At 40.6% G+C, this 72,089-nt stretch overlaps 1 protein-coding gene and 1 long non-coding RNA gene across 40 annotated transcripts in view; one reads left to right on the top strand and one right to left on the bottom strand.

The window, feature by feature from the left end:
- Positions 1-13,773: 13,773 nt before the first annotated feature.
- LOC117531576 lies at positions 13,774-32,151 on the top strand. The gene is made up of 3 exons (XR_004566649.1): positions 13,774-13,802; positions 20,661-20,667; positions 32,088-32,151. It is a non-coding gene; the product is annotated as an uncharacterized LOC117531576 (long non-coding RNA).
- A 29,324-nt stretch (positions 32,152-61,475) lies between these two features.
- The window catches only part of tcf7l2 (transcription factor 7 like 2), a 162,186-nt gene continuing 151,572 nt past the window's right edge, over positions 61,476-72,089 (bottom strand). For 13 of the 39 annotated variants that reach the window (XM_034194343.1, XM_034194357.1, XM_034194347.1 and 10 more), the window contains 2 exons: positions 70,268-70,340; positions 61,476-63,786 (listed from right to left, as the gene is read on the bottom strand). In XM_034194343.1, coding sequence (XP_034050234.1) covers positions 63,330-63,786; positions 70,268-70,340 — 530 coding nt within the window. In that variant the 3' untranslated portion in view covers positions 61,476-63,329. Of the gene's footprint in view, positions 63,787-69,153; positions 69,216-69,717; positions 69,792-70,267; positions 70,341-72,089 lie in introns of those variants that run through there. The other 26 variants (XM_034194340.1, XM_034194346.1, XM_034194342.1 and 23 more) reach the window with 11 other exon arrangements.

Raw genomic sequence — 72,089 nt, 5'->3', positions numbered from 1 at the left:
TGGCCTTATGTCTGTGAAAGGCACTATATAAATAAATTTACTTACTTACTTACTAATATTGAGTGCACGTTTTACAACATCATAAAAGTTAAACAAGAGCTTCCAGCAGGAGCAGAATGTTGAAAGAAAAATGATTATGATTAGTAAAGAGCTGATTTTGTGGGTACTCTCAGGATTTGTCTGTGCTGCTTCCTGCAGGGGACAGCATGGTCAAACATTCTTGCTTATTCTTTAGGTATTTTACTCCTTTTGATGTTTTCAAAAGCAGTCGTGTTAAAAATCAATTTCAGCTCTTTAGTAACTGCAGATGTCCCATAGACAACACCGGAATTTATCGGTTATCGATTATCTGTAACTTCCGATACATTTTTGGGTGGTTTATCGGTTTATCTTTATCAAAGATAACTTTTCAGTTATCTTATTATCTGTTATTGAAGTAAATTTTTTGGTTATCTGTGCCCACCACTGTATATATATATATATATATATATATATATATATATATATATATATATATATATATATATATATATATATATATATGTGTGTGTGTGTGTGTGTGTTAAATTAACATTTTGCCTTTAAGTAACCCAATACAATTTAGTGGAACCTGTTGACAAAAGAAGTTAATGTGACTGTTGTGTGTTGGGGGGTGTGGCTGGATGTTTTGGTGTTCTTTTCTTTTCTTTGCTCTTCAGGTGGCATGGAAACTGATTTGTCTGTGGAGAAGGTGCTGGCTGAAGAGTCCTCACCCTCATCAACATCATGTGTAGCACCTGTGACTGGTGCTCACATGCAACCTTAAAGACTTTCAGCTGAAGCAGATAATTGGATGGCGTTCTGCATTTAAGTCATGTGTGATTCAAGCGGAACTGCCGGGAACCTGACCTTGTGATGTCCGTTTGTGAGACGCTGAGGACTGCGCCTGGGTTTGACACATCGAGCCCGTGAAGCAAGGAAGGGTGAGGACACTTGCTGTCAGCACACATTAAAGGTGATTGTTTGACTAATTGTTGATAGTAACTTGGTGTTTTGTTATGCAGTATACTGGAATTGTGATGAGAATTGTGCAGCTTGCTTCTCACTGCTGTGGCGTGCAGGATAAGTGATCCTCCACTTGTTGTGAGAAGCTGCTCATTTGCATAAAGTTAAAAAATATAGACCTGAATGTGTTGCTGATAGCGTGTGTCTTTTGAAAGATATTGTTGTAACTGCTGACTTACCTCACCTCTTCTTTGCTTCACAGAGAGTCAGTTTGTCGTGTCCACTTGGGGGGTGTTTGTCTGGTGGTAGTGGGTCCAGGAACGCCGGGCTTCTATCCTTTTGGGCGTTTAAGAGCGTGCCAACAGTCACTCCACCAGAAGGACGTTGTTTCAGTTTTGTACACATTATTATGCACAGGTGAAAAATAAATTGTTTCTGTTGTTGGAACCGCTTTCTGGTTATTTTAGCGCTGGGTTCTGTCTGACGCAGGTCCGCTCCTCAACCCGCGTCGACACATAACAGTGACTGTTTCAAATTTTTGATTGTAGGGGTTATTTTTCTTTTTTAAATCATACAAGAAAAAAAATGTAATTTCACTGGCATATAAGTATTGGGACATTTCCAAGTCATTTTTGTCTGTTGACTCTCTGAAGGGGAAACAAATCAAACATTTGTAGCAAACTTGTGGAGTGCTAATAATCTTTCATGGTGCTGTATACTGTATAATCCGATAAAGAAAGCAGCAATCAATTCCACAACCTTGCTCACATCACTCAGACAGTTTTGTGCTGATGTTCTGACAGTCAGCGTACCTTTTTATCAGACTCATGTGGACACGTCTCTGGGAGTTTGTAGTAGTAGCGAAGTAGTGAAACTGATGCAAGTGAAGATGTTGCGTAATACCAGACACCATTTGGAGAACATTAAGACAATGTGTTCTTTTGTCTGCAAATCGCTTTAAGATAAACATTCATTTTTCTACACCTGATTACTCCAATTAAAGGCCACCAGGGGGCAGTGAGCCGATCCCAGCAATCACAGGGTGTGAGGCGGGGTACACCCTGGGCAGGACGCTAGTCTGTCACAGGGCAACATATAGAAAAAGAAACACATTCACACACACACACATCTATAGTCAATTTAAAATCTCAATTACGATCTTGTATATTTTTGCTCGCTTCATGTTGCTTGTATCTGCTCCTGCTAAGTAAGCAATCAATAGGTGGAAACCCTGTTTATCGAAGTAAGAACATTATTTCCACTTGATAATTCGACTAGGCAGTAGTACTGCATAAGTAGTACTGCAGAATTGCTGTCAAAACCAAAGTTCTCTTCATTGTTTCAAAAAAATCTTGCACTTGCTTCAAATTGTCTCATTTGTATTTTTCAAGTCCGAAGTGAGCGGGACGACTCGATACCAACCGGAGTCCTATTTACACCGTTTGCTTTGAGGCGATCTGTCTCGAGAAAAGACTGCGGCTACTTTATTTATTAACTATGCATGTGGTTGACAAAAGGATTGTGGATAAAACTGCACCCAGAAAGATGGCCTAGACTAGTACTGTGGACCATAGCGCTAGACCGCATCCAGACAGCAACACCAGAAACCTGCACTAGCCAAAAGCTCTATCTTTCCCGCCCATCTCTTGTCCATTTTGTGGACAGACGTTCTACTTTGGAAATATAACACAATGTCTGCACCCGAATTTAAATCCTGCTTCTCGCCACATAACAAAACAAAAGTGCATTAGGATGACATCTTCTGAATCGCAACACTCCCCCTTCCCCATCCCACCTATTCCCATAAAACGGGGGGAAAAAAACAGTCCTCTGGGGAACAAATATTAAGTGAAAGCATGTAGCTGTACGAGACAAACTGTGAGCGAGCGATGTGGCCGCGGCGAGTGTTTATTGGACGCCATCTTCTTGTGATGTGACAGGGGGTCTGAGCCTCATCTCTACACCGTGCATCACGGCGTTCTCAGCGGGAGGCTCGCGCTCCCCTTCTCCCCGGCGACACTGCCAGCCGTCTCAGCTGAGGTGGTTTGCTAATCATTTAAACAGCCCAATCAAAGGCAATGTGATGTTTCACACAAGGGAGAAAAAAGGAAGGGAGGAAAGTGATTATTAGTGTTTGGGAGAGGCAGCCAGAGTGAGCTGAAGCGGGACTTTGATTTTGTGAACTGTTGTTTTTCACAATGACATCGGGGTTTAGTCGCCAAGCTTCAGGAAGCTGGTGAGCTGTCAGTATTTATTTATTAATTTTTTTGTAACACAAAAGGCCACACACAGTGAATGTAGTGTTCTTCCTCAGCAGAAAAAAAAATAGGTTTTCCGTTTCATGATTTTGTGTTCAAAAATGCCATTTTAATACATTTTGTTGTTGTGCTACAAAACATCCACACACGTGGGTGTGGCACAGTCGAGATGAATCACCTTGGCTTGTCAAGAGGTTGGTTAATAGACGCATTTGATGTCACGCAAAGCCCAACTGTGCTAAAAGGCTTTTCTTGGTGTGCAGATATCACCTCCTGTGCAAAAAGCTCCACTTAAAACAATAAACAGCAATGAGCATTCAGACTCCCGGCAGTTTAAAGTGTCCCCCTTTGATATGGGATACCTATTACTGCTGGATTTATCTCATGGACCGGATTCTCACACCTCATCCCGCTGCCGTTTCAGAGTGCACAGAGCCTCAAATGCAAAGTTTTACCACAAGTCAGCTGCTCCAGAACCACTCTCAATGGCTAATGTTTGTGTATCACTGGGGCATGACCTTTGATCTCATTCATATATGTCTATGTAGTATTTTTAGGTTTAAGTTTTCAAATTGATTTTTGACTCACAGTACTCTATATTAGCTTGATGACCAGGTGTTTAATACATCAAGAAAAATATTTATGCTCACATACTGAATTATTGCAAATTTTACAATACTAGTAAATGCCAAGAACTTGGCCACCTACAATTATAGATAATTAATTATTATTAAGAGTTATTTAAAATTTTAAGAAGTCGTTTTTCTTTTCTTGTCCTTGTAATGCTCAAACAAAACATTTCACACATTAAGTGTGATGTCCTCACTCTGAAGTATCTAGTTTTCACCAGCTGAACTTATAAAGGGCAGAATAATAAGGTTCTGTTAAGTCACCTAAAAAACAAACAGGTAAAAACAGATAAAAAACAGATAAAAACAGGATATAAAGACAATTTGTGTTTGTAAATTTTCTGTCAAATACCAAATTTGTAGCAGTGTAATATGTACAACTAAAGCCATCTGACTCTTGCACAAATTTGATCCCCTCAGTGTTGCACAATTAATCAAGTCAGTGAGATCGGCTTTGTCCTGCTGGACACTGCGCTTTGTCCCGTTTGACACAACATTACATAAAATAAGAATTTTGTAGCCGATGATGCATTTGCTCTCAGAACTTGGCTTATGAAAACATCTTTTCTTGCTGCCAGAATCAGCCGGCGCGGTGCGCCTGCCACAGGAAAAACACCTCTGTTGGAAGCCTTAAGGACAAGTTGGAACATGCCCTGCTGTTAAACAATTTCTCAGATACCGAGCTGCGACCCGACGTGCCAATCCGTCCGCACGTCTTTCATTAAACAAATCTCCTTTAACAGTGGAATGTCCGGATAAACTGCTGAGTCCGACCTCTTCTGAAAGTTCTCTGTTCTCTCACGACGTCCTGGGTCAACCGAGGCTTAAATTTGGAGGTTTTCAGCTTGAAACAGGATGACGACGTCGCCTCGGAGCGCTGCGCGACGTCCCGCTCCGTGGGAAGTCCTTACAGCGATAGAAACAATCCAAAATCTCTCATCAGCCATTAAAATTTTCACAGAAAACCAGCTGAATTTCTCAAATGGTGTCCACTCGGATGTGCCTCACAGTTATTGAAAAAATTTTGATCAAGCACAGCACCAGTCTCTCAGCAACTTCTCAGACAATGAAAATCTGACAAGGGGGCTGGACCACTCCTTCCACAAGGCGTGCTCACAGGTGAATGATGTCACCGACAGGCGTGAAAAAACTCACGCATGCCCACGAGGGTTCAAGCTTGGCTGATGTAATCACACGTGATTCAAATCCATATAGTTTTTAAAAAAAATAAAACTGTCGGTTTCTTTTCTAATAGACCTCGTATAAATGCAGTCCATTTACCATTTACTAACATACAAAGTTTATTCGTATTCAGCATAAGTCAGTATTTTTGGTTAGCATTAGCATAGACGGCACATACTATATAAGTATTTTTTAAATTGTAATAATATTGTAACAATATTACAAATATAAACCCACTGTTAACATGTTAAGCATAACTTTGTGCCTTTTGTGTCAAAGCAGTCGGAGACGCTACGTCATGACCTTATGGATGTTATTATGCTAATCAACAGATTACCTTAACTTCTAAATGTTTTAATGTTAAGCAGTTAAAGTAGTGTCATGAACTGGCCACTCAGGCACTGAAGTACACAAATGAAATTGTCCACCATCTGTGTTTCCTTTGAGGGGAGTAGATGTATCCTATAATATTTTGTTTCATGATTGTATTTTTATAAAAACTGAGGTGCCAAATGAGTGCTTTTGTTAGATTTTCTGTGCCAATATCAGGAATATCAGTCCATTTACCAGCTCTTTTAACATGTATATTTACGGTTTGACACTCATTTCCAATATAGGAAGCTCATATGCCCTCCATGTTTAGCATGAGTCAGTATTTTTGGTTAGCGTAGATGCTGCATCCAATGGATGTCTTTTTTTGTTTAATTCTCCAACAAATACCAAATTTGTAGCAGTCTTGGAAACATAAAGCCATTGTTTATATGATGTTAAAAATAACTTTTGTGCCACAATACGTGGAGATGTGACAGGATGGATTATCATAAATTAGAATGCTAATTAGCTTATTAGCCCAGCTTCAAAATGTTTCAATGTTTAACAATTAAAACAGTGTTAGCTCTTAATGACTTTCATGCCATGAACTGGCCACTTAGGCAGTTTATGAATTACATAAATTAAACTGTCCACCATTTTCCCTGTTTGCTATATCTTGTTTTGTAACTGCGCACTTTGAAAACAGGTAGTAAATGAGTGCTTTGTTGGATTTCTGTCACAGTATCATGAACACCATTCTCAACTCTTACAACTTGTATATTTATGATTCGCCCCTCTTTTCACACATGAAGCCCCTACAGCCACCATGTTTAGCATCAATCGCTACTTTTGCTTAGTATAAGTGAAGCACTCTATTTAAAATAAAAGCTAATTGTTAGTTTACTAAACAGTTTCAATTTATCCAAGCTATTTTTCCCCCTACAAATGCATCTGAGAGACATTTCTAGATCTATAAGCTGTCACAGCTCAAATTATATGTGCTAAGTTTGAGTGCGTGTGTTTCATACTGTGTGTTTATCCTCTCACTCGAGCTGTTATTAGTCAGTATGCAGTGGATGCAATGCCTCGCATGATAACAGGGTTAGTTCGTGCTGCTGCTGTGTGCGGTGTACTCTATATAGAACATGCCTGAGTGCACTTCTGTGATTGTGCTCTAGCGCTGCAGCAAAGCGAGCAGACGTCCTCCAGCAGCAGCTCCCGAAGAGGCCGTCAGGCAGCAGCTGTTTGTTTTTTCACGTCTAACTTGTAATTACATCTACGACAGACTGCACCATGTCGAAAAAGGCTGCATTTGGCCGCGCTTGCCAGCCAGTCATCGCAGTGCGCTCGCTGTCCCTCTTGATTATAGCCACACGGCACACCCGTGCCATCCCACCAGCTCTGGGAGAAGTGAGGATGTCGTTAAAAAGGCAGCTGTAAGTGACTCCACTGTTGCTAAATGTGCCGATAGGAGTACTTAGAGAGGTTCTGCTGTAGCTGTGCGCTTCGGAGTGTGGAGGAGTCGGGCGAAACACGCAGCACAAGCAAACAGGAGCGATTGTAGGCTGCGTCAGGGCCTTGTGTTGCTGTGTTTGTGCCTGGAATTGTTCTTGAAATGGCAGAACAGTCCGGTACTGTGACAATACTTTGTCCAAAGTGAGGAGGATGATTTTTGCTTATGGTACAAACTGTATGTAAATGTCCTTCTTCCAGCTCAGGCGCTTGCCGCGTTCCTTCATTTGGCATTCATAAGCAGTTGCGACGACCTCATCAGTTAGACGGCGCTGACTCCAAGACGGAGATGACAAAACCGCAGACCTCAAAATGAGAGGAGCAGGAAGACTCGACTTCACAGAAGGCGTGCAAACTCAACCGCCTTCTCTCTCCCTCTCTCGCTCTCTCTCTTTCCACCCGTCTCTTCTTTCTCCCCTTTCTAGTTTAAAGTTGTCCTGGCTTTTATTTTGAGAAATATTAATTTGGCAGAAGAATTGGCGTCGCATGTGAAACACAACACAAAGAAAGAAAAAAGGGACAGTGGGGGGAAAAGGGGGGAGAGTGAGAAAGAAGAGGGGGAGAAAAAGAGGCGCAGTGCGTGCACATTTCTCTCGCTTGACGTTTTGCTGAAGTTTGTACGCCACTTGAGCCCGCCGTTTCCCTCGCTAATGATACCAGTGGAGCCTCTCTGGGGAACGGCGTCCGTCGTGCGCCTGGCTTTCACATTTCCAGCACCAGGTATTTTGGGATACGCAAGCGGGGACTATGAGGCACATCATTCCAAGAGCTCATCTGCCTCTTTCTCTCTCTCTCTCCTCTCCAATCGGCTTCACTCCTCTCCTCTTTCTTGTTGTTGTTGTACTTCTTGCAGACGCAGACATTCTCTGTCTCACTCCAGTTCTCCCTTTCTTCCTCCCTCCCTTCCTCATCTTTTCTCGATAAGTGTGGAAAAAATGTGCGCACAGGAGAGAGGGGGGAAAAATATTTTTTTATTAACTTATTCATTGTATGTGAAATCAAGAGCCCCCATCCCGCCATCGGTCCGTCGTCCCCCCCCCCCCCCCCCCCCGTCCTCTTGGTTAAGGCAAATGAATGTTTAAAGAGGTAATTTACTGGGGGCCCTAGCAGGATCCACATTGTGTATTGCACAAACAGGCGGCAACAAAAGGAAATTCTAATCTAGACGGTAACACGACTGCACAGAGGATCCTCGGCGGGGGGTCCAGATGAATTATACAACAATCTGTGTTCTCCCTCATTTAATTTAAAGGTCTGTTTTCAAGGCTATCTCCGGCTCCCACTTCAGAGAAGAGACTTGGCCCGCTGAGGTCAAGCCCATATTGACAAATATCAAGAGGCAAGAAAGGAGTGCCCAAAACGCAGATATGAATAAGTAAAACCAAACAGATAAGCAAAGATAAAGCAACACAGGAGAGAGAAGGCAGGCAGACGTACAAGGAACATCTTGTTGGCCATGAAACACAAGGCCCAGACAAGGTTTTACAAGGAAAGAGGGGAAAAAAAGAGAACACAAACGTGAAGGCGCTTCTTTTTCAAATGGGATCTAATGATGTGTTTGATGGCACTGTGTAGGTCACTGAAAAAAATGCTACTTTGGATCAACTTTAAAAAACTGATGTAATTTGTTACAGCTAATTTTTTTAGTTTCTCACAATGTATATTTATAATTTTGTAAAGTGATTCCAGCAGATTTAAACTGGAAACCACAATTTTCCATGAGACCAATGTAAATAAGTACTTTGAATGAAGTGCACTGTGTTTCACTTTTTCAGTGTTGGAATCTTGTAGTTTTTACACATCACTCATAGTTTGTGGCCTGTTGGACCAGCCAGGGGCGGAGCCAGGAATTTGAGCAGTGACTTGTGGTGGGGATGCCCACCACTGCCCAGCGCACACCACCATCTTAGTGTGTTTGTGCATTTCGAATACATTTGCTAAATCAACTCTTTCATTTAATCATTCAGTTATCTGACACATTTGTTTCATTCCAGTACAAAGCAGTGTACAACATAACACGAGTGTCACTGTGATTGCACAACTGTCACAGTTGTAATTTTCATGCCCAGCACCTCCTTGGTGTAACTAATGAGTGGAATTGTGCTCATTTGTTCTTGCTGTCAACATAAAAATGAGGCATGGTTGGGCACAGTGCTATTGTGTTGCTATCATGTGGAAACAGAAAGCGATTACGCCCAAAGACCGCCAAAAAACTTCATCCTCCAACCCTGTTCCTTGCCTGTTTTCTCCAATGCCACCTACAACTAATTAAATAAGTCAGGTGTGCTCAGTCAAAGAATAGCTGGAAAACACAAGCGTTAATTGATCAGGTGTGACTACAACAGGTAGGAAACATGCAGGACAAGTATTCACAACGCTTCAGTTTTTCCACATTTTGTTATGTCATAGCCTTATTCCAAAATGAATTAAATTAATTTTCCCCCTCAAAATTCTACACACAATACCCCATAATAACAATGTGAAAAAAGTTTTTTTTTTTTTTTTTTGCAAATTTATTTAAAAAAAACCAAAAAACTAAGAAATCACATTTACATAACTATTCACAGCCTTTGCCATGAAGCTCAGAATTGAGCTCAGGCGTATCCTGTTTCCACTGATCATCCTTGAGATGTTTCTGCATCTTAAATGGAGTCCACCTGGGGTAAATTCAGTTGATTGGACATAATTTGGAAAGGCACACACCTGTCTACATATAAGGTCCCACAGTTGACAGTGTATGTCAGAGCACAAACCAAGCATGAAGTCAAAGGAACTGCCTGTAGACCTCTGAGACAGAATTGTCTCAAGGTACAAATCTGGGGGAGGGTACAGAAACATTTTGGCTGCTTTGAAAGTCCCAATGAGCACAGTGGCCTCCATCATCTGTAAATGGAAGAAGTTCAGATCCACCAGGACTCTTCCTAGAGCTGGCTGCCCGTCTAAACTGAGCAATCTGGGGAGAATGGCCTTAGTCAGGGAGGTGACCAAGAACCTGATGGTCACTCTGTTAGAGCTTCAGCATTCCTCTATGGAGAGAGGAGAACCTTCCAGAAGGACAGCCATCTCTGCAGCAATCCACCAATCAGGCCTGTATGGAAGAGTGGCCAGATGGAAGCCACTCCTTAGTAAAAGGCACATGGCAGGCCACATGGAGTTTGCCAAAAGGCACATGAGGGACTCTCAAACCATGAGAAACAAAATTCTCTGGTCTGATGAGACAAAGATTGAACTCTTTGTCATGAATGCCAGGCATCATGTTTGGAAGAAACCAGGCACCATCCCTACAGTGAAGCATGGTGGTGGCAGCATCATGCTGTGGGGATGTTTTTCAGTGACAGGAACTGGGAGACTAGTCAGGATTGAGGGAACGATGAATGCAGCAATGTACAGAGACATCCTGGATGAAAACCTGTTCCAGAGCACTCTTGACCTCAGACTGGGCTGACTGTTGAGCAGGACAGTGACCCTAAGTACACAGCAAGACATCAAAGGACTGGCTTCAGGATAACTCTGTGAATGTCCTTGATTGGCTCAGCCAGAGCCCAGACCTGAATCCAATTGAGCATCTCTGGAGAGATCTGAAAATGGCTGTACACCGACGCTCCCCATCCAGTCTGATGGAGCCTGAGAGGTGCTGCAAAGAGGAATGGGAAAAACTGCCCAAAGATTGGTGCGCCGAGCTTGTAGCGTCATATTCAAGAAGACTTGAGGCTGTAATTTCTGCTAAAGGTGCATCAACAAAGTATTGAGCAATGGCTGTGAATACCTGTGTACATGTGATTAGTTTTTATTATTCAAAAATTTGAAAAAAAAAAAATTCATGTTGTCATTATGGGGTGTTGTGAGTAGAATTTTGAGGGGAAAAAAATGTACTCCATTTTGGAATAAGGCTGTAACATAACAAAATGTGGAAAAAGTGAAGTGCTGTGAATACTTTCCAGATGCACTGTACAATCTAGGAGCAGAAATGGAGACCACTGGACTAAAGTTACTACGTAGAGCTATTCTGGAATTCAGACACACCTTACAAGAAAGCATGTACACTCTGCTAGTATACACAAAAAAACTGAATTGAAAACAGCCATTAAACAAAATACATATAAATGCCAGTAGAGAAATACTTCATTGCTTCACCTCAGGGAACTTTGGTGGCTGATTTCCACTGGTGTGATGTGTTGATGCAGATACATTAACACACAAAGTTCTAAAAAAAAGGAAGACAGATTACACTTTGCTTTGTTTATATGCCCATGTCTAATTAAAAGAATGAACGTAACCTTTGTGCAATATGTGTCCTATTTTGTGCTCAAGATTATTTTCATAATTTTTTCTTACAAAATACGTGCACCACAACTGTGAAATATCATTTATGTGCTTTCACAGTGTCTTTATTTTGATGTATTTTATGCAGCCTTCCCCTGTCTTACACCTTCTCTGCTTTATGAAAGTATGTCAGGTGAAGACAGAAATGTCCAGCGACCCCGGTCCACCTCTTGTCACTGCAGATTTTCATCACAGCTGATGGCAGATGCACATCGGACCCTGTCCCTAGTCCATCATAGCTCAGAAAATCAACAGGTCATAGCCCAGTAACCTCCTCTGCTCAACAACATCCCGCTTCTGACATGATGAGTTTGACCCTTGAACTCTCAAGAGGACAGCTCAATCAACTATGTGCCGCCAGTTATAGCGGAGAAGGGGGCATTTTCCCCCTCACTCCTTTTGCCCACCTTCATTTGTGGTAATTAACACGTTCTTTCACTTTGCACGGCTTTTACGTGGCTTGCTTACAAAACGTCAGAAGCTGATGTTGAAGATTTTTGATCGTGGTGATATTTCAAAGGTAAAATTCTGATGCAAATGTGGGCCCTCGGTCACAGCAGGGCTGCTAGTGATGTTTGCTCCCTGACGTCCTCGGAGTTCCGCCAGTGATTTAACCGCCAGAGAAGGGGAGCCGCTGATCACAACACTCAGAGGAAGTTAGCGGCCTCCAGACAGCGGAGGCCGTTAACTTCCTCTTGATTTTGCCTGTTTCTGTTGAAAAAGAAAATCAAGGTAAAGATAAAAAAAAGACACCCCTGCTACGTCTTTGTGTGTGTGTGTGTGTGCGCGCGTGTTGCTTCACACAAAACAGTAAAACTGCGTCATCAGCACAAAGATGAAACTCGTGTGTGTGTGTGTGTGTGTGTGTGTGTGTGTGTGTTTTAGGCAAGGTGCCTGCCCTGGAGCTAGATAATGTGAACAGAAGCAGATGGGGAAACTTAAACGCATACCCATGAGGGTATAGCAGAGCTGGCACAAAGTAAGAAGAGGCCTTAGAACATCTCCCAGCCTGAGTCGATGCCAGCACTCACACCGGCTCCAAGGCTGGATGACAAAGGGAGTGAAAAAAATTGCGAGAGTGTCTCTGTGTATGTTTTGTACCCTATACCTCTACTTTTGGTCTTTTTTGTGTATATTTTCTTTTATGAATCTGCCAGTTCTTTGTCCTTCTGTTTCACATGTGCGTCATCACAAAGATTGTTGAAGCTTAAACAGATGCCACGTAGTCCATGCAACAGCTGCTTATATTTGTGTTTAAAAATTGTAAAATCAATGATAAAAGTTTTCTGGTAATTATCTGATTTCTAGCTTTAGGGTAAATTGCTATTTACACTAATAGTGTTACATCAACATGACACATTTGGCTAATGATAGCCATCTTAAAGTAATGATAATTAGCATTAGCATATGTGGACACAGTAACTGTCAGTGTTGGCCACGTATGCTACCGTGTACCGTGGCGATATATGCTAACTGTGGTTCGTGTTTTCTTTAATACAGCCCATTAGTAGTCAAATTCATTATTTTCATCTCTTGACAAAATGAACAAAATAAAGCATAGCTAGGAGAGCCACCCTTTCTGTCAATACTGTGCAAGATTAATGTAGAATATAATGTAATGCAAATTGTGCACCAGAAAATCCAAGCATGTAGCCAAACTAGTGCAAGCTAACCTCTAACAAAAATGCTAAGCACTCCTAAGATTCACACAGGAGTAAAATAATGAGCTAAAATTCGCAGTGATTGCACTAACACAAGTGTTAGGTAACAGAAAAAAAAGAAACAATTGCAACCTTGTGTTAATTAGGAAAGCGCCGTTCAAACCCCACAAGAAGGAGGTAGTCCGTCCGGGAAAATGTTGCCAGTGTAGTAGGGCCATAACTAAAATATGAAATGGACAAAATGGAGCGAAATGGGGACTGATAATCACGAAATGGGGTCTGATAATCACGAAATGGGGACTGATAATCACGAAATGGGGGACAAATGTAATGAAATGGAGCAGACTAACACAGAATGACTCAAAATAAGTACATTTATTTATTTAACTGCCATTTGTTTTTTGTGAGATGCACTCAGTACATGTATTGGGGGCAGGTGCGCCATCTGGTGTTCAAGAGATGAAACTTCAGCCACTGGGTCAGTCTGCTCCATTTCATTACGTTTTGCACTCATTTCATTATTATCAGTCCCCATGTCACCCAATTTCACTACGAAATTAAATAAAAATACTTAACTGAATCACAATTGGAGTCAGTCTGCTCCATTTCATTAAGTTTTACCCCAATTTTGTGATTATCAGTCCCCAATTTTCGTCCATTTTTCGTCCAATTTTCGCTCATTTCATTTCGTATTTTAGTATATAGCCGAGTGTAGTATAGTCTGCACACATTGAAGGCAGTAGATCAGTTTACTGTTCGGCATGAGTATTTGGACATAGTGCAGATTGTGGCATACTGCTCTCTGCCAGCTGTATAGTACACTAGTATGGGTACTCCGATGTGGGGTGTGACTCCTCTGGATATGATGCCAGTCCCAAGCAGGTTACTTACACAGTCAAGGCCAGTGCCTATTTTATAGCTTGGTGGACTGAGGCAATGCAGTTGAAGTGTCTTGACCAATGATACAGACAGGTAGCATGAATCTTCATGAGGATTTGGTGAAAACATCAGTTATGGCAGACAATGGAAGTCAAGTACTAGGAAAAATCTTACACACCTTCATAACTGTTGAAATGCAAAACGGTGCCAGCTGAGGGTGGAATGCTGTTTGCAATCGGCAAAATGATGAAGGCGTTTCCCTTCCAGTGGCTCACGCATCCAAGGAAGATGTGTCCAATGGTATCTGTTTGTGTAATAGAGGTATGAACTTCACAGTTTAGTGGCACACATAAAAAAAAAAAACTAGCTCAGGAACACAGACCTTTCCACATTTTGTAAACTCATCACACCCCCTTTCAGACTGACAACAGAAGACTTTAAATCACTCAGACTCTGCTGTGCGGAGCTCTTGCAACGTGTACTTCTGCCAATCGTTAGTCATGTGTCACATTTTGCAAAGCATCCAAATCAGCTGGGAGCAATCAGTTGGGCCCATAAATCAGCTCCGGATCTTCCACATGAGTCAACCCAAGCAGGTCGGGGGTAAAGCGGGGCCAGCGAGTTGTCCCGCAATGATATGCACATGTTGCTGCCTGGTGGGTGGGGTGGGTGCTGGAGAGGCCTTGAGAGGGCGTGGTGGTTAATAAAAAGGTGAATGTGATCATCTTTAAGATTGGTCATTACTAATGAGCAGTGACTGCAGATAAACGTATCAATAAGTTCTCCCACTTAGAAATCATGGAGGGGTCTGAAATTTTCATCTTAGGTGCATGTCCACTCTGAGAGACATAATCTAAAAAAAAAAAAAAAAATCCAGAACTCACAATATATGATTTTTTTTTAATAATTTATTTGTATGTTACTGCTGCAAATAAGTATTTGAACACCTACCAACCAGAAAGAATTCTGGCTCTCACAGACCTGTTAATTTTTCTTTAAGAAGTCCTCTTATTCTGCACTCTTTACCTCTATTAATTGCACCTGTTTGAACTTGTTACCTGTATAAAAGACACCTGTTCACACACTCAATCAATCACACTCCAACCTGTCCACCATAGCCAAGACCAAAGAGCTGTCTAAGGACACCAGGGACAAAACTGTAGACCTGCACAAGGCTGGGATGGACTACAGGACAACAGGCAAGCAGCTTGGTAGAAGACAACAACTGTTATGATTATTTATTAGAAAATGGAAGAAACACAAGATGACTGTCAATCTCCCTCGGTCTAGGATTCCATGCAAGATCTCACTTTGTGGGGTAAGGATGATTCTGAGAAAGCTCAGAACTACACAGGAGGACCTGGTCAATGACCTGAAGAGAGCTGGGACCACAGTCACAAAGATTACATTAGTAACACATGATGCTGTCATGGTTTAAAATGCTGCAGGGCAGCAAGGTCCCCCTGCTTAAGCCAGCACTTGTCCAGGCCTGTTTGAAGTTCACCAGTGACCATCTGGGTGATCCAGAGGAGGCATGGGAGAAGGTCATGTGGTCAGATGAGACAGAATAGAGCTTTTTGGAATCAGCTCCACTTACCATGTTTAGAGGATGAGAACATCCCCAAGAAAACCATCCCAACCTGAAGCATGGGGGTGGAAACATCATACTCTGGGAGTGCTCTTCTGCAAAGGGGACAGGACGACTGCACCGTATTGAAGGGAGGATGGATAGGGTCATGTATTGCGAGATTTTGGCAAAGAACCTCCTTCCCTCAGTAAGAGCATTGAAGATGGGTCATGGCTGGGTCTTCCAGAATGTCAATGACCCCAAACACACAGCCAGGGCAACTAATGAGGGGCTCCGTAAGAAGCATTTCAAGGTCCTGGAGTGGCCTGGCCAGTCTCCAGACCTGAACTCAATAGAAAATCTTTGGAGGGAGCTGAAACTCCAAACCTGAAAGATTTGGAGAAGATCTGTATGGAGGAGTGGACCAAAGTCCCTGTTGCAGTGTGTGCAAACCTAGTGAAAAACTACAGGAAACATTTGACCTCTGTAATTGCAAACAAAGGCTACTGTACCAAATATTAACATTGATTTTCACAGGTGTTGAAATACTTATTTGCAGCAGTAACGTACAAATAAATTATTTAAAAAAATCAGACATTGTGATTTCTGGATTTTTTTTTTCAATAGTGTCTCTCACAGTGGACATGCACCTAAGATGAAAATTTCAGACCCCTCCATGATTTCTAAGTGGGAGAACTTGCAAAATCGCAGGGTATATATATATATATATATATATATATATATATATATTCTGAATCCTCATGATATGGGGAACAAACGTACCATTTTTTTAAAAGTTGAACTGAAAATTACCCCAAAAATAGCCAGCTGTGGGTATGACCAGGCACATTCAAATTTCCAGCCCTGTATATGTGTTGGCCATCTCTGTTTATTTAATCCCTTTCTACAGCACACTCAGCACAGCCACAGCACACTCAGCAAAACAACATCATGCTTAGGCTGAGGCTGTGGGTATGACCAGGCAGTTTCAAAATTCCAGCCCTGTATATGTATTGGTCATCTCTGTTTACTTAATCCCTTCCTTCAGCTACTTTATGTTCTCAACTGTTAAGCACCTGACTGTCCTGTACAACCCAGTTTGCCTTCCTGTCTGAATACATTCATTTTATGTTTGTAAAATTGCAACGTAAAAACAGTGAAATACACCACTACCTCAATTTTGATTCATTGATATTTACATTTACTGTTACCTACATTTTGTGTGTAATTTTGTTATAAATTTGATTGCAAAACAAAGTCTGTATGAAGGATTTCAAATGTGTTTGTCTTTTAACCAAGTATTTCCCCTTAGTTTGGGGAGTATTTCCCCTTAGTTTGGGGAGTCCACCTCTTACAGTTCTGCAGGACAAACTTTAACCCATTAAGTATTATATTTATAAGACATCAGCATTACAAAAACAAATGTTGTCAATTGTTTTGATTAAAATGATTGGCATTTGGCTTTTGTCTAAAACAGGTTAACCCGGGCAGCGCCAGGTACCCCAGCTAATGTACACACACACACAAACATATATATATATATATATATATATATATATATATATATATATATATATATATATATATATATATATATACACACACACACACAAAAATGAAGCGAAATGACTGGAGTTGGTGGTGGAGGTGTTAATAAATACAGTTATCATGGTAGTAGTATTGTAATATCTCACTTACCCAGATCAATCCGCTCAACTTGGCAAATCAAATAATTCAACATTAAAAAGTATTTGGTAGAGAAGAGTCCTTGGAAAGTGTTTTTATTCATGCTAACCGCTGATCTTTGTGTTGTCTGCACACTCTCCCAGAAGCGACTTTCCGCTGTGATCAGCCCGGTTCAATTAGAAGCCAATGGGCAAAGGTGATTCCAGCGCCGGGTTGCTTTTGGGAAAGCAGGCCCTGATCTCCTCAGGCACGCTGTTCCAAAGCATAATGTTTTTCTCAGAAAAGACTTTTAACACTCATAACCTGCAGTCTAGACTTCAGAATGACCAAAAGAACCGCAATGAATTCTCCTCCATGCAGAGGAAGCCACCCGGCTCATCTCAGGTCAAACATTTGTGTATTAAAACATGTATAGCTCTAAACTTCATGTGTAACGCAAAAATAATGGTTTAATTTGCATGTAGTTTTACAATTTTGTTCAGCCAGATATATTTGGCAAGCACTTCTTAACTACTGTGTCCTCAAGCCACTATTTTAGATTGGCCTAGCTGGAAGAAACAAGAACCGAGCTCTTCAAAATCCGAAATGCTTACATTCAAGTATCTTGAGCATCAGTTGAATAATCAACCAAGGACCAAGATATGCAACTGAACCTACTTTTTATTTATTTTTTTCCTGCACACATAACTTAAACCCTGTTCATCCGGTTAACATGAAAATCTGTCAATTTTTATTGTCTTAACAAAAACTGATTAGAAATTTTGGCTGGTCAGATGTTCAAAATAAGAAGAATTAAGCTGTTATTGTGTTGTTTTGTTTTTTTTTGCATGGAATGATTGTAATAAAATATTCATTGTTTTTTATTACTATTCTGATTTTAATCTTCATTCCATTAGATATCTCGGTATAAAAATATGGAGATACAACTGAAAACAAGGTTATACAGTGTTACCGGCTCTGATGTCCAATGCGTACCCTTTTTTTTCACTTTATCTCAGTTACCATCAGAATTACCAAATTCCAGCTTCACCATGATTAGTATAAAACAGAACCGTGTCCAAAATTGACTTAAAAGAGCTAAAATAATGACTATTTCTGAAATATTTTGTTTCAAAAGTGGCATTCCAAATAGTGTTGTACTGTACAAACAAGACCTTTCAAAAATGAACATAACAGCATCTATCTATAAAGCAAGAAACGTCTGTATGTGGGTATGTGGTTCGCATATCTCTCTCACTGTTTATCAGATCGATCTCATCTTTCAGATATGGCTTGCACATGGCACAATGATGTGCATACTTTATTATGAAAATTTTGGGGATTAATTTTCAAAACCTTTATTTGAAACCTTTATTTTGATTAACATTGTAACATTCGTCCTTCCAAGATGGCATAGCTCACCAATGTAGACATCAGACAGACATCAGACAGATAACACTGATGACATCGTCACAGGTAAGACTCCTGAAACAAGAAAACGTGAAAACTCATTATTTTTTGCTTATTATGATATGTTGGCATCACAAATTAATTTATTTTAGGGTGGGCATTTAATAAAGTTTAATTAAAAATATATATAATTAAATTTTGGGTGCGTGTTTAACCAAGTTTCTTCAAAAAGGGGGTCGGCTGATACACTGAAATATATTACACTGATACACTAATATAGTGAAACGACTAACTACTTTTGGAAAAGGTTGACATGGAACGTCTTATTTCTCAGTGAACAATATGTTGAACAAGCAGTGCTGAATTATTTTATTTTATTTTATTTTTATAAAAGCAGATATCTATATTTGTAGCATACTGTTATTTATACTGGACATTGCTATGTTGACATACTGCCTTCTTAAAAATGCTAACGTTTAGCATTAACATACTGCAACAACAATTGACCGAATGTTGGTGCTAACTGTGGCTGAAGTTAGCTCCAGTTGTATAAGTTTTTGTGTTAACCACTGTTAGCGTGACAGCCTATGCTAACTGTATTAGCATTCTCTTTAAGATGCCATGTTGGTAATTCTGGTAGCTCTTTCAAGGTGGAAACGTTATGGTGTCGCCGTAGCTGTCATTTTCCAAAGTCAACCAGTTCTGTCTTCCAAAATTTACTCTTTATCTTTCTTTATTGTTGAAAGATAGCGTGATTTTGAAAAGTTGTATACAGTAGCTATTATATCCTGAGAATTTCTGCTCCAGTGCAGTCCAGTTGAGTAGATTAATTTGGGAGGGCAAAGAACTCATTGTAAAAGCTTTTTTGTTGTTGTTGTTGAATATGATAGTTACGTCTGCCAAGGACGTAATAAAATCATTGGTGTTTATTTATTTATTTATCTGTATGTCTGTCTGTCTTTTAGTAAGATTAGTGAAAACTACTGCACAGATTTTGACGAACTTTTCACCACAGATGCATATTAGGCCATGGAAGAACCCATTAAATTTTCGAGGTGATCTGGACTCTTTCACTTTATATAGCCTTTGAAGGATTACAGTTAGCAGGATTTCATCAAAACTACTACACAGATTTTGACAACATTTTCAACACAGATACATATTAGGCCATGGAAGACACCATTAAATTTGGGAGGTGATCTGGATCCTGATCCGGATTCTGGATCAAGATTCCCTTTATATATGCTTTGAAGTAGAGGTGGGCGGATCGATCCTAATATCGATACCAACGCTGGTATTAATATTGAACAATCCTCATGTAAAAAGATCGATACTCAAGCTTTTTTCTCTCCCGCACGCACTGAGTGCTGTGCGTTCTCTGTCTGTAAGGGCAGCGCTGCGTTCTGTCACACAACACGGAGCAGCGCATCCTTGTATTGTGGTTTTTCAGCCCTCTACCTCAAGAGATTTTAAGTTGTGTTGAGTGATATTTTTTGATTGTGATAATAAAGTATTTTGTTGTCACGTACAATGTCTGGCAAAATTCTATCCTAGGTCTTTTGGATCCTTTGGATCTATGAAGCTTAAATATAAAAAAGTATCGTTATCGATATCGGCGATACTGGGCCTGTATTTACTTGGTATTGGATCAATACCAAAATTCCCGGTATTACCCACCTCTACTTTGAAGGATTACGTCAAAACTACTTCAAGGATTCTCACCAAATTTGCACCACAGATAGATATTAGGGCATGGAAGACTCCCCTGGATGTTGGAGGTCATCCAGACTCGGCTTGATGTCAGAAATCTCTTATTGCTCTTGTTAGTTATGTAGAGTTGTAGGGTTAGCGTTAGGGATGAGATTCAGTTATACAGGTGGAGGAAAAAAAAATCAGATTGTCACAGCAGTGAAATCATAACAAAATTCAAATGCTGTTATATAGAGAGAAAGCCTGATGTGTAAACACACAGTATAGAAGTAAAATGTGCAGTATAAATGTCGAAACAGAAAAGCTGCGTAATATCGACTGTCTTCTTTTGATACTGCACCTTTTTTCTTTCAAACTTTCAAACATGCTGGGGCTTTGTGTGGCCATCTGCCACGATTTTCTGATAACCAATATAAAACTTGCACGAGGACCTTGTAGCAGTGAGCGGGCTGTCACTGATTCATCAACAGGATCAATACCAGGAGACCGATACCCGCTGGGCAGAGGTCTGACTTCTGAACAAACAAATAAATAATAGAAATCAATTGGTGCCCACACCTAGGGACAGGCTTAAGGTTACTTGCACAGCAGCCAGTTTATGTTTAAGGAGATACTGTAGGGTTTGTGTAGCTGCACCTACACAGTGTTGTAACAAGCTCTACAAAAGGATTAAATTCAATCTAATTCCAGTGTTACTGTTTTAAAAGAGGCTCAAGAAAATGCAATGGCAATTTCTTTGACTTCAAATTTTGCCTTATGATTGTAATACAGATAACAATTAGACAATGACTAATTCTTCTATAATGTTTTAGAACTTCCTATGCTTGCTCTGAATGAAGAAATTACTGAATAAGCATCTAGAGGTGTAGTGAAACTATAAGTTAGGTAAGGGAGCACAGAATCAGGTCCATAAAAATTTGGACGGCGCTGCTAGTTTTGTATTTTTGCCTCTGTAAACCACTAGAATGGAGTTTAAAAGAAACAATCAAGATATTCTTGTAGTGTTGGTTTTTGGCTATATATATATATATATATATATATATATATATAAATATATATAGACACACACACATAAAATCACATTAAGTGTTTAGGAATTGAAGCCATTTTTTTTATACACAGTCCGGCCATTTCAAGTATGTAATTTAACAAGCTATGCAAATACAAGGATTAGTTATAAAAATCATAATATTTACAGCCAGTTTTTATTTTTATTTATTTGGACAACTCAGAGAATGGATGCACGAACATTTCCGAATATGTCTCATTCTTTTATATGCAATATTAAGAAAGACAAATTGTATGATAATCTGTGGTAAATCTGTCTAGAGTAGGTAGTTCTGAAATGCTGGGTGACCATGCAAAGATGAGACTGGTGAGGGAAGCCATCAAGACACTTAGACAATTCTGAAGATGTTATAGTTTTCTGGAGCTGTGATTGAAGAAACTGCATAGAATTTGTCCACCGCACCACCAGTTATAGAGTTTCATGTTGGAGTGGATTTACAAACAAGAAAACAGATCAAATCTAGGCTTGAGTCTCCCTTGTTTTTTTAGGCAATCTAGATTGGTACAGCAAATCTGCTACTCAACACCCCCTGGACTGTCCACCAAACCCCTCAGGAGGAATAAAAGACATCTGGCTTCTTTTCACTGAGGAATGTGTTGCTTGCTGTATCCGTCACATGGGCCGCTCACCCAATGTCGTTTATCAGGCACTGTACATCTCTAATCCACCATAATGCAAATACAGACTTACTCTCTTCACCAGTTCAACACAACAAATCTCTCACAAGCTGAACTTACCTGAGAAGAGGTAATATTTTGTTTTTTAATTGAAAACTACCACGTTCCCCATGGGAATTCACAGGCTCTAGATTGGGTAGTGTTTATAAAATAGGTAGCTGACATTTTTCAAGTGTGGTAATCAATTATGCAAAGCTTCTATAATGATTTGGAATGGCGAGTGAGTCCAGAATGTAATTATCAATGTCCACTGTTCACCGTTGTTACGTAATATCTGTAATTTCTCCAAAAATATTAGTCCTATCAACATTCCATTTTGGCGGGTTCATCCTTGACCCAACATACATAACCATAACAAATGCCAAATGTCAGCTCCACCCAATTTCTTCGTGAGTGAAGGTACACACACGCATCGGCACCCATTGTTCACTGTTGTTACCGAATATCCGTAGTTTCTCCAAAAATATTAGACCTATCAATGTTCCATTTTGACGGGGTTCATCCTTGACCCAAAATATATAAACATACCAAATGCCAAATGTCTGCTCTCCCCAGTTTGTCCATGATTGAAGTTATACGCACGCATGCATACACATACACAAAGGCCACTTGGCTTTTGATATATAGATGATTTAGCGCCACCTTCTGGAATGGCATGTAAGTCCAGAATTTATTAACATCCATTGTTCACTGTTGTTAGCTAATATCCCTACTTTCTACAAAAAATATTAGTCCTATCAACTTTCCGCCTTCACAGTGTTCATCCTTGACCCAAAATACAAAAGCATACCAATCAGGAAATGTCAGCTCTCCCCAGTTTGTCTGTGATTGAAGCCGTACACATGCACGCATTCACATACACAGAGGTCACTTGGTTTTTAATGTATAAATTTTCCCCAGGTATTTATGACTTCACCCCTTTTGTAATTTTTCCACCATTCAAAAACATCTCCTACCTGCCATAGTGTACAGCTCTCCCAAAACATATTGCTCTTATTGCATTGAAGGTTTCCCATGCATTGCACCAGTTACCGTGCATCATATGATTGAGATCATTTGCATGCAGCAGTCTTCTTCTGCAAAGTTCGAATAATTCGTATTACTTCAGTAGCAATTAAAGTGTTTTAAGAAAAAAAATCATTTCGACATGGGTTTGTTGCAGGAATGTGTATCCACAGTGTTATATCTAAATGAAACATGTCGGTGCACTTTCATAAGCAAGCAGTGGTGCAGAGAGCTGCACCTTTACACCCTTTAGGTAAAGTCTGCAGATTGTCAAACACACACGCACACACATACACACCCTCTGGAAAGAATGCTCAAGTTTGATTGATGAGGAAATAGATGGCAAATTGCAGTGTCCATCCTGATGGATGACATCATTTGGCTGAATGTGCTGATCACGTATGCCAAACCGGAGGCATGCTCGTCGCTCCTTTTTCGCTCTCCTCTGCCTTTCTGTCTACAATTGATCAGTGGAAGTTTTGTGTCCCCTTTGAATTTAATGCATGAGGAGGGACGAGAGTTGACGTGGCTCTTTGCTGCCCAACCTCCTCCTCCTTTGCACGACACATCCATCTTTATCCCGAGGAGTCTGAGCCGTGACAGATTTGGGGGCGCTGTATTTGTTTACTCTCATACACTGACAATCAGTCTGTGTTAAACAGCGTAGGATGGATTATTGTTTACACAAGTTCAATTATAGTGGGCGTCTTAAACAGAAGTTTATTGAATGGCAGGTAAAGAACAATGGGCAGTGATGGTCAGTTCTTGATATTTGTTGTGATTGTTTGTTCCCTTGATTAAACTAAAGCCATTTATTTAGTGTTTGTCATTGAAATTTTTAAAGAGCAAGTTTGCTTTTTTGCAACCTTAATTACAGGAATAAGGCTTTCTGACCGATCAACTCACCCTTGATTATTGCTTTGTGATAAATCATGTTTTTTAATGGTTTAATGGTTACTTACAAAGTCTATTGAAGATTTCAGTTTAATTTCAATTTATTTTCATTTATATAGCGTGAAATAATATGTAAAATGAGCTAAATTTCTTCATATTTTTGTGTCATAAATGTACCCATGATTACAAAGTTGGCTGCTATCTTATTTAGAGCATATAAAGTAAAATTCACAGTGTTAAATTAACACTGCAAGGAGTCCATACAATCCCTTTTAAAAATTGCATCAAATCTACACTGAAAAAAGAGAATAGTTGAACCAACTTGAAAAAGCACTACAATTGGTAAAACCTGAATGAATCAAGTTGTTTGAACTTACATTTGTAAGTTAGAGTTGATCAAACTTGCTAACTTAAGTTCAAACAACTTAATTCATTCAAGTTTTACCAATTGTGATGCTTTTTTTTTAACTTGGTTCTTTTTTCAGTGTATCATGGTCAATCAAATCTGTTAGAGTGTTAAAGCCAAGATGATAAACACTAATAGAGTAGATTTAAACTATGATAGAGTTTAGCACTATGTTAGAGTTGATTTAACACTATTTTGAACCTGACCATATACACTTCCTGCAGTGTTAATTTAACACTGAAATATTTGAAGTGAATACTCCAAATTGTGGCCTCCAAACGTCTAATAGAGTTCATTTTTTACTCATAATCATAGAGTTGATTTAACACTGCACACTTTGTAGACAATTTTTAACTCCTGGTACGTCTGCCCCTTGGATTCTCATTCAGTTCTTTCGAATCAAATTTTTCAAGAAATCAATTATCATGAATGAAGAAATCATTCAAGGTGAGTATGGTATGCAACAGCATGATTGCTAATAATGTTTTAATACGATTAGCTGTTGTAAAAACTCTGATGGGTTTTGGCACATGGTGTCGGAAGTCGCTTTAAAAAGTGTAAAGAAGTTGGAAAAGTACCTGCGATCCTGCTGTCACATCTATGAGCTCCGAGGAGCACCGTGCATTTTCCTCAATCAGAACTCCAACATGTGTAAACGGCTTTTGCCGGGCCGTGTTTTCCCATAGGCTTATTTTGTGAAAGTCATCCGAGCGCCGCCTCGTATTCAAATGGGCTGACAGGTGAAGAAGAGGAGGAGGAGGAGGAGGAGGGTGGAGATGTGTTGATTGATGGGGCAGTGGCACGCGGTGGCGGCTGAGTTTATGAGCCAGAGCAAATCTGAATATTGAGCACGTAACTGTCGTGACACACTCGCCGTATTAAGAATTATTTGACAATGCATTATGTTGGAGGTCTGTCACGTAAAAAAGATGAGCGCGCCCTCCGCTGTGGCAGAAATTACAACCTGTGGTGCAGCGAGGAGGAGCTCTCAGTGGACGATTCTGACGCGTGGGCCCTCTGACAGCGGCCCTCCTCACTTACTCAGAGTTTGCAAGCGCCAGAATAAATGACAAAAATCATCAGTGTCCATCAGTGTGTGTTTCTCAGATTGGTAGCTCCCTGCTCACGGCAACGTTAATCTCGCATGTGTTTCCTGAGCATCTGTGCAACATGACATGCACCTTCTTCCTCCATTACAATGGTTTTCTGAGTTTGAAGCAGACTTTTATAAGTACATAAACGTACAGGGAGAGAAGCCATGAAAAAGTCAGTTATGGGTAACGACACAAATTATCCCACATGATGAGAGCAAAAGTTTTAATGTATGTCATACTGATGGAGAAATTCTTAATATTCTGTCTACCTGAGCTGTCTTTTTTTTTTTTGCGGGAGTGGGGATTTTACAGCCTAGGCTCTATTTTTAGACATTCTGGGGTTAAACTTTTCACTCTGAATATACATGAAATGAAATTAATCAGCACATTGTTACTTTCCCCAGCTCTTACTGTCATGCTGTCCCTCACAAAGTACAAACCCAAACTATTTCATACTTTTAAATTTATTCAAAGTCACAATGGAAATCAGGCCTGGATTCTGAAGAACTTCTCTCACGCAGGAGATCCATTCATTCAGAACCCCAAACAATGGACACAAACAGTTTTTATAAAGGACAAGATGGGCGCAACAAAGGCGAACCTTATTACGCAAAATCATTCCTTTATTGGTCCCCGTGGGCATTCAGGGGAGGTCCCACCCCACTGCCCATGGCCCACAGGATAAGGGACATTTATGATTTGTAATGTAACCTGAATCCCTTTGTTCTGAGTGGGAAAACCGGTTAAATCCAGTTCGACATGGACATTCCAACAAATAAACAGACGAAAAGTATATGCAACTAAGAATACAATCCTTAAACAAAATTTTTGTTGTTGTTCATTCCAGCTGCTCCCATTTTGTGTTCGGGGTCGCACACAACGGATACAAGCATTTAGAATGCAAACAGCGTCACAGGTTAACTGGCTAATTAATGTAATGGCATAGGGCTAGCTAAACGCACTGTCAGTAAACTGCTACTTGTCGTCACAGAACAGGAGAAAATGTCATTAATATTGTCCGTTACCACACAGAGCGTCCGTGTAGACCTAAAGGTGTGCATGTTTATCTCACTAAATGTAATCTTTTTAAAATGAAGGACTGAAGCTCTAGCTAGCCACTAGCTGGTGTTTCTATCCACTGATAAGTCTATTGTGGATGAGGGGCTGGACCTCACAGAATGAGCCCTCCATAGACGTCCTCTCTATGGTATCTGAGATTTTTACATGTTCAATGGCGACAAGAAGAAGTTTAATGAGTGTGTTTTGTTTGCCCAGTGCCATTACATTAATTTAGCCTGTTAGCCCACGACCTGTTTGTGTTCTAAATCCATAACGTGATGATTTAATTTAGCTTTCATCCCCGAGTGTAACCCACCAAAATACCTAAAAACAGGAGGTAAATGCTAGGTTGAACAATTCCACAGCTCCTCTTTAAGGTTTTGAAGTGTTTTCCACACAACAGACTCAAGACTGATGGAACACCAGATGAATTTTTCACAGTACACAGACTCCTGTGTCACATGTCGACTTCTAAACAAAATTTTGGACTGTTTGTTCCTGAGGTGTTATGGTGTAAATTTTTCCAAAAGTCCAAAACCATTTCCTTCTGTGTCATATCAGCAGATGCTAGTTTAATCTATTAATCCCCTGTGGATTGCGAATCTGACATAGCGGGTGAATTTTGCTGTTTTTGGATGTTACCATGGTAACACTTCAGTTGCTAACAAGGGTGGTTCCATTAGAGCATATAGAATCTTGTGTCTTGCAAATAACATGATAGCAAAATGAGATGTGACGTGATGCCCACAAGCGTCCACACTGAATGATGGGCAGGCCAATCATTCCATGCTGTGGAAATGTTGGAGGACAGTAAGTGGCAGGTGCCATCCCAACGTGATCCAGACTTACTTTAATAATGCTTGGCTTGGATGCAAGCATATAGTTGCAGGAACTGACGCTGACGTTACCTAGCTATGGATATCTGCCAATTAGTATTAACAGACGTAATATACAAACAAATTAGTTTAAAAATTTTACTCACTGAATATACTGGAGCACAGACTTCTTAGATGGCCTGTTAGCGCAATTAACCGCACAGAAAGTCATATTATCACAGAGAATTATAATATGAATATGTCGCAGACATGAATGAGTGAAGCTCTTCAGCATCTCACCATGTCATTTAGGTCATTTCAGACTTTTTTGAGCAAATGCCTTCAGGGGAGCATTAGCATGGCTAAAACCTTTCAGCTTCTGGGGCTCCACTCTCCAGATGCCCTAATTACAGCCCCCTTAACCCCCTGCCACTTTAAGCATTTTTAATTAATAATCATTTTAAATGCAGATGTAAATTAATATTCAAACTTTTCAGCTAGTTGACAGTAAGGCTGTACGATATGGCCAAATTATCATGTCTCAATATTGTCGTATCAATATGATATACGATATGACTATGATTTCACACAAAGTGCAGCAGCAGTGAAAATGATACGTTCTTCAACAAACAGTAATAATACCACACTCATTTGCACTCATCATAAGGTTAGGATACAGTGCACTCCAAAACGATTGGAAACACTTGGTACTTCACACATTTAATCTGTTTCTGCCATTTCACATACAAGAAATACAAAAATATAAGAATAAAATTTCTAAAATTATCTTCCTTACACTCAAACTGAAAGCAAATCTCTAGAATTTGATAATACCTGTAAATAATAATAATCAGTTTTATTGCCAGTTTTCTTCAGACAAGTCAGGGGATGGAAACATGAACATTTCCAACTCACTGAATATGTCTTGGACTTTATTTACATGAATTATGAAGACATACAAACGTTTCTTTCACCAAAACATCAACTCTATGCTTTCATCTCAAATGTACTTTCTGGCAAATTTTTGCTGAACTACAGGTCTACTTTTTAAGAAAACCCTCCTTCTACACCACTCATCAGGAAGCTGGATTTTACATTTTTAATTAATTTATATCAGTTGTAGAGATTTGCTTTCAGTTGAGTTAGGGCCCCTTCACACATATCACGAAATAATAGGAATCAGGGTGAATTACGCGAACAGCCGCCAACAAAACATTGAGCCGATGTCGAGGGGGACACATGGTTGGCACAATGTGCATGATCCCGCTGTGGTGGTTTCATGCACATGCCACTGCAACGGTTTTGTGCACATGCACAAGGGTGCACGAAACCGCCGTAACGGGAACACAGTGTGAGCAGCTGGAGCATGTGGAACCACATCGCGCAGCTGCTGTGGAAAATAAAAATACATGCCACCCATGGGATTCGAACCTGCAATTTACAAAAGCTCTGATTGCCAGACAGAAACTTTACCACTGCGCTACCATTGCTGTCCTATAAACTGTGTGTAAAATGCCTGCCATCAACAAGGAGATAAACGATACAAAAAATAAACCACACACCCATAAAAACACCACATTTTATTGAATACCCTCTTATCGATGTGAACAATACATTATGAACTATCCTGTTCCTTCCATAAATGACACCATGGTCACAGACATACAGTCATGAAAGACATGAAATTAAGCAGTGCACTCTTATCATGTTCCCACAATCTGCTGGGCCCGGCGTGTCCAGCCGGCCCCCGCCTCGGGTGTCCAGGCCCAAGGCACACGTGTCCTGTGGAATGACGCGCACGCAAAACATAAACAGCGTCATGTGGAACAGAGCTCACGTGGGTGACGTGACATTCAGATCGCCCGCTGCGTGTTATGATCTGACGGTCCATTTCACCTGGGACAGCCTGTCAATGTGCATGCTGTTGCAATAGCGATATATGTTTTTATATATATATGCCCATGTGAGGACAGCAAGCAGACACACGCACATCACAGTGGGCAGTTTTTAGGTCATGTCTGTCCAAACACAGTATGTTGTTCCCCAGCTGGGATGTCCAGAACCAGAGATTTCAACAGCTGCTGCTGTCAGTGGCCACGCCCGTCAGTTCAGTGCACACGCCAATGTGTCATTTAGTTTCTGTGTTATGTAGTCAAATTTTTGTAGTTATTTGTTATGTAATTGTGTATGTAGGTAGTGTAGTACTTGCTATAATGCCTGCCCTGGCTGTGGTCTCTGTTTGTAATGTGATACTTTGTGTGCACTGAGCCATCATCTAGCTGTCAGTGTTCTGTGATCAGCTGACAGGCGGCTCACTGTGCTGTGTGTGTTCAGACATGGCTGTCCGGCCTACATGTGATCATGTCTATACATACATATACTTGTAGGTTTTTTATGCAGGTGTGCTCCCCCCCTCACGCCACATGTGTAGGGGGAGTGGGGGGGGGGGGGTATGACACACTCGCACACGTGCGAGACACATGCACCACATGTGTTGCTTTTTGCAACGGCACACTCGTGGGGGCACTTAGACAAATTTTCACATCCAGCTCAAAAGTGATTGTCTGCTCACTGTTATTGCGCTGACAGCGCGAATGGCCACACATTTTCTAAGTGTGCAGTGAGCGGTGTTAGATGTTCGTGTGTGTCCGACACCTGCCGCGAGAGGGACTGAATGGGCTCTCACAGGGCACTCTCTGTCTTTCAGCTGCTGGTGTACGCGAATAGTTGTAGCAACATGTGTACGAGGCATTGGAGGCAGCTACGATTTTTCACAAATGGCATGCAATTCCTCCTTTGTGCGCTACTTGGCTTAAATTGTGTTATGTGTGAAGGGACCCTTAAGGAAGATAACTTTTGATTTAATTATGTATAAAGTTGTGTCACTGATGTGTCACTCAGAAAGCAAAATTAAGTGGTTATTTAAAAATAAGTCCTTCAGGGAGCAAAATTAAGAGGTTACACTGGTTTTATACAAAACAGAGGAGGAGTAAATTACTTGTATTTCTTTCAGCTTGAGCATCTTCACATTATATCTCATGAATCAACAGCTGCCTGCTGGTTTAAAATCACTGGAGAAACACGTATATACAAGGCAACCCGGATTAAAGTAGAAGTGCTGCTTTTACAACCTGGTCCTCATTTCTGGCATAAAATATGGTCGTTTACTCACAGTATAACTTTGGTGTCATTTGGGGTCCATTGTTCAAATGACCGATGTGTTCAGTTTCAAATCTGAGCGATGTCTGACCATGAACACATATACTGTACATGTGTGCTGGTGTCTCTTAGTAGGTGTCCACTTGTTTGTATTTGAACATTTTAATGAGATCACTTAACCCTTTAGGCAGTTTATCTGTTCTTTGTCATCCAGAAGCACACACCAAAATAACTGAAGACACTTTATCTTGAGAATTTTTTTTTAATGCTACAAGCTTGCTGTGGCACGTGCACGTTCTATATTGACTTTGTGGTGATAATCTGATATTCATTTAGATGTGAACCGCAGCCCTCCAAATGGTGGAGGAAACAAATCATTGGCCCTTTAATATAATCAATGGTCGAGCTGCTTCCCCATCAGCACTCTGCCCCGCTCGTCATCTGTGTATATGTACGTGCTCCGGTGTGTAGTGTTTCTAGGTGTACTCTGTGAGCCATTTTTTCTTTTCTCCTCTGGGGGTCTCTTTGGCTGACCCCCGACCCCTCTTTCTCTGAGGACAGCCAGCTAAGAACCAACCAACATATCAAAGAGTAGGGGGTGCACAGCCAGGCCACTGGGTTTCTGGCAAAATCATCTCAATAAATAAATATCACAAGACACCACTGCAGGGAAAAGCTTTGATGTAGGGGGGGTTGAGCCCCGTTCTCTCTTTTCTCTCGCACTCTTTCTCAACCTCAGCAGAGGCGCTTCTCCTCCAGTCTCTTCACTCAGCACCAAACCTTCACCACTTGCTCTGACAAAATGGCTCATGTGTGCTCCGGTATTCACGTTCAGAGGCTTATAGCTTTCCTCTCTGAGGAGGTGAGACTCGCAAAAGAACAGTTTTGTTATCAATAGTTCAAGGGCTTTGGATTGTATTATGAATTGTCAACAGAAAGTGAGATAAAGACTTTCTCTCCAATGACTGAGGCACACAGGTAAAGATAACTTTAACGAATATTTGATGTTTTGCTCCATTGTGGTGTTTCCTAAATGGAAGGTGATTATTACCTCCATCCACGAGATTGTATTTTCACTGGTGTTTGATGATAATCACCAAGACGTATCTCCTCTTTTGGCCCGGATGCCCAACGGGGTGATGTTTATCCCTGGATTCTGTAGCGTGAAGTGAATTAGAGTCAGTGACTCCCCCTGGATGGGAGGCCAATCTAGCACAGATTGCTTCCCCAGCCAAATTTGGGAGCATGTACTGGTGCCACATATCACCGCATCCATCACACCATGGAACCACGACGAATCTTCAATGGCAACCACCCAGACAGTCAACCAGTCCATCCCTACATCTGGAAAGTAACCATCAATCTGCTGCAGCCAGGTGAAATGTGGATGTCCCCTTGGCCTTTTCCAGCCGCTGAGGTTCTCTACATTGGGGTACCTGTGTGCTGGATCTTGCAGAGACAAATGTGCCACATGTCCAAAATATCACTGGTGTAACCACTAGTGTAACCAAGTACCCATGCGTTTGACACAAAGTCATTCCATCAGAACCCAAGGATCTGTGAAAAGGCCTAAAGACAATTAATTGTCACCTTAGGTCCCTGGTTGGTGTCCCAAATCTGAAAACCATAGAGTATGACAGGAACCACCAAGGCTCCAAACACTTGGACCTTCATTCTCCTGCAAAAGGCATGGACATCGTCAAACACATCTGTCCAGATGCTTCATGAGCTCTTCTTAGGCAACTTCTAACCTCAGAGGCTGAGAACTCAGAGATAAGGTCAGTACCCATTTATAGCAGAAGGCAACACAGATGCAGTGTCTTGTCCAAGGACACAGTCAGGTACCATGACTGGGAATCAAACTCAGGTCTCCATATTGGTTGTCCAACTCCTTATCCCACTGAACTACCTCTGCTGATTCTCACCAAAACCACTCAGAAATGTATGTACTGATTTTCAGTACAGTTGATGGAGGGGTGACCATGGACCAAGGAAGAACCTAGTATATTTTGGCACAAATACGTATACTGTACATCAGATCCAGATCCAGCAGGTCCATGAAATTTACTTCCCTTTGGTTAATGGTTCTGTAAATGACTTCATATCTTTTGAGAAATCCTGGAAATTTTTATATCTATAGAAGCCCTAAAATGCGCACTCACTGACAACCACACCTACTCCTAATCCGTCATCCATCCTGCATCCAATAACCATGCAGCAGGTGGCGGACACATCTAAGAGATATTATACCATGCTCAAAAGTTACAAGATGATGATAGCATTGACTGATTTTGAGTTATCGTGTTAACAAACTGGAGGGGAATGGACTCTGTGTATGTTCACTGCATTTACAGGCGACACGCCTTTGCTTTGGAAATGGGTGAATAGTTTGGTCTGTTCTGTCAACCACAAAGAGATCGTGTTCTGTGATCATGTGATGATTTGTGTCATTTAACTGGAATATGTTCTTCTATTTAACAAACTGTGTACAAACAACAGTAACAATCTACATTTGTTGAAGGGAGTTGCAGCATGTTTGCCGGCTGTTGCCTCAGTGTGTCACAGTGCATTGTGGCGATGACCCTCTGGGATGAATCGCAGCGTCTTCATTACAAAGCGTGAAGTCTGCTGTTTTTCTGTCTGCAAACTGGCCTGAATGCTGAGCTGCAGCACTGAAAAGAGCTGACGGCTCAAACTGGATCTGGTTCGCTACACGGGCCGAGCAAAAGCTACACAAACTCGCGTAATGTTGAAAATTGCATTCTACCTGACAGCAGCGCGTTTTGTGTTCTTAAACACTAAGACATTTTTGTCACCGCTGCTGTTTCCCTTCATTTACAGCCAGGTCCATAAATATTTGGACAAGGACACAATTTGAGTAAATCTTGATTGTCCAACAATGTGGAAAATTGCCTCCCCAACAAAAAGTACAGAATTATCTGTGGCTTAGATTAGGTCATTTCCTTTGTGGAGTTGAGAATGTCGATGACATTTGGAATGAAGGACTTTTTAAAAAATTTTATTGGTTGCTAAAGAAACTCTGTAGTGCCTTCCAAAGTTCATAGGCTCAAACTGGCTGGAGAAACAGATGGGAATCATTGGCCAGGATACTCCATACCATCTTCTTCATTCTTTCAATGAAGCATTAGTACAAGGGAGATTTAGACAAGCATTAGACAAGGGAGGACATTAGGGATTTGCCAACTATCTGCAATTTAGGTCGTGATTTGTATCATTTTGACTCTGTACACCAGAGAAGAAATGACACAATCAAAATGTGACTGACATGTAGATTGTCAGCTTGAATTTGAGAGGTTTAAGAATATTGTATTAACCATTGAGTAGGGAGAGGTGTTATTTCAAAAAATTTGGAAATCTATAAATGTTTGCATGGAATATGGATATATACAAGGAATAAACCATAGCAGGATAAATTTTGGGTCATTTGGTTCCAAAACCCCATATGGATGGAGCCAGTGAAGATATCGGGTTCAAAAATCGGCAAACATATCGACGAAAAAACTTGAAATTTGGCTCCAAATATTGCTTGACCCCAAGTTTATATTCAATGTCTATAGTAACAATAAGCCGATCTGGTGTTTTTTAAGAGTAATTGACAAAAAAAAACAAACAACGTAATTTCAGTACATATGTTACGATCAATTGTAACAAACATAATCTATGTAGTTTTTATTTCAGGAACATCAGTTGAGTATAATCATCACATGTAAAGAATGACATGGCCACGAGTGGTATTCTACGTCAACAGCATATACGACACATGCGTTACTTGAAATTTTCAAACGCTCATCCATTCCATATTTCCAAATTTTTTGAAATAGCACCCCTCCCTACATTGAGGAATTACTGACATTTTTCTTAAAAAGATGTGAAATTTCCACTATACTGTAAAGAAAAAAGGTCTGTGAAATTAACATTGAAATCCTGTGAAATCACAACATAAAAAAATGTAAAAAGAAAAACAAATAATGTTTAATTTACAGCAATCATGTATAAACTGTTTAACAAAACTTAACTATGAATTTAACAGTGCAAATATGTTAAAATAATAATACACCTTTGTAGAATTTAAAAATGACTAGTTTTAACACAGAAAAAACATAATAACAATTTTACAGATTTTACAGATGAGAATTTTCATAAATACAGTAAAATACTAATAATTAAGGGTTTGAAAAAAGAGGTGATATGTCTATTTAAACTACATTTTGAGGATAATTAAACATAAGGTGACTGTTTTGCAAAGATTTTATCTTCTAAATAGACAATACAATAACAAGTTTACACTGTAAAATGTACATATTTTATGTAAAACCATTTACATATTCACTGTAATTTTTACATAATTCTCCTGGTAACCACAGCCGCCAGAAGTTTCCCGTAAAAGTGTGCATAGGATACTTTGCTACTACTAGGATACGCATTACCTCTTAAATTCTAGATATTATCTGGCAAAGTCCATCCTTTATCTGGTAAACTCAAGATATAATCTAGTTACTGTCAGCTTTCATCAAGCTTACGAGTATATTTATTAAAGTTAGTAAGATTAATTTAAATTATTACATATATATTGTGTGTGTGTGTGAGTGTTTCGACTGATGAGACTTTCTTGTCTTTTTCATTACCTGTAAGAAAACTTTACATCTTGTTGGTCCGGCGTTGTTTTCCTCCCGAAACCTCGTGAGCTCAACTATCGATCGCTGTGCTGGTATCTATCGGGAAAACTTCTGGCTGAAATTAATTCATCTGATTTATATCTCAACCCAACCTCTCAACTCTTTCATTTGGGGACTCGCGGCGCTCATGGTGTCTCCTGCACCAAGGAGCCGCCTCCTCATGGTGCAAGGTGAATAACAGGCAACATGATAACTTGACAGAGTGATAAAGAGGGGGTGGGGATGTGGAGGAGGAGGAGGAGGGAATGCGAAATGCCTGGAGGGTGAAATGTAGGTACATTAAACTCAGAAATTGGTCAATAATGGTTTCCTCTCACTATGGAGAGGCGACTGAGTGAGGGGCTGGTTTGTTATATGGCGAGCGGAGCGGTGGGTTAAACTGCGTGCCCCCGGGGAGCATGTTATTGACTGTTGACCGGCCCAAATTAATTTTCAACAAGCCTCTTCAGAAGGACAGTGGAGACGGATTATTGCTGCAAAGCCGAGCGGCCTCGCATGCTTCACTCCAAGGTCCACTAAGCAGACAAGTGGCGTCCTTACTTGCCGGCGGCTTTTGTTATGTGATGCCGTTTAGGTATTTTGGTTGTGAATATGAGCGCACATCCACTTTAGACTTGAGCTCGGGGGGGGGTATGTTGACAGAAAAAAAAAAGAAGCGTTTATAGCTTCTTTCTACCCAAATTTGTGTTCCTGTGACGCTGAGTGCAGTCATTATTTCCAAAGCCTTCCACTCGCACACATTTAAATGTGTCTGTGTAGTCGACACGCCTCAGCTGAGGAAGTCAAGCTGCCGAGTTAAACAAGAGGCCTCATTGTTAATTTGAGCATCCCGGCTTATTAGTTTGGTTTTGATCTAGCGGAGGCGGCTGGGTGTCATCCCATCACTTGTTTCCCCCTCTCCCACTTTGAATGGTACAAGTGACAAAAGGCCTCCCACACACACGCGGCACATTCGCTGTGCGGCGTGATCGCTGCACGCTGACACGCGAGGAGGTGTCAGCGCTAATCTCCTTTAAAATGGTTCTCTTGTCTTACATCTCACCGCACATCCTCGGCACTGTAATTGTGTCGACTCCGTGAGACTCGCCGTCCCACTTTTACACCACTTTCATTTGGTGCGGTGAGCGCAGGCGCGCCGCTCACGTTCTGATCCGTCGTGCTTGACTTAGGAGATGGGAGGGGGCAAAAAAAACCAAGTGAAAGGTTTTTAATCTACTATTTTCAGCAACATTTCTGCGTCGTGCACTTTCTAATTTCCCATCAATAAAAGAGCCAATAAGAAGTAAGACGCGCCACGAAAACAACCCGCTCCCGTCGTTAGTGCTGGGAAAGCAGCCTCTCAGAGTGATCCAAAGGCTTGATTTTCACAGTGACTGAGGAGGATAATTGACGACTTACTCCTCTAAAACTACAAATCTGAGCGTAAACTCAGATTTTATCTGAGGGAATTTTTACTTGTTAATTGACAGCTGTCACTCTTAAAGCAAAGGGATTCTCATGTTTGACCTTATGACCTTTGTGTAAGAGGTGATGTTTTTGTGGTTTGTATTAACACATAACGGTGTAGATGGGTTTTAATGTTTTTTGCTTTAATGATGTGTAATTTTACTATTATTATTATAATACAAGTATAATCTTTCCATGTTATTTGTAGTTTGGTACAACAGCGCCTCCTGCTTGTTGGTCTTGCCTGCTCTCTAAGTGCTCTTTAAAAAAAAAAACTTTTTGACTTGGGATACGTTTGACAAGTCAAAGAGCAAAAATAAACAAATTTTAAAATTTCTTAAATTTCACATTGTCGAACCTGAAGATTTTCTGTCGGTGCTGGGTTCAGACAGATTGTTCCAGGGTCAGAGAAGAGCTGATTACATTTTTATCTGTGCTCTGCATCTGCTTATAAAATTTTCCTTTGATCTATTCCATTAATACTCTTGCTTTATGACATCATAAAGATTGATTGCTTCCGTCTTGGGTACTACATTTCCTCATCAGATTGTGTATGTTTTAGGTTACACAATTTGTTACAGTCCACATAAACACTTGCCTATAATTTGGAATTTGCAGGATAACGTTTATTTTCATCCATGTGACTTATGTCTTAGAGTTGGTCTCCAACTGCTAAAATTGTTTGCCCATTTTTTCAAAATTTTCATTTAAAATATACACCTCTCTTGCAAATCCACACCAGAATTTCCCAAGATACAAGCATCTCAATGCATCACGCAAGCTATGCTTTTGTTTTGAAATGAAACTCAAACTTAAAGTTTGACAGTTGTTAAACTAAATTTGCACTGGTAACTAAACCCAAAATTAATCTGAGCTAATACTGCAGTATTGTGTGTAACCTCACAGTGGTTTTAATCATATTAGACTGATACCAACTTTCACTGAATGCCTTTGTTATGCAGATGAATAAATTGAACCCCAAAAAGCAAATAAGTGTACACTGTTGAGGATCTGTCCAAACAGTCCAAAGTGTACCACAGGCATTGGCAGAACAGGTGGCGAGGCTGGGCACGGCCGGCACAGGAGGTGCGTAAACAAACAATCAAGGACAGGATGAATGAGCTGGTCTTTTAAACTGCACTGGAGTACATGATTGTTTGCAGGTGAAAAAGAAAAAGGTCAAATCCTCACAACCTTTAGTTAACTGTATTTTTACAAATAAATACATGAACAAATAAACTAAAATTAAAACCAATAATAAGTAAATTCAAGTGATTGTTAATGTAGCTTAATAGTAATCAGATTTGTGGATGCGAAGTGTATTGCTGTGTATATTCCACATTGCTACACTGACACGGTGCATTTGGCTCCTGACAACCCATATTAATGAAAAGATGATCAGCTGTTAGCATTAGGGTATGCAATCATGCTAACTGAACAAATCATTGAGCAATTTCTTACTTTTAAATTCTGAGAAGACCGAAATGATGGTCCTTGATCCAGGAAGTCACAGACACCAGTTTGACCAGCTAACGCTTAACCTGAACCTTTGGGTCATACATCACACTGACAAAGTGAGGAACCATGGGGTAATTTTCAATTCTATGTTGTCCTTTGACCTCCACATTAGAGAAATCACTGAGACTGGGACTTGTCCCATCCTGTCTATGGCTGATGCAGAGACTATGATCCATGCATTTGTCTTTTCTAGACTGGAGTACTACAATTCTCTGGTTTACCACAGTCCAGCATTAGAGGTCTCCATTTGGTTCAAAATGCTGCTGCCAGAATTCTGACAAGAAGCAGAAAGTTGGACCACATTACACTGAATTTGACCTCCCTTCATTGGCTCTGATTTTAAGGATCTGATATTAAAGTATAAAATTATTCATGGATTAGTATCTCCCTACTGACTTAATTACACTCTACATATCGGCCTGTGCTTTGCATTCTCAGGATGCAGAACTGCTATGTGTCCCTAAGGTAAAAAAAAAAAAGTCAGAAGGCCAGAACCTTCTGTTATCATGCCCCTGCCCTGTGGAATGATCTCCCTGCTGAGATAAAACAGTCAGATTCTGCAGAGACATTCAGGTCCAGACTAAAGACGCATCTGTTCTCCCTCTCGTATGGCTAGCATACCAGTATAGTATGGAACTATGCTTCCTCTCCTTTCAATTCATATTGTTAACAATGGAACAGGTCTCAGCCTCACTACATCTAAATTCTGGGTCTGTTAGTGAAGCACAGGGCTAGCTGCCGGCGATCACCTTAGTAATCTCTCTGCTTCTCTGTTGGTGAATTAATCCCTTAGGTGTAGTTACTTCCGGCCGACTGATTCTGTTAATTTCTTCTCTGTCCGAATCACTTATGAGACCTTTCATGGATGCTGGCCATGCACCCCAGGAAGCCCTAACTAGTCAAGACCTATCTGTTCTGGACTTGGAGGCACAGAAATTAAACACCCAAGATAGACTACTTTTTCATTTCAATTAAGCACTCTGTTTTTGTTGCTCTGCTGTTTTTTTTTCTGTTTCCTCTGCTTGTTAAGAAATTATTGTAAAATTTGGGAAAACCTTGTAACTGTTAGAATGGCCTAAGCAGTGGGTCACCCATCTGAGTCTGGTCTGCTTGAGGTTTCTTCCTCATTATCACCAGAGGGAGTTTTTCTTTACCACCGTCGCCTATGTGCTTGCTCTGGGGTGGGGGGATGGGTGGTAAGGTTAAACCTTACTCTGCGAAGCGCCTTGAGGCAGCATTGTTGTGATTTGGTGCTATATAAATAAAAATATATTGAAGTAAATATTGCTATATTAGCAAAAATAATAGTGACTGTTAGCATTAACAAGTTCAGTCATGCTAACTGAATGACTGGATTAATAAATGTGAAGCCGACTGGTTTTTATACCATTTCACTGCTACTTTGAAATGTATTTGACTACTGAGAGCCCATATTAAAACTATAGTGTGTAGGATTTAGTATCATCTAGCGCTGAGGTTGCAGATTGCATCATTCTGAGGCCAGTTACATTTTTGTTCATGTTTTCGCTTCTTTGTCGTTGGGGATTCATGCGTCCTCAATCAAAGCTTCATAGATTCGTTGTTGTAGGTAATTACACAGTTATGAATGCTGTATTCCATTTATGCTAACCTTTAAATCCTACACACTAACTACATTTAATGCAAATTGTTAGCTTTGGCCATTGATAATGCGATGTTGCTTTTTTTGTTGTTTTTTTTAATGCATTCAGTAAAACCTGGATAGCATTAATCTTAATAATAACATTTTTGTAGTTTCTGATGAACCAGGCTTTACTTCTCAAGCCGTTCCTACGCTCGGGTCCCAGACCTTGTGTATTTTTCTTATTTACTACATATTGTTCAATCATTATGCTGCTTTCAAGGCCAGGTCTGTATGCACTAAGAACATGTTTTGTCTCCGTTGGGTTCCACAGTGGAGAGGTGAAATGCATTTTACGTTTTTCATATCTATCTTGCACGTCCCCTGGCTTCTCGCCGTTCACCTTGTATCACTAACACTACATTCTTCATGCAGCAGAGTCGACAATGTGGAACATATCTTCTGTACTGACAGCGCCCTCTGTGTTATTACATAGGAAAGGTCAGGGTCGGCTCTCGGGAAGCAAGAAGACAGTTAAGGAACGGAGTGAAGCATTTCCATTAATTCAGCGTGAACAGCGGGCAGGCATGCAGACTTTAGAAAGACATTTCCTTCTCTGGAATATTTCCCTCGTAATCTGTAAACAGGGAACGTGTTTGCCGAGTTTCTATCCCGTATATGTGAGCGAAGGCCCACAGCTGAGGTAGTTTTCCTGAGGTCACAGCCTGTGATGATGAGGAGCAGAGTCGACTCCACGCATCTGGACTTCATTAGAAGAGCTCCGCTATCGTTCCTCCTATCTGCCGAGGGAGATGGAAGACAGCCGCAAAACCCAACTTAGCAGGGGTTGTCTTCAATCTTTCCTCGTGTTGTTTAGGGGGGGTTTCGCCCGCCTTCCATCTTCCTCTCGTTTTCCCCCCTTTGTTATTTGACTAACTTCAGCTTCATCTCCGTGTCGCGCTCTGAAGTGCGGCGTGTTTATGCTAAACCCGTGTTTGGCTCACTTGTTGAGGCTGACACGAAGATTGAAGTTTTCGATTCTCGCTCTTCACTTCAATCCCGCCTTGCTTGGATGGCACCCCCCACATCGCTCCACTATGCTCAGAAAGTTTCCTCTTCCTCTCCTGTGCCTCGTTCGTGCCCCGGAAAAGTCAGAGCTAAGTCAGAGCTGTTCGCGTCTCGCCCCCAGGACAGAGGAGCACCTAGCCACATGCCTCGCAGGCTCGCCAGGAGCTCAGCGCCTCTGAACTGACTGATTGCTACTCAAAAAAAGAAAGAAAGAAGAAGAAGAAAACCTCCCACACTGTTGCCATCCCGCCATTTGCTGCCATGTGCGCAAACATGAAGCACATCAAAGCGGCGCATTGACTTCCCCTCATCAAGCCACCTGTGTTCCCTCAACCCCCCAGTACTCACCTGCACCTCCCTCCCTCCTCCTCTGTAACCGAAACTCCTCGCTCTGTTTACTTATCGCTAATTTTGCAGATGAAATCAAACATTGTGATTCATTAGTGGGGTGTCAGACCATGCTGCTAAGAAGAAAAATCAATGCGACCCCAAGCAGGAGATCAAACTCAGTATTTAGGACTGGGATCAGTCGTGTCTTTATTATGTCATATAAACCTTAATTCTGCATTGTGTGACATTCATAGCAGAGGCGGCTCCAGTGTATTTTTCTTGGTGGGTTCAAATCAGACGCTACTTAATAGGGCTGTGCAAAAATAAATAAATTGATACAACGGAATAGTGTGAACCCCCCAAACAATGCAATATCACTTTGTGCAAGGTTGGTACAAGCAGTTATAGTGCAGCAGATAACTGAAACAATCATGCAAATGGTGATAAAAGCATCAAATTCGGCAGAAATACTCCTTAGACACTCCTCTTTTGAAAAAAACGATTGGCCACTTGACTTTTCAATCGGTGGTCAGGTAGGGGTCAATTGAAGAATTACACAGAGGTCAAAATTAAAAGATGCTCCAATCATATTGAAAAATATTCCACATTATTTGCCTGATCATAAAGATCCCAAAAAGGTATAGTTTGGACTATCTGGGACTGAATTCTATGGAGTTACGGGATTAAAAACAGCAAGAATGGTAACAAAGGTCAGTTTCATTTTGTACAGGGGTCAAAAGTTAAAGTTGCTCCAATTTTGGTAAAAAGTGATGCAAATTATTGGTTGAGCTAATAGGATTAATAAATGGAATATCTTTGACAATGTTGAATGTTTTGTCTCCAAAGCAAAGGTCAAAAAAGGTCTACGTCTGTTGGATTCTATGGCGTGTGACATATGTTACCCCGTAACGTGATAAGTAAGGATGATACATGGTCCAAACTATTCCTTTTTAAAACCGTGTTAACTCAACTAGTAAATTGCATCACTTTTTACCAAAACTGGAGCAACTTAACTTTTGACCCCTGTACAAACCGACACTGACCTTTGTCACCATTCTTGCTGTTTTTCTCCCATAACTCCATAGAATTCAGTTACAGACAATCCAAACCATACCTTTTTGGAATATTTATGATCAGGCAAGTAATGTGGCATAGGTTTCAATATGATTGGAGCATCTTTTAGTTTTGAGTCCTGTGTAATTCTTCAATTGACCCCTACCTGAATGCCAACTGAAAATTCAAGTGGCCAATTGTTTTTTTTTTAAAAGAGGATTGTCTGAGGAGTATTTCGGCCGAATTTGATGCTTTTATCACCATTTGCAGGATTCCACTCTAAATATTCTCTTATCTGCTGCACTTGTTGGGGAAGTGTAATGACACGGACCCACAACAGGGGGCGCAAATGAACGGTCAATAAATAGTCCAATAAATACAACTTATTGTGGCAAATGTGCACAACAGGTCGAATACTGCTTTTAGACAGTCAATTACAAAATACAACAGGTGACGTGTGGGCAGGCCCGAGGGTAGGAGACGCCTATCCAGAGAAGAGCCGGGGCCCACAAGGTTCCGCCGCCAACAAAAACCTGCAGTACACTGAAGCCACCAAGTCCCGAGTCCCCAGGTGGCCTCTACTTCAGCTGTCAGAACTGGTACTGCTGGCAGGAACAAAAACAGGTTAATGGTGGGTGTGTGGACACCCAGTAAGCAGTCAGCAACTCACAATGTTTATCCACTTGGAGGGAACACCTCCACCTCCAACTTTGGAACCAGTTAACGGCAGAGCCTGAACTACTACTTAACATAAGTGGAATGAGGAGTGAAGATCGTCACTCCCCCAACATCCACAAACCCAGCTCCAGTTGTAAGTAGAGTTCCAGGTACTCCTGCAAAAAGTTCAGAACAAACAAGGTATGTGCGTTCGGCACAGAAACAACGGCTGAGAGAATTACCTGAGTGGTAAACTGATATCTCGGCAGAGATGTGGTGTCTCCTCCAGGCTTTTATGGTGCAGTGATTATGATTACTGACAGCTGGTAGTCCTGGCTCCTGGGTGGTGACTGCGCCCTCTGGTGCCTGAAACCCGACTACAGGCAGGGCGCCCTCTGGCGTTGGCCAGCAGTACCTCCTCTTCGGGCGGCCCACATAACAGCACTATTAGTATGACTGCTTTTAAAATAGGTCCACAGTTCAAAACAACCTGTGCCCTAGTGATGCACCTACAGAAATACAGGCTGATTAATGACATGCAAGGAGGGGAGGGGCACGTGTGTCCATGTTGTGATGAAATCCTTACTATTTAGGTAGGATGTTTTCTTATTAAACCAACATTTTAAAAACAAAAGACACTGCTACAAACAATAAGAATTTGCATCGTGAGTGTCGATGACTTGTGCTGCATTCACATGTTAGCTGTAAAAAGCAGGCGGTTGTTTCTTTCATGAGTAGAAAGACAGACAACAAGAGATTGATTATTTAAATGCAGTGAGTCAGGTAAACATGAGTAATTTGTGACATATTACAGAGTGGAATTAAGCTACACCTTCACAAAAAGTTAACTTTGTTATAAAGTTAAAGTCTAAAGTTGTCTGAAGTCTGAAGTCTTGTTAAAGCCCACTGACACAAGCATGCCTTTGTTTCACACAATAGCACGACCTGTGTCGTGATGTGTCATGCTGGAGTGTCAACTCATCTTTAACGGGTGCAGACAGGACGCCAGAGAGGCACCGGTGCGTGCTACTGCGCACAGAGAATTTCGAAATGTTCAAAAAAATCTTTCACGCACAAATGCCGTGCTACATGGCGCGATCTAATCTCCAACACTACGTGCAGCTCATCAAGTGGAGTAAACAAGAAGTGAACAGAGCGAGTGGTGACGTCAGCGGATCGTATCAGAGCGCAGCTCGTCTGAAGGATTATAACAAGAAGCTAAATCTGTTATAAACATACTTTAGCAGCTCCACGCAAGAAGGAAAGAACACGCAACTGTTTTATCAAGCATGACAATGTAAACATGACAAATAATTACCTTTTTAGATGGCTCAAAATACTTTCTACAGCTTGTTAGGCACGCGCATGCGAATGGCTCCAGCTGCAGCCTCCTCTGTGATACAGGAAGTGATTAGAGCCCTTTTCAACGGCCAATTTGCAGAAAAAATGATTAATCCACCACAAAATAATTATTTTATATACGCAGCTACCAGCGCAGAGCACGTAGCAGCCGGTAGAACAAAGAACGGTGGCGAACACAGCTGGTGGGATCATCACAGCAACGTTCGTGCTATTGCGTGAGTCTCAGGCATGCTTATGTCAGTGCACCTTATGATGCCATCAGAGCCATTACTCCCTGTGCACATTGCTAAAATTTTGTTGTACATATCTTTCAATGAATCCCCTGCAAAGTCCCTCTGTTAAATTAAAGACATGTGCAGAAGAGGTTACAATTTGCCAAAGAACACATCAACTGGCCTAAAGAGAAATGGAGGAATATTTTGTGGACTGATGAGAGTAAAATTGTTCTTTTTGGGTCCAAGGGCCGCAGACAGTTTGTGAGACGACCCCTAAACTCTGAATTCAAGCCACAGGTCACAGTGAAAACAGTGAAGCATGGTGGTGCAAGCATCATGATATGGGCATGTTTCTCCTACTATGGTGTTGAGCCTATATATCACATACCAGGTATCATGGATCAGTTTGGATATGTCAAAATACTTGAAGAGGTCATGTTGCCTTATGCTGAAGAGGACATGCCCTTGAAAAGCACACTAGTAACCAAGCAAAATCATGGTTCCAAACCAACAAAATTAATGCCTCACAGATGTGAAGAAATCATGAAAAACTGTAGTTATACAACTAAATACTAGTTTAGTGATTCACAGGATTGCTAAAAAAGCAGTTTGAACATAATAGTTTTGAGTTTGCAGCATCAACAGCAGATACTACTATTATTGTGAACACCTCCTTTTCTATTTTTTTTTACTAATAGCCCAATTTCATAGCCTTAAGAGTGTGCATATCATGAATGCTTGGTCTTGTTGGATTTGTGAGAATCTACTGAATCTACTGGTACCTTGTTTCCCATGTAACAATAAGAAATATATATATATATATATAATTATGTGATTTTATATAATGCCAAAATAGATCCTTGTCATTTGATTGGTGGTTTGTACGTCACATGATATTGAATTTTGTTCCATTTACCATGCAATTTTGGCTCCATACCTTTTGCACCATTGTTCGCCGCGACAACCTTGACATAAAAACCTTATCGTTTGCGTGCATGCAGCAATCAAGCATTGAAGCATTGAGCATTGATTTTGAACAATCTGACTGTCTTTGCAAGTTGACTGAGAACAATTTCGTATTGGATTGCTATTTAAATTTTGTGTTGGCCTGGTTGGATCCTCTTGACTTCAAAGGACCAGTGACGCACACTAAACTGCAAGTCCCTTTTCTCTTGTTTACAAATGAATAAAATATGAAATGACAAGGATCTATTTTAGGTCTTATATAAAAGAAATAATGAATGTTTTTTTTCATTCGTGCAATGGAAAGAATATTTCATTCAGTGAAAGATGAAATGTGCATCTTGTATCTTGATACGCATCACATGATACGTATTGTATCCAAACACATTTGGAAAAATGTGCAGTCAGAACAATAGGAAAAAACTACACAGTTCACCATTCTGTGGCACTATTCTTCAATCTTTGCGAACGTGGATCATCATCATCCCTTTTTTCAATTTCACAAGGTTCTGCTTCTTGGATGAAATTGTCAAATAATTAATTAATTTGTAATTCCAATGTTACGCTGAGTGGTGTGAGCTTTCTCAGTCAATCCCATGGCTTGGGAAATTGAGGGCGCTGCAGGACCAGATCAATCCCATAATGTTAGAACCTCAGGCTAAAAGCAGGATTCTGAATTGAAAATCTAAATTTTCTGGTGGGGTTACCAAAATACTTTGGTAAGGATGTGGAACTCCATCAAACCCCAGCGATTTGGCGCCTTTAATCTGTTCACCTCGTGTTAAAGGTGATGGCTGAGGCTACCATGATACTTCACCAAACACTGAGCACCATGCAGCACATCCTGATATATACATGACATCCTTTATGACCACAAGGCTCTTGTTTTTTTTTTTTTTACAATTTAGTTTCTAAAGTTAACGTGACACTGCGTGACACTTCTTTCCTGTCCTTCTCTCATCATGTCCCTCTCTCATCATGTCCCTGTCAGCTTCAATTTACTGAAATGGGTTGAAAAAAAAATAATCCAGCTGTTCTGGGACTGAAGCCGTCACGGTTCTGTCATTTATTTATTTGTGTGATATGTCATTGCTGGACCTTGTACCATATCGAGAAACAACAGGGATCCATTATTGATATCTGGCAGCTAAAGTTGCATCACCTTGAGAGTTCTGAAGGTGAAAAACAACACGGCACCACTGGGTGTTTTTTTTTATTATATTTTATTTTATTTCTTTATTTATTTCTGTTTCCCTCTAGTGAGATGTCACTTCAAAAACAGTCCGACCAAGGAGTGTTATTATGCTGAGAGAATGTCAGCCAGTTACAATAGGCTGCTTAATGAGGTAGTGTGGCAAACTTTCAAGCAGGCCATAATATGAATTATTTGTCATTGGCTCTCTGTGTGCGTGTGTGTGTGTCTTTGGAAAGGGCTCGGTGTAAAGCGGGATGAAGGCAGGCCTTGATGGAGAGATGTGGCACTAGCCTGGGGGCTCGCTCCACTGTGAGGGTAGTTAGCTCGCTGCACACCGCCATCATTAGGGACTAGGGCACTTGTGCTCGGAAGGTGACACACATACCTGTGTTCACACTGCATGCACACACACACACATATATAATATATATATTTTCTCTTGCTCTGTCCGTGCACTTTCTCTCAAGTTGTTTCTGCTCTGTAATCACCAGAGTCTGGACCAGAGAATTACAGACCAGATATAATAAACTCTCAATCTGTGTTTGGATATTAGTGGTCAGAAAATACCGAGTGTTAATGTTTTCTGGCTGCTAAAACCCACAGCGGCCAATTTTCATCCAAAACAGACTTCTGCTATTATAAGGTCAGGTCAGGTCAAGAGCGTACACTGGTGCCTGTCACCACATTCACCAAACTATGGAACCACCCTTGGTCTGGGATGGCAGCTAGTTTTTTCCCCTCCTCTGGAAATAGTGCAGCAGATAACTGAAACAATCCTGCAAATGGTGATACAAGCACCAAAGTCAGCACAAATACTCCTTAGACTCTTTCGAAAAAACCGACTGGCCACTTGAATTTTCAATAGGCGGCCAGGTAGGGGTCAATTGAAGAATTACACAGGGGTCAAAATTAAAAATGCTCCAATCAAATTGAAAACTACACTACATTATTTGTCTGATCATAACGATTCCAAAAAGGTATAGTTTGGACTATCTGTGACTGAATGTTCTGGAGTTATGGGGTTAAAAACAGCAAAAATGGTGACAAAGGTCACACTCTAAAACAGGGGTAGGCAACCTGTTCCAGAAAGAGCCATGAGGGTGCAGGTTTTCTTTGCAGCCACTGACTCCACCAGGTGATTTTACTGATTAATATCACTTTGAGCAGATGGAATCAGTTAATCAGTGAAATCACCTGGTGGAGTCAGTGGCTGCAAAGAAAACCTGCACCCACTGACCTTTGTCACCATTTTTGCTGTTTTTACCCCATAACTCCTGAACATTTCAGTCATAGATAGTCTAAACTATACCTTTTTGGAATCGCTATGATCAGACAAATGATGTCAATTTGATTGGAGCATTTTTAATTTTGATCCCTGTGTAATTCTTCAATTGATCCCTACCTGGCCACCTATTGAAAATTCAAGTAGCTCGTTGTTTTATTTTTTTTTTTCAAAAGAGTAATGTCTAAGAAGTATTTCTGCTGAATTTGATGCCTGTATCACCATTTGTAGGATTTTGCTCTAAATATTCTCTTAGCTGCTGCACTAAAAGTAGCCATCTGTGGTGATTTGTGAGCAGCCCTTTGCCTCCTGTGTGCTGAATCATGACTAGAGAAGCGTACCACGCGGCCAAAATGTTGTTTCCTCACACTGCATCTAATCCTCCTCATCTAAGTCTCCCTAATGCCCTGGTTACACGGCACATGGCGATAGCTGGACGAAGGATACAAAAAGTCAAAAATCATTGAGAAGAGGTGGATAAAAGATTCTGCACTTTTCCCATCACCAAAAAGCCTGCGAATCAAGAGAACTCAAACAAAACTAATATTGACCTTGATGCTTTAAATAAAATCAAAACGAAACATTCACATTGCCGCAGTAGTTGCAGGTGATTTTGTTTGTCTTCACAACAAGTTTTGTCTATCTTCACATTCTGAGTTCTCGCGGCATGTCTGTACTTTGTTTTACACTGTATCTGTGATAGTACTTGCCCTGACGAGTGCCTTTGATGAGTCCATGACATCAGCCATGGGGAACTTGTCCGTATCAAATGAAGGCTACTCCTGAGGACACGCACACACAGGCACACGATCAATTAAAGCATTCATTTGAACCTCAAAAGTTGTACCATCCCGTTTCTCCATTGATAGCCGCAGAAGCCTATAACTCTTTCAGAGCTGTCATGGGTGACTTGGTGGCTTCCCTCACTACTGTCCTTCCTGCACACTCACTCAGTTTTTCCATCCTCTGACGTGTGTAAAGAAAACTGGCTTCAAAAGTGATGATTTGCATTTGAAATAATTCTTAAATTAGTTTGTTCAGTTACTTATAGCGTCTGAAAATGGAGGTCATATGTAATAGATTAGTAATAAATGCTAAGCGAACAGGAGTTATGTTACTGATATGTACAGTAGATTTGGGTTCGATTCCCGGTCACGCTGCCTGTCTGTGTCCTTTTACAAGACACTTGACCTGCATTGTCTCAGTCCCCCCAACTCTAAATGGGTGCCGGCCTTGGTTGGGGACGTAACCTGCGATGGACTGGCCTCCCGTTCGGGGGGGGGGGGGTCGCAGACTCTCATCCAGTTCATGAGAACCATCCCTGGTTCTCAAGACCAGGCACCTAAGTGGCTCTACTCTACTCTTTTTCTACTCTCCTATTTTACTCTTCCTTTTTAATATAATGTATAAGATAAACCTTACTGAATTTTCATGCTACGAAACCCAGGGCTAAGATCCAACACCATTATGGACCTTGGGCCCTATAAAGGACTTACGTCATCTTAAAATGAAGGACTGGCTATAATTCGGAAATTGTTTGTGATATTTTTGTTAACTGGTGTAATAACTGGTGTACACCAGTTATTCCAAAACTAAAGAACACCACAGACTATTTTGAAATCTAGAAAACTTCTGCATCTCAACCAAACTAAACATTTTTTTAATCAACACTGGAGTCAAAGAAGTATTTCCCTTCGTCATTTAAATTCCATGCCGTCATTACTTCTGATGAATTAAAAATATGTTTGAGTAGTATTTTTTTCTGGAGTATAAAAAACCCCTCTTTAACAGGGAGGGGAAAAAACATACACTATATTAGTCACACCAAAGTTTCTGTATGTGGAACTCACTTTTTAACACAGCATTCCCTGGAGATGAGTTTACCCACGGACAGGAACTGAGTGTAGCAAATGTGTACACCACAGCATGTGCTGTTACTTAATATAGAGACACTTAAATTCCAAAAGTAACTAAGATGGACAAATACACATGCGATGGACAACACACTGGATGTTATTTGACAAAGATGAACATGGACTGCTGACCCACAACATTCAGGGCTCTCACAAAAAGTGAGTCCAATTTTATTTATCAGCCATTTAATTTGGGACTTTTGTGCATTGTGGCCGTGTACATTTATTATGTTGTAGTGTTCTTTGTGTTCTCTTTTGCTTACAGCAATGATTCCAGTGAAACCCTATAGAAATAGTTGTAAATTATTATAATTATTAATAATAACAACACATCGGTATATAAATCACACTGGTTGCAAGACAACACGAGGAAAAAAAAACAAAGTGCAACATTCTAAACAAAATACAGTAATTTCAAATTTCATAACAAAATTGAAAATGAAACGTTTTAATTATTTTTAATGACCTCCCATGACCTAACTGGAGTACCTTCAAACCCCATCGGGGGGCTGCAGCCCATGCTTTGGGAATCGATGGTCTGTACCACAAACACACCAGATGCAAAAATCATGTGTGTCACTGTCCAAATACTTATAGACCCAACTGTAAATAACCGCCTCACAGTGGATTATGATCGCTGTGTTCTTGTCATAATTCTGTTCTCCCAGAGGCGCATGTGTTCCCAACTCTGACCTTCTGTTTCATTCTGATTCTTCATGAAGCAGAATGTTTTCTGCTCACAGCCGATGGAACGTTCTCACACTCCCTGTTGCATATCTGCCTCCTTTGTGCACTTGATCACTGTTTTCATTGTCCCTGTTATCAGGATCTACTGTAGTGCAAAACAATCAATGTGGTATTAACAGATCCAAAAATGGTTCTCATTAAAGTCGGCCTCGTTGTTCGCTCGCTGCAGGATAGTCCTCCAGAAAAACCAACGAGCACCGGTTTGTCCCAAACGTTCCCTCGTGTTGTATCTCCTCTTTATTTTGCAGATAAGAGATGCTTTTCAGTCATAAGAAAGGAAGAAAACAACACTCGAAAATATCCACTTTTCACATTTTGTTTGTGGAGGTCAGTGGACAGCTGTTGCCGCGCGAGGAGCGGGGTGATTGTCGGATGTTACTTTTGGAAAAGGAAGAGACGTTTTCAAGTTGATCAAAGCTGAAGAAGCACAAAGAAGCTCAGAGCATCAAAATCTGAGGGACAATAATGAATGCAGCACACACACAGCGGTTAAGAACAAAATAGTTTGACACGATGTAACAAAACATAATAAGAACTGATGGCGACAGACAATCAGACGGTGCTTGTTTTCAAAAAGTGCAATAAATGTTTTATTGGATTTTTTTAAATAAATACATTTTCGAGCCTTTTGTCACTCTCCACCCCTCACGCCGCACAGTGCAAACTTATAAGCACCGACATCACCTCATGATTGTTTTCCTCTTTTTCTGGAGACATATAACTTGTTAAATCTTAGACTGTGAGATGAGGTCAAGAGCGATGCAGAAGAGGCGCTGCTGTGAGATTTTGAGCTCCCAAACAAGTGTTCAAGTACTTTTCAAACTGAGGAAGATCAGTGACCTCCACATCGGTCTGCTTCACAGATTAGGAAGGATTTGTACTCACAAGGTCACAGTGGCGCTGAAATGGATTGGAGTTGGTTTGAATGTGTTCTGTAAGGCTCCTGTATGCATCATGCTTTTTTGTTTGTTCGTTCAAGGTTTTTCTTCTTTAGCAGATACCATCGACTCCAAACAGAAACTCAGTTGCAGAGACAAACTGCAACACTTGCATGTTTCATTATGGGTGAAAACAAAAGCATCATTGCTGTAAAAGTGACACCAACCTGTTAATTGTGAGCTACAGTGCATCCTGAAGGTATTCACAGTGCTTCACTTTTTCCACATTTTGTTATGTTACAGCCTTATTCCAAAACAGAGAAAAAATTTTTTTCCTTTAAAATTCTACTCACAACACCCCATAATGACAACATGAAAAACGATTTTTTATTCTTGCAAAATTATTTAAAAAAAAAACTAACAAATCAAATCAAATCAAATCAATTTTATTTATATAGTGCCAAATCACAACAAACAGTTGCCCCAAGGCGCTTTATATTGTAAGGCAAAAGCCATACAATAATTACGGAAAAACCCCAACGGTCAAAACGACCCCCTGTGAGCAAGTACTTGGCGACAGTGGGAAGGAAAAACTCCCTTTTAACAGGAAGAAACCTCCAGCAGAACCAGGCTCAGGGAGGGGCAGTCTTCTGCTGGGACTGGTTGGGGCTGAGGGAGAGAACCAGGAAAAAGACATGCTGTGGAGGGGAGCAGAGATCAATCACTAATGATTAAATGCAGAGTGGTGCATACAGAGCAAAAAGAGAAACACTCAGTGCATCATGGGAACCCCCCAGCAGTCTAAGTCTATAGCAGCATAACTAAGGGATGGTTCAGGGTCACCTGATCCAGCCCTAACTATAAGCTTTAGCAAAAAGGAAAGTTTTAAGCCTAATCTTAAAAGTAGAGAGGGTGTCTGTCTCCCTGATCTGAATTGGGAGCTGGTTCCACAGGAGAGGAGCCTGAAAGCTGAAGGCTCTGCCTCCCATTCTACTCTTACAAACCCTAGGAACTACAAGTAAGCCTGCAGTCTGAGAGCGAAGCGCTCTATTGGGGTGATATGGTACTACGAGGTCCCTAAGATAAGATGGGACCTGATTATTCAAAACCTTATAAGTAAGAAGAAGAATTTTAAATTCTATTCTAGAATTAACAGGAAGCCAATCACAATTCACCAACTTTGTTCAATACTTTGTTGATGCACCGATGAGCATGTCGGACACTTTGTTTAGATTTACACTCTGTCACACGGTGTTAAAAGTGCTCTCTGAGGCTCAGATTAAAGTTACTTTGTGTAGATTTTTGAACACAGCAGCTAACGCTACATCTATCCAATATTAATTCGTTTTTAACATTATTTATGACTATAATATCCTCCTGACTACCAGGACACACACACACACACACACACACACATATATATATATACACACACACCGTATTTTTCGGACTATTAGTCGCACTTTTTTTTACATGTTTTGGCCGAGGGTGCGACCTATACTCCAGAGCGACTTATAAATGAAAAATATACCCATAGATTCTCAATTAATTTACTGTAATAAAACAATTTTACGTGACAGAGTTGCACTATGTTTTAAAATGGCCACCGGAAACGGAAATGCAATGCATCATGGGCACTGTAGTATGGCAGCCGCCCTATAGGTCACGCTGGTCACGATAACCAATCAAAGAACAGAACACTGGACGCGTATTCCTCACCTCACCCAGACAGTGATTGTGAAACAGCGTGTGAAGCAGACGAACACGGTGCTTGCTGTTATTCCAGGAGGGCTAACAAAACAGCTTCAACCCTTGGATATCAGTGTGAGCAGAGTGTTTTAAGTTGACGCTGAGAGCTGCGTGGGAGCACTGGGTGAGCGACGGCAGAGGATTAGTGTTTGCACTTGGAAGGAGCTGGCATTGACATCACGGGGAGGTCATGAGCTGCGCAGGAAGGTGCTGCACGAACATCGGCAGCTGACACATGGTGTGTACTATGGTCCACAGTGGGTAATATGTTAGAAAAGAACCGTTCAGCGATGGTGTGGGTTATGGTTCGGTTTGCAACGTGGTCCACAAAATATAAACATATCCATAGGTAAAATGCAGTCATGGCCTTGAGAGGGCGCTCAAGGCTTGTGTGACTGTTCCTGTGACTTCTGACTACAATAGAAAAATAAAAATTTCAACATTACTGATCACTTAACAAGACAACGGAGAAGGCCCGAAAAAATGCCACCAAAAAGAAAATCATACTCTGCAGATTACAAGTTGCGACTGGTGAAATATGCATCCGAAAACGGTAGCCGTCACAATATTATCATCTGAACTTTTCATGTTAAGTTAACATACCTGTATGTCCATGCGACTTATAGTCCAGTGCGACTTATTTATGATTTATTTTTCTTTATAATGGATAAAGTGGCTGGTGCGACTTATACTCTGGTGCGACTTATAGTCCGGAAAATACATACATATATATATATATATATATATATATATATATATATATATATATATATATATATATATATATATATATATAAATTACGATTCATCCCATCCTGTCTATGGCTGATGCTGTGCCCATGTTCTGTGGAATGATCTCCCTGCGTCAGTAAAGCAGTCAGATTTCAGATTCTGTGGAGACTTACTTTCCCTTTCGTATGGCTAGCATACTGGCATAGTATAGTTCTACAGTTTTTACTCTTTTAATTCATTTTATTAGGAAACAGAGCGGGCCGCAGCCTCAACTTTACCTAAATTCTGGGTCTTTTAGTGAAGCTTAAGGCTAGTGGCTGGTGATCACCTTAGTATTTCCTGTTTTTCTTGTTTAATGCTGACAAATTATACTGTATTTCTTGTGATGCCTGATTCTGATCCTCCTGTCCTGTGCACCAACAGCATTTCCTGTATATTTGTTTTGTGAATTGTTCTGTAGGGTTTAAGTCAGTCAGCTAAGTAGGGAACTGCCAATCCGTGAACAATTTTATAGGTTAGTAGCAGAACCTTAAAATCTGATCTCACAGGGACAGGAAGCCAGTGAAGAGATGCAAAAATGGGTGTAATGTGGTAGAACTTTCTGCTTCCTGTCAAAATTCTGGCAGCAGGAGTTGTCCTGAAGCCACTCCTTTGATATCATGACTGTGTGCTTAGGGTATTGTCCTGCTGAAAGTGAAACGATCACACAGTCTGAGGCCAAGAGCGCTCTGGAGCAGGTTTTCACCCAGGATGTCTCTGTACATCACTGCATTCATCTTTCCCTCAATCCTGATTAGTCTCCCAGTTCCTGCTGATGAAAAACATCCCTACAGCATGATGCTGCCACCACCATGCTTCACTGCAGGGATGGTGCCTGGTTTCCTCCAAACATGACACCTGGAATTCACACAAAAGAGTTCAATCTTTGTCTCATCAGACCAGAGAATTTTGTTTCTCCTGCTGGACTGCTGCAGAGATGGTTGTCTTTCTGGAAGGTTCTCCTCTCTACACATAAAACACGTCAATGCAACTTCAAGAAAAGCTTTTTTCAACTCAGGGAGGTAAGTTATATAAGTTGACAACTTATATCTTACCAGAGTTTTTAAGGCAGCAATTTAAATTAAGTTTTAAAGTTGAACAGTCATAATTTTTACAGTGTACAAAATGTCAGAAAAGGGAAGAACTGGGAAGGAGGTGCAGACCTGGATGCAAAAAATGGATCTGATCAACGTGCTTCACAAAGACTTGGGGAGCGGGGTGCGAAGGACAATACATTTGATTTGGAAATGGACTAGTGAGGATGACAGACTCTTTGGTGGTGAGGAGTGCTGGGATAATGCTGGTTCTGATTCTTCCAGTCCATCTGAGGTCAAAAAAAGGTGTCAAAATAATTATTTTACCACTGTTAGTCTGTCTCATGACCCCATTAAATAAAAATACTCAGAATGTCCTACGTGCATAGTCGACTTGATTCCAGATAGACGCTGAGCTGTTGCATTTCTTCAATTTTTCAGTTTTTTTTTTTTGTTTCTGGGTGAGAGTATGCAACCTCTTTTCTTAATAACATACAAAACAATACCTCATTGTGTTTTGTTTATCGCAACCTTGAGGGCATTTAATGTTGCGCTGTGTTTCCTGATTTGTATGTTCGCCTGCATCGATGGCCTTCACCGCTCTTCTTCCACGCCACAGCCACATCAAAAACCGTCATTTCTTTACTCGCCCCTACAAAGCCTCGCTTCCCTCCCTCTTCAAATGTAATACAACCGTTACGGCCGCTTCCGTTTCGCGTGACTAACGGTTTAAAGTTCAAGGGCAAATCACACACAAACATATTAAGTGCGCGCGCTGTGAAGAACTGCAAATTCAAAGAGAACAAAGGCGAGTCCTACGTAATCAAAACACACCCCCGTGTCCGGTTTCATTTTGTTGCTTCTTCACATCACAGCCACATTCAACAACAGGCAGCAACACCGTTTGTTGTTTGGTTCATCGAAACTACAATCAAGTAAGAAATCAGTGGTTAGCGTCTGGAGCAAATCTGCAAAAAAAAGAAAAGAAAAAAAAAAAGCATTTTTTGTTGTTGCTACACTGAGAACACAAATGTTAAAGTTGTTGAAAAAAATACCACAGGAAACCTACTTGACAACCAAACCTATCCCACATCTTACAGTTACGGTAAGCACAAAGCTGACCGAAACTCGGGACAACACTGACAGTGTTGGAGAATTCTCAATTTCACACTGCTTTTCTTTACACACTGTATGTGCTACAATTTTAGACTTTCATGCCTGAAACGGGATTATAGCAGGTTTGTTCATATTATGTGTGCGACTTTTATGCATTTGGTTACTTTTTTCTGTAAGTGAAAATGGGCTTTTAATCATTCATTTGTGTCATGTTGGCATAAGCAAGCCTAAACTCACTTACTAGTAAAACAACAACAGACTCCTGGTATAAACACACCATTGATACACACCCACATTTCACCTGGCTGTGGCAGATGGATTTTTATTTTCGAGAGGTGGGGATGGACCGTTTGTCTGGCTGGGTGGTTGGCAACCACAACCCACAGTGGTTCCCTGGTGTTGTGGATGAGGCAAAGCGTGACAGCAGTGCGTTTTTCTCGATTTGATTTAACAATATAAATCTACTACAAACTATACTATAAATCCTGATGTCACTTAACATTACTATTACTATTTCTGCCAAGGAAGTTATGTTTTTACTCATGTCCATTTATTTGCCTGGTGGTTGGTTGGTTTGTTGGCTTGCAGAATTCCACAAAACTACTGAATTGAATTTCTTGGGCTTTGCAGTGATCAACTTTTATTTAAACCATTTTCTGACATTTTATTGGGCAAACAACCAAACAACTGATTGAGGAAATAACCTCTACATTATTGTTACATCATGAGACATCTGTAAATTTTGTTGCACTATCTCATTAACTATTTAAGAATTTAATTTGTGTGTTTACATTTTCAGAAGCCATGAGGTAGTGGATAAACAAAATATAAGGATTATTTTTAATACAAGATTCTCTTAAAAATATGTTTTGAGAAAATCCTTGTCCTGTTCCACTCCACCATGAAGCTGAGACTTTTGCACTATTCCGTTTCTCTAATCACAGCTCCAGAAACCTCCACTACAAACTCTATTTTAAAGTTATCATGGGTGTCTTTGCTCGGTTTTCTTGCAGTCACTCAGTTTTGAGGGATACCTGCTCCAGCAGGTATTGTAGACCATGTAGCTCAGTGGACTGAGTTGGGCTACCAATACTGGGTTTGATTCCCAATCATGCTACCTGCATCCTTGAAAAAGACACATCATCTGCATATATCTCAGCCCACCCAGCTGTAAATGGTTACCGGCCTTGGCTAGGGGAAGAAACCCTAGTTGGCCTAGCGTTACATCCAGGGAAAATGTAAACTCCTATCCACTTCACTCTTCGGAATCCTAGGATAAGCACCAGCACAAACAGGCCTCAGGGCCGATATACAACGCCTGGCAAAAATTATGGAATCACCGGCCTTGGAGGATGCTCATTCAGTTGTTTAATTTTGTAGAAAAAAGCAGATCACAGACATGACACAAAACTAAAGTCATTTCAAATGGCAACTTTCTGGCTTTAAGAAACACTATAAGAAATCAGGAAAAAAAATTGTGGCAGTCAGTAACGGTTACTTTTTTAGACCAAGCAGAGGGAAAAAAATATGGAATCACTCAATTCTGAGGAAAAAATTATGGAATCATGAAAAACAAAAGAACGCTCCAACACATCACTAGTATTTTGTTGCACCACCTCTGGCTTTTATAACAGCTTGCAGTCTCTGAGGCATGGACTTAATGAGTGACAAACAGTACTCCATCAATCTAGCTCCAACTTTCTCTGATTGCTGTTGCCAGATCAGCTTTGCAGGTTGGAGCCTTGTCATGGACCATTTTCTTCAACTTCCACCAAAGATTTTCAATTGGATTAAGATCTGGACTATTTGCAGGTCATGACATTGACCCTATGTGTCTTTTTGCAAGGAATGTTTTCACAGTTTTTGCTCTATGGCAAGATGCATTATCATCTTGAAAAATGATTTCATCATCCCCAAACAACCTTTCAATTGATGGGATAAGAAAAGTGTCCAAAATATCAATGTAAACTTGTGCATTTATTGATGATGTAATGACAGCCATCTCCCCAGTGCCTTTACTTGACATGCAGCCCCATATCATCGACTGTGGAAATTTACATGTTCTCTTCAGGCAGTCATCTTTATAAATCTCATTGGAACGGCACCAAACAAAAGTTCCAGCATCATCACCTTGCCCAATGCAGATTCGAGATTCATCACTGAATATGACTTTCATCCAGTCATCCACAGTCCACGATTGCTTTTCCTTAGCCCTTTGTAACTTTGTTTTTTTTTGTTTAGGTGTTAATGATGCTTTTGTTTAGCTTTTCTGTATGTAAATCCCATTTCCTTTAGGCAGTTTCTTACAGTTCGGTCACAGACGTTGACTACAGTTTCCTCCCATTCGTTCCTCATTTGTTGTGCATTTTCGATTTTTGAGACATATTGCTTTAAGTTCTGTCTTGATGCTTTGATGTCTTCCTTGGCCTACCAGTATGTTTGCCTTTAACAACCTTCCCATGTTGTTTACATTTGGTGAGTGAGTCCATTTTTTTTCCCTCTGCTTGGTCTAAAAAAGTAACCGTTACTGACTGCCACAATTATTTTTCCTGATTTCTTATAGTGTTTCTTAAAGCCAGAAAGTTGCCAATTTAAATGACTTTAGTTTTGTGTTTGTGGTCTGCTTTTTTTTCTACAAAATTAAACATCTGAATGAACATCCTCCGAGGCCGGTGATTCCATAATTATTGCCAGGGGTTGTAGAACTTCTTGAGATTTTCATGTAGTACTATACTGCTGTATTTCTTGATTGAAGTAACAGAGATCCAAGACATAGTAACATGGAAATGTCCCTGTATCCATCCTGACTTTTTTCAAGAAAACTCGCTGTAGAAGTGATTTGTATTCCCCAAAATGCACACACAGTCACTGTCCAAATACTTTTGGATCAGACTGTGCCTTCTGTGATCCTGTTCTGTGTTTAATGGCAGAGTACAAATGCAGCTGTGCAGTTTTTACAACAGTAATGTTCCATATACGAGCAGAGTGTACACAGGAGATGCATCAAAAAGTACAATTTGTTCTGAACATGATCTGCTTTTAGGTGTCTGCATAAATCTCAAAATTGGGAATTTTTTTTAAAATTTATCTATCTAAAACAACAACAAAAAAAGATTGTCTGTGGTGTAATATCTGGCCCATAGGAAAGCCTTACTCATGATCTGTCAGATGACTGAGCGTTTATCGACCTGCTGATACTTATCTTCTCCCACTGAAACTTCTGCACATAAAAATGAGCGTCTGTCAGCTGAACCGACTGAAGACCCTGAAAAAAAAAAAAAACTTTTTTCTCATATGTAACATCAATGAATAAAGGAATATGAAACAGAACACCTTTGAGTGGGACCCAAAAACAACAAAAAAACTACTTTTTTGGGTTATTAATTGTACCTGAAGAAATGGGGGTGATCTCCAAAAATGTTGTGACCCCCCACCCAAACCCAAATAAAATACAAGTAATTAAAATTGTAACATTAAGGGTTAAACAAGAACTGAAATGAGTTGTTTTCTTTTTATTGTCACTGTTGTCTGTTTTTGGCTTTTCTCATGTCAAAACAAAATCCACTGGCTGAAATATGGCTCATCATGGTCACAAGAAGGTGTCTGCATACACACACGTACACACGTACAAGGCCATATACGGTGCATCTGTAAAATATTCACAGCGCTTTACTTTTTCCATATTTTGTTATGTTACAACCTTAATCCAAAATGGATGAAATTCTTTTTTATTCCTCAAACTTCTACACACAATACCCCATAATGACAATGTGAATTTTTTTTTTTGATTTTTGCAAAGTTATATATGTATATATACAAGTATGTGAACTAAAAAAAAATCAGACGTACATAAGTATTCACAGACTGCCATTAAGCTTGGAGTCCACCTGGGGTAAATTCAGTTGATTGGACATGATTTGGAAAGGCACACACCTGTCTACATATAAGGACATGAAAATGCATATCAGAGCACAAACCAAGTATGAAATCAAAGGAACTGTCTGTAGACCTCTGAGAGAGGATTGTTTTGAGGCACAAATATGGGCAAGAGTACAGAACATTTCTGCTGCTTTGAAGGTCCCAATGAGCACAGTGGCCTCCATCATCAGATGTTTGGATCCTGTATGGTAGAGTGGCCAGACGGAAGCCTCTCCTTAGTAAAAGGCACATGACAGCCCACCTGAAGTTTGCCAAAAGGCACCTGAAGGACTATTAGACCATGACAAAAGAAATTCTCTGGTCTGATGAGACAAAGATTTAACTCTTTAGCATGAATGCCAGGCGTCATGTTTGAAGGAAACCAGGCAACATCCCTACAGTGAAGCATGGTGGTGGCAGCATCATGCTGTGGGAATGTTTTTCAGTGACAGGAACTGGGAGACTAGTCAGGATAGAGGGAAAGATGAATGCAGCAATGCACAGAGACATCCTGGATGAAAACCTGCTCCAGAGCGCTCATGACCTCAGACTGGGGCGACTGTCAGCCAAGATATCACAGCCAAGATATCAAAGGAGTGGCTCCAGGACAATTCTGTGAATGTCCTTTAGTGGCCCATCCAGAGCCCAGACCTGAATCTGACTGAACATCTCTGTAGACATCTGAAAATGGCTGTCTACCGATGCTCCCCACCAAACCTGATGGGGTTTGAGAGGTGCTGCAGCAAGAAATGGGCATAACTGGCCAAAGAGAGGTGTGCCAAGCTTGTGGCATCATATTCAATAAGACATGAGGCTGTAATTGCTGCCAAAGGTACATCAACAAAGTATTGAGCAAAGGCTGTGAATACTTACGTACACGTGATTTCTTAGTGTTTTATTTTTAATAAATTTACAAAAATTAAAAACAAACAAACACACAAAAACAAACATTTACTCCATACTCCATTTTGGAATAAGGCTGTAACGTAACAAAATGTGGAAAAGGTGAAGCACTGCGAATACTTTCTGGATGCACTGTATGGTCCAGCCCAGTCTCACGTTTTTTTTTTTTTTTTGTGCTCCCGTGAAGAAATGAGTCAAATTTTCATGACACGGTTTTTTTTAAACTCACTATTACTAACCCTACTCCTACCCCCGACCCTAACCTTAACCACCCCCGACCCCCCCTCGCTTCACTTTTAATTTCGTGCAGCCATCACGGAATGAATTAGAATGAATTCATGCTGCCGTGACGAAAATGAGGTGCTTTTCATCACAATATCACGAACCAATAGATTAATGTATATTTCGTGCTGCTGAATCACGACTTGCCGTGACACTGGGTTGTATGGTCACACACTGTCCACAGTGGAATGAACAATAAGGATATTCAGGCCCAGACTCATATCAAACTGGCATAATTTCACCTCACTGTCAAAAACCGTAGCTGTTATAATACAAGACAATTTATTGCAAACAGAAGTACGTCTGTGAAGAAGTACCTGATTAAGGTCTGTTGTAGGTAAGTCATTAACTGCTCAGATTGCCTTTTTAAATAGTAGTTTGACTTTCATTTTCTTAGTCTAAATTACTCAATTCCTTTCTTTTCACCCCACATTCCCAAATCCAAGTTAGCTAGCTAAATACCTACTTCTGCCAGTGAATTTCAGAATAAAAGTCCGTGACAGACATGCACATACTAAGTTGCTTTTATTAATACAGAACTGCATGCTACAGAGACTGTACAGCATAAACATTTATTCATTACAAAAAAACATGGTTTTGGAACCATTTAAAATAACAGGAGAAAAACAAAGAAAAAGATAAGAGCATAAAGTAGAACAGGAACATCACAGCCGTTAAGGAAACATTCAAACTATTTATCATTAGCATCTTAATAAACCAGAGAAGAAATCGACAGGTTACAGTCGCGTCATGTCAACTACAATGGCACCGAGTGGATGATTCTCTTGTAGCTTTTTTTTTTCTTTTAAATTTTTTTACAGCCTCTTGTAACATCAACATGCCTATTTTTTTTCTATCTACCTATATGTAGTAGTGTACTTAAAAGTGGCAGTTTGTGTATTTTTTTGTGTTTAATAGTTTTTTATGAACTTCCTAATATACATAATTTGGCCATTGTGGGTTTATTTATACAGTATCATGTCCGTCTTTTTATTAAGTTTAAATTTTAATATTTGACAATTTGCTACCAAACACATTTGTTATAGCAACATTTATACTACATACATAGCAATCTATGTAACGTCACAGCAAAGAATGGCATCGAAATAAAATGGAGAACGGAACGGAAAAAGATACCTACAGCATGGTTAGAGGGGCAGAGGAAAAAAAAATCACAAAATTTGGCACGGAAAAATCTGTACACGAATTTACAGTCTGAGATGTGACTGTGTCATTTAAAAAAAATGGGGCAGCTTTAGTTAGACACCTTTCCCAACTACTGAAGACATGGTACCCACTGTCGTTTCAGGTTTCCTTTTCTTCGTTTTGTAAAATGGCTTATAGACGCATTTCTTGAAATGAAGTTGTGCATACTTCTGTTCGTGAGATCGACACAGTACACCGCGTGAAATCCAGGTTTTCAGCGAGGAAACAAAATGAACTCATCGGTAACAAAAGATTTGTTGTTTGGTTTTTTTGTTTAAAACCTCCTTGTAAAAATGGATCATTCATATATAAGTCGCTTACCTTAAGAAAAAAATATTTGTACAATGTATTAAGAAAAAAATAACCAAAAACAAAAAACAAAAAAAGGAGACACATACAAGATACAACAAGCAATCTCTAAAGCAATAAATACTACTGGTCCTAGCATTGTGACATTTTGAATTGAACAACCTGTCAACCCTCCCACCCTGACCTCCCCTCAAACCCCGCCCTCAGTTGCTCGACTCCACCCCAAAGGTAAACAACAAAGAAAAATAGAGACAACGCAGTGGACGAATGCATATTTAACACAGTAATCCCCTCCCCCCAGTTATTCTGTACATTTAAACAAGAACAAGTAACATCACAATTAAAGTTGTTCCTCAGAGAGGTGTCATCGCTAGCCTCACGCCCTCCTACGCTTTCAACTGATGACAACTGATTGGTTCGCGAGCTCGTATTTAATACAAATAAAGAAAGAGAACCAACGATTTTAAGAAAAGGGCTCCATGAATGATCTAGCCTACCTTATTATATCCTTTAAAACGTTTTGAAGTTGAAGTAGATAACTTTCTGTTTGCAATGTTTAACACTACAAAAAAAAAAAGACAAATTAAAATTCATAAAAATTTTGGCAGATTCACAAAGCTATACTACAGCTCATTGTATTATTTCTTTATAATAATTCGATTTTTTTTTTTTTTTTGATAATGAAGGGTCAAATATTGACCAATGAACTTTAATAAAAACAAAATTTCAAAGCCACATGGCACAGAAACAAATGCAAAACAACTGACGGCAGGTAAAATCTAGCAGAGGAAGGTGAGTGAGTGTCTGCAGAGTTAGAAAAAGAGCAGGAGAAGAAGAATAGGGTCGACTATTCTATGGACTTGGTCACTAGCGACAGAGGCTGAGGGGCCGTGGAGGGGAGCAGCGAGTGGGGGTGACACAGCAATGCCAAGGGCCGGGACAGTGAGGACGCCACGGAGGAGCCCGGCTGCCGCGAGGACGAGACGTCGCCGTGCTCCAGGGCTCCGTTGTGGGACGAGGTGCCGGGCGTTTTGCTAGCCGTGGCAGAGTTTTCCAGCTGAGCCAAAGATGGCGGTGGAGGCCCAGCCAGGAGGTGCGGGTGGTGGAGTGACTGGTGGGCCGGTTTCATAGTCAGTGAGAGAGGTTGCATTTGTTCAGTCTGAGGTTTGGACTCTTTTGAGGAGGGGGAGGGTACCACTGAAGAGGGGGAGGATGGGGGGGAGTCTAGTAAGCTTCCGTCCGTAGAGGGAGGACTGGCACAGCTGCCTTCACCTTGGATGTAGCGAATACACTTTTTTTTTCTCCTGAGAAAGAAGGCAGGAGAAGGAGAGCATTGTTTAGTGTCACATCCTTGAACGCCGTAACTGTAGCGCTGCAGCTGACTTGAATGCACCCTTCAGTTATAATGCTAACACTGCTGCACACTTCATCAAAGTGAGAGGTTGCATCAAAGTGCAGAAAAGCATTCATGTCCAGATTTCTTTTGAATAAAGTGGAACCTGGATTTGATTTCCAAACAGCCGTGGATGGACTGATTCTCGACTTTGTTTGCTGGGTGCGGCTTCCACAGTGTGGGCAGACCACCACCTCAAGAAGTTAGTCATGGGTAAAAAATTTCCTGCCAGAGCTGGAATTCATCTGAGTTTTACTGTACAAAGGCAGGTAGTGACAAATCTTATATAATCCCTCTTCACACAGACGGTCTTTGTAGTTTTTGTAGCACATCTGAGGCAATGCGCACGTGTTAGTGTGCAAGTACAAAAGCCGATTTTCCACTTGCAACAATACCTGAGTGTTATTACTGATTGTGGTGTGATGTGGGGAAAAACTCCTCCACGTTTCACTTTGTTTCCAACATAATATCAAATACAGAACACTTCTACCACAGATGATGAGGCTCTAGCTCGGTGATCTGTAGCGTTATTGTGCTACTGCATTTGGTGCATGTCCAAGTCCACTTTGGTATTTATAGCACACATAACGTGGGCACAAAATAAGGTGCACGGTGTCAAGGGTTTGCATTTAGTCTCTGAATTATTCATGGGCGTGTTTTGGGCATAACATGAATGATACCAAGCTTAATAAGCGACAAAAGCGAGAGGTTTTCTGGCGAGGATTATTCGATTTAAAGTTACATTTCAGTATTGGGTAAAGCAGTGGAATAAGAAGTTGGGTTACCAATATGTAGATGATGGCTTGATTCCCTTTCTGTGCCCTTGGACAAGACACTTTGCATTGTCTCAGTCCACAATAAATGGGCACCAGTCTTGGCTGGGGAAGTAACCTGTGATGGACTGGTGTCCTGTTCAGTGGGGGTTATAAACTCTGATGCCCTTCACGCTACGAAATTTGGGAATAAGCACTGGCACCAACAGGCCTCAGGACCTCTGCAAGACTCACAGCTATATTACATTGATAAACTAACAAATTTTTAGAGCCGAATAAATGGAATAAGTATCTTTTTGGGGAAAGACTGATATGCACAATATTAAAACGCTTATGCGAGCAACTCTTATCTCTCATTTAAAGTAGAACTTCCTCATCTACTTGTGTCACACATTCACTACAAGTCAAAAATGTTTTAATCTGTCCTGTTGCATTCACAGATGAACACAAAATGCAGCAAAAATATTCTGTCCTGCTGATTTATATAAATCTGTTTTTTGACAGTGACAACCTTATATCTCCAAACCTCACAGAAATAAAAGGGCAAACTAATGCAGAAATTCTATATGTTGAAATATCACAGAAATATTAATCTCTGTAATGTCCAAGTAAATTGTTTTATAAACAGCCAGTTTCAAGTGGAAAGGGGGCTTTGCTCTCACACCAACAGTTTGTGCATAAACTTTGCACTTTCATGGATATCTGAGGTATAAGTAGATGTCTTTATTACAAATGATGATCCGTGCACATAAGGTTGTTGAGTTTCCGATTTTGCATTTTTGCTGTTTCGCGTACGTTAACCATTAGTTGAGTAGCAAAAAAATTCTTCCCAACTTACCGGCTATCGGGCTGTTTGGCAGTCGCACCACTCTTTCTGTTTGTCACACAAAATCTTTTCATGACAATCCACGCAGTTGGATGAAGTATGCAGTGCAACAGGACTTTTATTTTGTAGTTACATTTAAGCAGTTCTGTAAAAGTACTAAGAGAGATGTGTAGCAGGAATGAGAGTCAGGCTCCCAAAATTCAAGCATCAGACAGTACAGAGGTTAGGGGACCACAGGTGGATCACAAGGAGACAGCAGAAGAATGAAAAGCAGACACAGAGATGATGATGGGATGATGAAAGGATAAAGCAGTAGATCAGATCACCGTGGTAACCATTGCTCTCTGGATGTTGTGTAAATTCAGGCCAGCAGCCTTTCTTAAAGCGATAATGGGGGAGTGGCCTGTTCTCTCACAAACATGAGGTAAGTGGTCTTGTCTCATTTCTCTCTGTGGTCTCGCTTCTCCTGAGGGGACGGAGTTTGGATGGGAGGCGAAAAAGTCAACAAGATCCACTCTACCCGGTATCTGCACCATAGACAAGTGTGTGTGCGTGAGGGGTCAAGGCATCATGTTTGCATTCCTGCCCGGGGTCAGGAGCCCTTCCTGCCTGCCGAGTCCTCGGGCCAAGCCCATCGCGCTTGGTGCAACCCCATGAGCACCTCGTGGGGGTGGGGAGTTGTGGCTGTGGTGGGGTGGGGTGGATATTTGTCTGTGGTGACTCTGCTGTTCTCAGATTTGGTCAACGGGGAATATTTGCCCACCTCATCTTTACCCTGACCCTGACCCCTCGCTCTGCTCGCCATTCTACCACAGCGATGCCTGAAGGCCACGGAGTGTTCAGACTGCACTCACAGGGACAGACTAAAAAAAAAAAAAAGACTACGGTGGTCAAAAAAAGACAACAGGCTTTGGAAAAACAAGGATGATATATATTTTTTGCTCTAATCGAACTTCTGTCTGTTTCTGGGGGAGAACGCCACATAAATACAGAGAGTAACTTCTCAGGAAAGAAAGAGGGACACCAAAGAACACACAAAGGGTCTCACAAAACCGTGATCTCATGCTAAAGAGACAGACGAGCATGCACAGCAGACACAACACTATGGAAGTCTAGAAATGGGTAAGTCTAGATGTGGTGTGTTGTGTGTTCAGCTTTTAAGTGTATTCTGTGCTGATAGCGGTGGGCGGTTCCTAGTGCTGATCTGGTGCAAAAAGGTATTCTGCTGCTACACACATCTTGCTTTTGATAACTGTCTGTCAAACTGCAACAAATGAGCTAATATCCATTTTTAACAGACGTATCGATTCATAGTATGTGCCTGTGTATGTTATTGATTTTGCCATCTCAAGGGAAATTACACCAGATGCATTTTTCGGGAATAGAGCCCAGAGAGAACTTTTAACCTCTCAGCTCCGACAACAAACACTGACCTCTCGGCTCCGACAACAAACACTGAATTATTATGTGCTCTTATTTTTTTTTTTGTTCCTGCTCTCATAATCGGTTATCACCTCCACTGTGGAAGTTATGTTTCTGCTTGTTACCACGATCACTCAAACATGAATGAACTAGTTTTAGCAAAACTACATTTCACATAATTCTGAAAAAAAGGGGTGGAGCCAGGAAATGTAGAGTTCTAAATATGTTTTTTAAATGTTGCTATTAAAACTAGCTTTTTATGAAGAGCGATTAAAGTTGACTGGAAATTACCAGATTTGTGGGTGGAGCTCTATTTATGGTGTGCACAGTTATGACGCCATAGTGCTTTCGACGAATGATGGCCGATATTAAATAAATCCAAATTACTCCATGGACTTATCATGTACATATTTATCTTGATGCCTGCTCAATTCCTAGCAGAATGTTTGAAAGAATTAGTCCAAAAGAACTTAAAAGCTGCACTTGACATCACCATCTCTGTGAGAACATTTTGGTTTGGAAGAGCTCATAACTGTGAATGAGCTGGTATGTCCATTGCTTGAAGTACAATTCTTGCAAGCATCATTACATTTTATTTATTTATATTTTACTGATTTACGATGCCTGGGCAGCACAGTGGATTAGTGGTTAGCACTGTTGCCTCCCACCTGCAGGCCCTTCTGTGTGGAGTTTGCATGTTCTCACCTTGTTTGCATGGGTTCCCTCCAGGCAGAGGTGGGATGAAGTCACCATCAAGTCACTCTCAAGTCATGAATCAGCAAGTCATAATGACCACCAATTGTTTGCAAGCTGACTTGACTTGGGACTTGCTGATTCATGACTTGAGAGTGACTTGATGGTGACTTTGTCTCATTTCTGCCTCCGGGTACTTTGGATTCCTCCCAATATCCAAAAACATGCACGTTGGGTGAATTGGAAACTTTAAAATTGACTGTAGGTGTATGAATGTGTTTGTTTGTCTAAATGTGGCCCTGTGATAGACTAGAGTCCGGTCCAGGGTGGACCCTGCCTCACGCCCTATGTCTGCTGGGATAGGCTCCAGCCGCCCATGACCCTTAATTGGATTAAGTGGATATACAAAATGAGTACTTTAAGATATATTCTTTTTTCTGTATTCCAAATTCATTGTCTGATCACTCTTAAGAATTAAAAGTCCATTATTCTTTCAAAGGTTGTGCTTACATGAACGGTCTTAAAATGAAGAAAATATTTAAATTATTTCCGGGAAAAGACTTTGTCCAACAAAAACAGTTATTGTGGCAGGCCTACTAAATTAACAACTTCTTAACGATAATCCATTAGTAATTAAGCACGCTGCATCAACATAACAATGTCCACCTCAATACAACAGTAGTTTGTCCCAAAACTGGTAATTTCCCGAAACCTGTACGCAAGATGGATTCAATGAAACTTGGTGAAAATGCCATTTTTGGCCTTGAACAGACCAAGTTATATTTTGGAACATATTGAAATAAAGAAATGAAACAAGCACATTTTATTTTATTTTATGAATTATTATTTTGTTTTATGTGATTGCTTTCTTACTTATCTATAGTGCCGTCAAAGTAACTTTGACAAGTTACTATTTTAGTTGATTTATACAGTTACTTTATGCAGTCACTTCATTAGCAGCTTTATGCAATTACTTATTAGAATCTGCCAAAAACTTGCAACTAATAAGGTAACGAGTAATCTAACTTGGTTACTCTTAAGATTGAGCAATCAGCAAAGTAACTAATAGTTACTTTTCCGAGTACTAAAGCTTAAAAATAACCAAGTCAGACTATGAGTTACTTTATTAATTACATTCAGCAGGTGACAAGTTGTCCGCAGGTGCTAATGAAGTCACTGTATAAAGTAACTGTAAAATATAACTGTATAAAGTAACTAATGAAGTAACTTTTCAAAGTTACTTTCCCAACACTGATTATCGACAAGAAAGTATTCAGGAAAACACACTGATGACTCCATAAACTCCCTTGAGACTGTTTTTGAGGTTTTTCCGAAAACTTGGTAGTTCAAGTTCTGAACATAAAACCGTCTCACGGACTTTTCGAGCCCATCCAAACAAACTGTTAAAATACTGCGCTCCAGATGAAAACTAGCAGCATTTACATGCCTTTGTGTCGCCACAATAACAATGTGTTGCGATGGTTGGCACTGAAGAAAGAGTGGGGCAGGGTGTGGTGCAAGCCAGACACAGAGAAGGGCATTACTTAGCAGAAACAAATACCTACCATGAAAATATTCCCAATTCAAAGACTGCTTGTGTCAGAACAGAAAGACAACAGGTAGGGACTAAGTAAGGGTTATTGAAGAAGAGGTGGAGAAAGAGGAGGAAGAGGGCACAGAAGAGAGTGTCACTGAGCAGGCCCTCAGAGAAAGCAGGGCTAAATTTGTAAGCAAAACATTAATCAAGGGCGCCAATTAGGACATACATGACAGTTAAGATGGGAGGGAATTATCCACTGCCTGCAGACAAAATGGATTTCAACCACAACAAGTCAGACTGGAAAATGCACTAGGATATCATAAGCAGGTTTGAAGACCAATACGCCAAGATAAAACATTTGGTATTCTGGTTTCGAAATCCATTTTCTGCCACTGGACTTGAACTGAGTTCAATGAGGAAAAATTTCAGGGAGTGAATTTTAAAACTCCTCAGTGAAGAAAAAGGGGAGTTTGGTGTTATGTTAAGACACTGATGGAAACACGTTTGAGGTGGATATCTGAGCAAATAAAAGGAGAAGCAGCCGCTCATTGTGGATGTCTTCCTCCCATTGGTACTACAGGAGTTATACCTGCATGGTTTGCACCATAAACTCAGCTGGTCAAGCCCGAACAAGGCACGACACTTCTTTGGGGTATTTGCATCTGTTAGCCAAAGAGGTAGACACAAACACACACAGACAAGAAAAGAAAACAAAATGGACACGTCATTGCACAGACACGAACATGTAGGCGGGGCTTAGGTTTAGGCTGGAAACACTGGGACGTCCTCCACTCAGACCAAGCCATCAGGCTTCCAGATCCTCCAAGCCCCAACCTGCCAGTTTAAGGTTTTAACCTTCTGTACATCCTGCGGTGAAACCTCGCCGTTTTCCCACACGCATACACGCACGCGCGCCATTCACACAAACGTCCCTTCATCCCAAACAGAGAATCTAGAGATAGACCGGCAGGGCGTGGCTGGAGGAAGCTGTGAGGTCACAATAGCCTGGCGGGACAGGCGGAAGAAGGGAGGGAAGAAAAGGGTGAGGGAAGCGGCAGAGAGTGAAGGAGGAAATCCCAGCGTCCAGTTACCCAGCCTTCACCTGGCCCCAGCCGGTGCAAGCACACACCATACACACCTGCACGGGCCACACCAGTTATTCTGTTGGTCGAGCCCAAAGCGCGCTCGACACTTCTTAGGAGCGCTCAGGTCTGATGCCGCAACAGGGCAGAGAAGCCAGCAGAGAGGAGGAATAGAACCAAAACAAAAGGAGAAATAAGGAGAGAAAACAGATCACGGTGAATCTATGAAGCTTTGCTTTGGATTATTGTGCAAGAACCCCCCCCCAAAAACCCCTTTAAAGCCATTCTCAAATGTGCCTTTAAAGACAGGACTGAACACGTTAGTGTTTCAGACATTATTAGTCAAGTCAAACAGCATGCAAATTAACACGAGGCTGAAAACAGTCAGGGAATCTAAATAGAAAGTTCAGTTAAAATGCGTGATAACAGAATTTTTTTTTTCTGTTTTTGTCGTGAGGATTATGGTCTGGCCCATAAGTATTTGGACAGTAACTGTTTTTGTATTCATGCTTCTCTATTCCACCATATTGGTGTTAAAATAAAGCAATCAAGATGCATTTAAAGTGTAGACACTCCAATTTAACTCAAGGATTTTTTATGAAAAGATGTTAACCATTTTTATACACAGTCCCTCTGTTTTCAGAGGCCATATGTAATTGGAAAAAACTAAATATAAGGACTAATATAATAATATAAATAATCATTTTTACCACCAGTTTTCTTTCTGTCTGGAGTAGGCAGGGTGGTTGCTCAAGAAAGAGACTAGTGAGGGAAGCCAGCAAGGCCTCTGTGCTACTCCACCATGAAGTCGAATGACTGGTGATGCAACAGAAAAAAGCTGCACTACGTAGAATTTCTGCAATCACAATCACAGAAAACTATAATTCCTTCAGAGCTGTCTGGGTGGTTTCCCTCACTTGCCTCTTTCTTGCACAGTCAATTGGTTTTTGAGACTAGTCTACTTCAGACAGAGTTACGATACAGTAACAGACTGTCTGTATTTCTCAATGATTGATGGAAATGAAGTCTAACACATATTGAGAGACGTGGAAATCTTCTTGTTTCATTTCAGTAGTGCAGCAGATAACAAACAATCCTGCAAATGGTGATACAAGCACCAAAGTCGGCACAAATACTCCTTAGACATTACTCTTTTGAAAAACTGACTAGCCACTTGAGTTTTCAATATGCTGCCAGGTAGGGGTCAATTGAAGAACATCGTTTGTACAGGGGTCCAAAGGTAAAGTTGCTCCAATTTTGGTAAAAAAGTGATGCAAATTATTGGTTGAGCTAATAGGATTAATAAATGGAAAAAAAAAATTGGAGCAATTTTAACTTTTGACCCCTGTACAAACTGAAACTGACCTTTGTCACCATTTTTGCTGTTTTTACCCCATAACTCCTTAACATTAAGTCATAGATAATCCAAACTATACCATTTTGGAATCGCTATGATCAGACAAATAATTTAGTGTAGTATTCAATTTGATTGGAGCATTTTTAATTTTGACCCCTGTGTAATTCTTCAATTGACTCCTACCTCACTTCCTATTGAAAATTGAAGTGGCTAGTCGTCTTTTTTTTTTTTTTTTAACGAGTAATGTCTAAGGAGAATTTGTGCCGAATTTGATGCTTGTATCACCATTTGCAGGATTTTGCTCTAAATATTCTCTTAGCTGCTGCACTACAACTTCATTGTAGTGGCTCACAGAGTCAAAATTCTAAAAACGGTTTCACTTTCCAACTACTTATGGACCAGAGTGTTTCTGACTGCTGAATGTTATCACACCGCTGTACTGTCGAAACAGACCAAGTTAAGGTGGCAGAAGTGGGCAGCAGTAGCAGATTGCTAAATCAGCGTGATCGTGAGTTAGCTTT

The sequence above is a fragment of the Thalassophryne amazonica genome, chromosome 18, assembly GCF_902500255.1.
Source record: "Thalassophryne amazonica chromosome 18, fThaAma1.1, whole genome shotgun sequence".
Lineage (NCBI taxonomy): Eukaryota > Metazoa > Chordata > Actinopteri > Batrachoidiformes > Batrachoididae > Thalassophryne > Thalassophryne amazonica.
This window is presented reverse-complemented; position numbering and strand designations above follow the sequence as displayed.